Consider the following 70,801-nt stretch of genomic DNA (forward strand, 5'->3'; position numbering starts at 1 on the left):
AACTGACACAGAAAATGACCCTTCTGCATGTGGTCTAGCAGGTGCTATGTGATGGCATAGCTGTCATGTGATGGAAGCCCACCTTCCTCTTATCTAACTCATGTTGTAGCTCTGGAGCTGGAGGCAAGTTTCAGGATGAGGTTGGCTGACAAGATTTTCTTGTTCTTTTGCAGTAGCAATGTTTGTCTGACTCTTTAAATGCACAGAATTCCTTAATCTTCAGCTGTGCTGAAGCCACGCTGCTGACTGCTGGCCTTAGGGAAAGGCAGAGAGGAGCAGCATGGTACCCTGTAGCAGTTAGGGATTGGGGCTGTAGGTGTTTGTATTGATTAAAAGCTGCTTGAACCAAACAAGAGAGTGTTAATAATTGCCCAGTTGGAACTCAGATTTCTAGACAAAAAAGGCACGTTCCCAAAAGGAGCAATTTATAGGATGCTTTAAAGCTGGAACTTGCTGAGTTTCCACTCCTTTGTATGGATAATCCTTAAAGAGGAAATTAAAAAAAAAAAAAAAAAGACAAGGAAAAAATGCTTCAGAAATTACTCATTTGTGAGGAAACATCACACTTTTAATTCATTTACACTGCAACATTATTTGCATCATTTGCTATACTGCTTTGTTTTAGCTATAAGTGATACTTATCTGTAGGGCAGTATAAGTTGATGCATTTTCTGAGAGCTGATCAATTGTACTCCTTCAGTATGTGAAGGGAAAAGAAATTCAAACCGTGTCATCAAGAGGAGGAAGTGTGTGTATTGTGCTCTTAACATTGATATGACACATTGCCCTAAGAGCATGACAGTAGCCCACTTTAGTATTGCTTTGCTTTTGAATGCTTCTCTAAAGCTGGTAGAAATGCTTTCCTCTGGAAACTTGTTGAAATTGAAATATTCTAGAACAGGACTGGTTCAGTCAGTCCTAACTGTTGGATTCCTCCACCGCTTATCTGAACAGATTTGGCTGTATTTGCACAGTACGTGGCTTTCCACAGTTGAGGCCCGAGGCCATTAGTCACAGTCACCTGAGTGGAACATGTTATGTATCGGAGCCTCACACTGTGCTCCAGCTCTCTGAAGAACCTCTAGAGTCAGCTGTAGAGACAATGTGGGCACATCCTTCCTGTCTTTTTGAGGGGTCACAGTGGGTGCCATGTGTAGCACAGTGACTTGCTACAGCCTTTTGAGGCCTAAACCTCTGCATTTTTTTCCTCTCTCACTGTTTACCTAGAAATGATTCACTGCAGACTGTTTCTTTCTTGGCATGGAAAGCTGTGGTATGGCACAGCTATTGAAGAGATAAAGGGAGAAAATGAAATTTTGGGCATGCAGCCTTGTCCTGACTCAAACACGTGGACCACATTTAGTTTTGTGTGCAGAAAACAGGTATGGCTTCCTTGGAAGACCAGTCTTAAGTTGTTTGCGTACCAAGGATTAATAAAAGGAATGCAGGACCAGGGGTTTCCGTTAAGGCTAGCGCTAACAACTCAAAGGCCTCTCAGCTTCTTGAGTGTGTTAGATGTGTGCTGTTTGTAATAATACTTGTTAACAAGCAACAAAAAAAAAAAAAAAAAGAAAAAGCCTGTGCATCTCTGAAGGGTTTGCTTTGGTACGTCAAGGGTGTGTACTGCAGGTATTAAGGCTGTTTTCAGAATCACCTTGGTTATGTAAGGACTGGTGTCTACTTATAACCAGTCTCTGAAAAGTTGAGGCCCAGTACATGGGGGGACGTTCACTGCAGTAAGACTGAGTGCGACCTCTGTCCATGAAGGATTCAGAAAATGGCTGTGCAGTGCTGTGGGCCGGCACTGTGTTGGTGGTTCAGCTCCATGTGCCGGTTGGGCCTGGAAACCTCCAGAGATCCCTCCCAGCTAGCATGTCAGTGTCTGGCTGGCCGTGTGAGAGGCCAGTTCCCCATCTGTAGTCAGATAATGCTGAAAGTGATACAAGGTGGAAGAGCACCTTACTCTGTGTGCTGCACCAGAGCTATTGAGTTTCAGTCTGGGAGCTACTCTAATTGGTTTGATGAGAGAGAGAAATCCCTTCATCGCTGCCAAAAAAATTCCCTTGAGGCCATCCTGGGACTGGAAATAACAGAATAAATGTCAGCACTATTTTTCATGGCATATAGTCTAGATGTGGGCAGATAGATGGTTGGAGTTGGATTCCAAGCTGAAGAGCTTCAGGCTTCACATTTTGTATCTCTGTACAGGGCTTAAATCTGTCTGCAGACCACTTCATGACATGATGCTGTTGGATTAGAAAAGATATGGCACGTTCCTGATAACGGTGCCAAGAGACTTCAAAGAGGTATTTGACTTTAATATTGCTGAGGATGTGCGTCACTGTCACGCCATGTTCTCAAGGAGAGGATGTGCTGATGGTTGAGGAGAGTGTGGTTCTACTGTGGCATCACTGAGAAGTAGGAAAGCTCCAAGATTTCCCCACAGCACTTTGCAAATCTGTGTGCCAGACCATACATGAGGCTTATCTGTGTTCTTTTGCTGAATACGGATCGATACACGATATGTCCAGGGTCTTGAAAAGATCACCTGCAGCACCTGCCAGTTACCAGGGTTCTCGACTAGATCCTGACCTGTTTTATTTTTTAGTCCAGCTCATGAGTTTGGCAAAGAGTGACACTGAAAGCCAGGCACAGCAGGAGCCCAGATTCATGAGAAGTCTCAGTGCAGCACATGCCCTCCTGCGTTTCAGCATGGTTGTGTAAACCATGCTGCGTCATTACTTTCACCTTTCATGTTTCTAGCTTGTTAAAATTGCATCTTGGTAAGTACATGAAGTTACAGCAGATGGCAAAATCTGAAATGTTCTCTTCAACTCTTTATTTTAATTAGGTTTTCAGTTATTCCTTTATGTAAAGCTCACTGTGAGTGTCTGAAAGTATTGCAAGTACTTAAATCAGCTCCTGGTGCGGCTTCTCATAGCTAAAGTTGACATTAATAGCTTTATGAAAGGTTTTCTTGGATTTTCTCTGTTTTAAATCTTGTGTGGAATGTGCTGATCTTCTTCAGCTATCGGTTTGATACGTTTTCTTGATTGGGTGCCAGACACCTCAAAACATCAGCGATGCAGACGATCTGTGCACCTTGCCATGGCAAGAGTGACGCGTGTAGTTTGGAAATCAGCCGAACTGCAGTTGTGTGCAGTTGAGCTATGGCCAATACTGTATTTGCATACTGTATTTACCATCTTTTTCATATTTACAATATGCAGCAGCTCACAGTCTCCTGACCAGAATTAAAATGATTGCATGTCGGAAAACAAGCAGTAGTCAGAGCTGGTAACAGTGCCTCTTAAAATGCCATTTTTAGTTAAAATTGGAAAGAGTTTTGTGGGAATAGCAAAAAGCTAGAAGTCCTTACCATGGTAGATACCACGCTAGTGTCAACTAAAAATCCCCTGGATTATTTTGACTGATGTTCCACCCTTTTTTCTTTCTCAGATTTACTTGAGGTACCAGGAATGGAGACTTTCAAACCACAAGGTTAAAATTTAAACAAATTATAAACACCTGGCAGGTGTTGGTTAATAAGAAACAGTGGTGACCGAATTTGCTGTATAAATACATGGAAATGAGTAGACTGCATCCAGTACAATTAGGTGGCCTTTGATGGCACAGTTTACATTGAACCTGCATGCGATACGTGATTGTGTTTTAGAAATGGCTTTACTGATTTATTACATTAAAAAGAAGCATGAGAAGAAATTCATGGAACAGTGCTCATTTTTTCTGTTGCAGCTGCAGTGACATTTTAGGTGGCATGGTGCTCGCTGCGTTATTCTAACACCAGAAAGTTCTTTCTTTTTTCAAGACAATATTCAGTTGACACTGAATATGAGTGGTAGCTGTTTTGAATGCCAAGATCCTATTTCTAGGTACAGATTAGTATTAAAAGTTACTTAAAACTGAGGAAGACACAAATCCTACCGTAGTAGGTGCTATGCAAGCAATTCAGAAAGGTATAAAAGCTTAAAATTATAAAATTCTTGAGTGTAAGATGATATGGTGAGTGTCTAATCTATAAACAAAGTACTGAGACAGGTTTATATTTGCATTCAGAAGTATTTAATGGTTGACATTTTGAAGACATAAATTCCCTTGCTGATTCCATCTTCTGTTGCAATTTACATTTTAACTTTTCCTGTATTTCTCAAAGCGTGCTTCCAACGGAAGCTTGGACTAGGGAAAAAAAATACAAAATATGTTTTGTAGCTACTGCAGCATATGGAATTTAATAAGTCGATGGGAATGCATTGTGTGTGCAGCACCCAAGAGGAGCAGGAATTCTTCAGGGAGGAGCAATATCAGAAGTAGCCCTTCCTTGTGAGACTTTGAAAATGTTACCTCATTTTATTTAATTGATTAGCGTGTGGATAGGGAAGTTCTCTTGCTGTTTAATCTAGCAGGTTTTTGAAGAGGAAAATATACCACCAATTTATAAATGGGGAATAGGAAGAAAAGCATCAAAAGATAAAATAGCTGTAGGTGAGAAAACTGAGTGAGTATAGATCAAGAGTGGAAAGAAGTTCCAAATCTGACGGTTTCTGGAAGAGAAGTCAAAACATGCAGGAAAACAGCTTATAAGGAAAGGAATAAAAAACAGCTTTTTTTAATGCCTTGCATCCATCGTTTTGTTAGAACAATAGTGGTGCTGAACAAAATGGTATTTCCGCAGTATTTTGACAGCTTTCTAGAATGAGGTGACTCTGCAGAGGAGTCTTACTCATTTAGTGGGACTCTGAGGATGAGAGTTTGTTGTTTTCTCTTTTCCTCATTTTTTTTCTCATTCTCCTCGCAGCTAATCATTCTCTCTGTAATAATCATTGCATGTGATTAAGACTGATTTTTCATTTCAAATTCCAAATTGACAGCAAAACACAGGAAGCCCCCCCCCCAACCCACAGCATCCTTCTGAGCAAAAGAGTACAAAAAGATAAGAACGTGCAAACTTGGATCTTAAGGTGTTTGCTCATGGGGGAAAAAGAAGTGCAGTCTGACAAGTTTATTAAAATCAAATGCAATTTCTCCAACATTTATTTTGTGACAAATCCAGTAGGCATAAATGCTTTAAAGAGTGTTAGTGCGGTAGAATGGAATAAATCTATAGCTGTATTTCTTTCTTCTGCTGCTTCGTAATTGACACAGACGAATGTGCAAAATAAGGTGGGCTATTAATAACGCATTAAATGTCTGTGTTGCCACGCAAGGATTTGAAATTACATATCAGTGTGCATTTAGGGGTAATGTTTAATTGCAAAGTAATACAAGTGCAGTATGTTTAGATGCATATGTATTCAGCTATTATCAAGCCAACTCATCATGAGCCAGTAGTATGTAAATGAGATTTCTTTTTCTTGTAGGTTGGAAGCAAGCAGGTGCTCCTGCCTGCAAGAAATCCCAGGGCTGTTTGTTTCTGACAGGTCAGAGGAGAAGACAAATGGAAGTGTGTTTCACAGGAAAGACGTATTTTGTAGTGATGTTCTGTGTTAGCAGCAGAGTGTGGTGGGTTGAGTACAGGTAGCACTGAGATGGAGGAAGCAGAAATGTGTTGCTTTCATGGTGTTTTTTTCCAGTCATTGGCTGCCCCGTAGTCTCAGACTCTCTCAGATCGCTTTACGAGCATGGCATAACAATTGCTCAGAAATGTCTGTCTCCTCAAGCAATGTGCTGGTTCCTGAGGCACAGGAGGGGACCTGGAAGCCCTTCCCGTGCAGCAGCAGGGCCTGGGGCTGCACATCACAAGGAGTGCCTGCTTAGGGCTGCCCTTGGACTGCACAGAGGGTTGGCACACTGAGTGCTGTGGAGCAAGCATTCCTGCCTTCATTTGCACAGTCCCCGTGCGGCAACAAGAGCAGTGAGCCTGGAGCTGCAGTGTGCCAGCACAGGGGCTCACTGGGGAGAAAAGCCTTGCAGAGGTCTTTTTTCTTTTTCTTTTTTTCCCCATTACTGTATTGTAATGTTTAATGAACTCTAATAGCATATTTGCCTGCCCCAGTTTGGGAACTGTGCTTTCTGGTATCTGCAAACGAGCGCCCAATGCCTGGAGGTGTTGAAAACTTAAGCTATGGTTTCCATCTGCATGTTTTCACGTGGTTAATGAAGGTTTTCTCTTTTGTTCGGTGCAGGGCCGTATCTGCAGAAAAGCTGGCAAATCAAAAAAGTCGTTCAGTCGAAAGGAAGCTGAAGCAACATTTAAGAGTTTGGTGAAGACCCATGAAAAATATGGGTGGGTCACTCCACCCGTCTCTGATGGCTGATGTTAGCAACCCGCACTTAACAAAAAATGCTGAACAAAAGTACTGTGACATCTCCTCAGTGCTGTACACCGCCCATCCTTTTCTACTTCAGCTTCAGTTACATACCATGAATGTCAAGGAGACATCTAAGTTATTTATGAACAGATGTGTTTACAGAGGGAGAGGAAAAAAAAAAGATGCTGTTTAGGATTATGTTTCAAGACTGGAGAATGCTCGTCATTGAAGTCACTTGAGCGGATGTTGAGATTGCATCATTTGCCCCCATACAGCCCACATTGTCTTCAGCTTCTTTCCATGACAGCAGCACCAAACAGCAGTACTGGAAAGTCTATCCATTACTGCTCAGTTCATTTAAATGTAAATGAAACAGTTAATATTTAATAGGGAAGCAGTGCATTGCAGGTACATGTTTGCTGTGCTGTTTATCTTTGTCTCCTAGCAGGTCAACATAACTTGAAGATTTGTCTTTACGTGGAACTGTGGTCTGCTGTGACTAAATTTAGACCTCATTTGTGCTCTATATATGACCTTTAATTCATAAACGAAACAGGAATTAAAATGCTGAAAGGTCCTAGTGTTGACAAATTATTAAGTGGAATCACCCAACCGGTTACAATGTGCTATCTATGCTGATACTGTGATGTGCTGTTCAGAAATAAAGCAGTGCAGTTAGCTGAAGGTTAGGTGTTTTTTTTTATTTTTTAAACACATCCACACCAGGGCTCGGAGTGGTTGGTGGTAGCAGAAGCATAATTACCATGCCAGAACCTTCTGCAGTCGCATGTGGCCCCTCAGTTCTTCAGAACGGCAAAACAAACAAGTGGAAATGGACAAAGCAACCTTAAATTGTCTGCTTAATTTTAAAATGATATGCCAGTAACAGAGAACAAAAAAATTTGAAGCAAATGAAACATGGTTTGTAAGATGATTTGCATGACTGGATTTTTCTTTTTACTCAATAGACATTGTATGTACTTAAAGCCCAGTACCTGAGAAAACCCACTGATGTATATAAATGTCCTATTATTTAATCATTAAGGTTTTAAGTTTTCTGGTAAACAAACGGAAAAACTTTCTTAAGGGACTCCATAAGAACTGAAGGTAATGTTTGGAATGGTATAAAAAAAGCATTAAAAATGTGGATTCCGAATGGAAAATGGTATTGGACACATGCTGAATAAAATCACCGCTATCATTTTTGTTGCCTCAAGAATTGAATCATTTTGGCCAACCTTTGTATTCAAAATAATAGATTTCCTACTGTGAAATCATATGATGGTGATATTTTAATTGAAAGCAGGACAGCATCATTTGTAAGAATCTAATTTGGAGGGGGATGAAGTGCGTGCTTGAAAATGCTTTCCTTTGCACGTCTAACACAGGGCCAAGTAGAAGTGGTTGATGGGGTCTGGTGTGTTACAGCAGCAGTGGAGACCGTGCAGAGAGTTCCGGGGCTTTGATGCAAGACTGCACGCAACAGAGAAGACCAAAGAGTGATGAAGAATGAAGGAACAAGAGCACGAATTAAGAAGTAGGCAAGCAAATAGGTACTCATGCGGTACTGGTGCAAAACCACTGCTTAGTTCATCCGCTTTGCAAGCAGGGCTGTTTGTCAGCTACATGAAGAGGGAAACAATCAGAGCTTTCACCAAAATGGCTCTGCAGGTCAGAGCCATGCAGTCTTGTGAACATCGCTGGTTTCTCACACTTTTCCCTTTTTGCCTCTTCTTTCTCCTCTGACCGTTTGTGACACCCACATGGTGTGCCTTATCTCAGTTATAACTGGAAATGCTTTTTACCATAAACCTACACAGATCTTGCTGTGATTTATCTTGTCCTGTTTTATACTCAAGAGACAATGCTGTAATTCAGTGTATATAGGCTTTCCCTCTCAAACTGTGTTGCTTCTGTGCATCCAGCTGCAGAATGTGTCCTTTGAGGGAGGAATAACATTTAGAGGAATTTAGTTATCCATTTTTATGAACGCTTCTTTTGCTCTCTGCTAGGAAAGAGGAAACGAGTATGTTTAGTTAGGCATCGTATAATTTGCAGTCCCTAGTGGGAGTTCCTGAAAATGTATAGAGAGATCTATCACGGGAAAGCTGGGAACGTTTATTTCCCTTCTGAAAAGCTCTTGCCTCTTCAGGATGCTAAAATACTGTTAAAAGGAGCATGAAGGTGTGGTGAAGTCTTGGGGGGGGGGATATTTCTTTCTCTGCTGTGTTTCAACCTGTCTCATTTTTTCTGCCAGTGAGTTATTCTAAATTTTCCTGAGAACCGTATCTTTAATATTTAATTAAAGGGTTAGCTGAAAGGAAGGCAGTGGGTGGATCGCTGCCGCTTCCCTCAAACCTACTTATTATGTATCTTCTTAAATGTGCTTAAAATAGTGAGAGCAAACATCGTTGCTAAAAATCAGGGTTGCTTTCTGGCCGTAGGAGGTTCTTTGTATCGCTCTGAGTCTCGGAGCTGCAGGAGGGGCAAATCAAAATCTGGAGTGCTTTGAAGCTGTGGCAGAAGGGGAGCAGGGCGCTGGTGATAAGCTACAGCAACAAATAGTCCGAGGAAGAAAGAAGCAAAGAGCACTGAGCGAACTAGGGCAGGATGAAGTTCCTGCTGCACCAAAAATAAAAATGTTCCTATTGAAGAGGCAGCTTACAGCAGGAGCAACTTGTGCTAGGGGAAGTGCAGGGGGAAGGGAACAGCAGGGAGCACAGAAGCATTATGCTGCTGACCGCGGAGGAAGGCAGATTGCTAGAAATGTAGGTAATTAAGAGATTTGGAAAGAGGGTTGAGCTATTTTAGGGGAAGTTACTAAGTGGTTCTTGCCTGGTTTATGTCTCAGTGCTACTGCTGAAGAATAGGTTCTAGTTTTTCTGCACCCAGCAAGCCAAAAAAATTTTTTTTGAGAAAATCAAGAAAGGAAAGGAGCAAGGTCTTGCAGAGAGAAACATGAAGTGGGGAGAACATAATCTGACAGCTGAAACACCGAAGCAGCACAGTCACAAAAGGTAATAAAATGAGGAATCGAGGGAGGAAAGCACAGCATGGTAGCAGGAGGAGGCACCAGGCAGGGGTGTTGGACAGACATTTATATAGGACCAGCTAGCTTAGATAGGAACTACTTTAGGAGTTCACTGCAGAGCTACTTCAGGTGCTTTATGTTGTGGGAGCTTCAATGGAAAAGATCCTGTAATCTCCTTTCTGTTTCCATCCTAGAAAGCGATGCCTGCTTACTCCTCACTTTATCCTCCTCCTGGCAACTGAGAAGGATGACAAGTTTTGGAGCTGTGGTGTGAAACTTGAATCAGGCCACCAGCTCACTTTCATGGCTGAAAAACAGATCAAGTGTCATTCCAGATCCTCACCTTGGGGAGGCCAAAATCAAAATAGATTGCCAGTCTTCTACTTTATCGAAGTTTCTCAGTAGTCAAGAATAGCAGTGCTTCTTTTGCTTACAGTAAATGTCAATATTCCCACTTTACCCAGTCCAAATACTCCTCAGGGCTTCTTGTGAAATCAACAGTCAACACAGGTCCTTCAGTTCTCATTAGACCCATTTAATCAGGAATACTGTTTTCCATCTGCTGCCCCCAGAACAGATGATTAATTTGAAAGTAGCATCTCGGGAGGTGCGAAATGACATTAGGAAATTGCTTCCTGTCTATTTTAGAATGTGTCCTTTTGGAAGACCTTCTTTAAGTCTGGAAAAGCTACTCAGCTGAATGCAGGCATGGGATGAAGAAAGCTTATGGTAAAGGGAGGAAGTTGGCTCTGAACATCTAAACGCTGAAGGATTTCCACAAAGAAAAGAGCCAGCGATTTATGTGGGAACATGGTGCGCATTAGGAATTCGTCCTGAGAGCTCTAAAATCAAAACCACTGCACTCAAAGGCCTCTTGAACTTGCTTATTTTCTCTCCCAAAGGCAGTTTCTCCTTCATTCCAGCCTGCACTTAAGTTCCAAGTCCAAAGAAAGATAATAGGTAGGGAGTGTTTATTTGAAGCTCTGACTATCATATAAAAAAGGATCTCACTTCATTCTTTTTGTCCAAAGCAATAAATAAGATCTTAAAATAGACATTCTTGTACAAATATCATAGTTGGGACAAAGACTGTCTAGTATGGTAAGTCCAGGTGATATGACTGTGTAATACTTACATGGTTTTAGAAAACTCCAATGAGATGGCTGAATATGAACACATTTTTCTTGTAGGGGGTGGTTTTAGAGGATGGCTGTCTTCCAGCCCAATGCTGGGGTGTGGAGCTTTGTGGGTGTTCTGAGGATTTACTTTTTAGTGATACGTGGGCAGGTGTGACGCATGCTTAGGGACCTGAAGGCCTAGCTGTCTGTGACACTGGGAAGCGTTTGCATAATCAGTATGAAAGGTCTGACTCTTCCACACAGGAGGTGAAAGCTGGTGAAGGAAGATCCCTCTCACAGCGTACAATGAATTACACTAGCAGAATTAAGCCGGCCAACCTGCCGGGAAGATGGAATTTTCCAGTTTTCTGTTCCCCCATCAGCCTGACAAGCACCAACCTATATTAGATGGTTTCTGCTACACACAGCACATTTCAGAAGATGACAGCTGGTAGAGATGCTGAAGAAAAACTCCTGGGTGTGGATCTTCTCCACCTTTCTGTCTGAGCGAGCAGGCCTCGGAGCTTATCCAGGCGGTGTGCATCCTGCTTCGTATCCATTTGCCAATCTTGCAAATACTTCACAAGCATGTGTATTAGTTGGATTGAGTTGAAGTGTTCAGTGCACTCCTGACCTGGGTTCTGCTCTGCAGAGCAGATGGGTTACTAAATTTGCACTGGAGGTTTTTTGTGCAGATTAGTGGCACATTTTAGAGTTTTGCTCTGCTTGCTCTGAAGAATAAAGTGGCTGTCAAAGTAGGTCTGAGGACAAATAGGTTGAAAGTGAGTCAGCTGCTATTATCAGCACAACTGCACCAGAGAGGCGGTTTCATTTTGTACGTGAAAGGCTAGAGGTGAGGGACTGCCATGAGAGCAGCCAGTAGGACACTGCAAGAAGTTAGAAAGGCAGAGCTTGCCTCCCTAAAAACCCTGCTGTATTGCTATTTCATTACATTCCCTTAAACCTAAATTGCTCTACTTTGCAAATTCTGCCTCTCTTTAAATTCCTTCAGAATTTTACTAATATGCCAAGGGAACCTTAAAACAAGTCATGTCGATTGACGTTTACAACCTGCCTTTAATTCTAGAAGCATGCAAATGCCGTGCTGACACCTGTCAAATTCCCCCGACAGCTTCCTCACACTAGCATCTTGGACAAATCGGTGATGACGGTAGTTAACACGCAAAAATAGAAACTGCAATTTGGATGTTTGAGTTGGTCTTTTCCCTGATTGCTTTGTCTTTCAGTTTGATTGACTTCAGAACAGAATGTCAAGATAACAGCCATGAAACTGCGTAGTGTTATTTGTTTATTTATAACAGTTCCTTTTGTTCATGCTGCTAAATAAAGTGGTGATGAATATTCATTGCATTTGTGTTTCACCAAACGGGAATGGAGAGATAACTCCTCGCACTCGGAAAAACTTTGCATTTTATAGTACGTGTTTGCCACCACACTTAGCATGCATTGTCTTTTGTTGTCAAATACTCTCTGTTTTCCTACCCAGTGACCTCATGTGTTTTAAATTACATTGATTTACTAACAGAAATACTTGAAGCATGTCTCGGTTCTCCTTGAAAATCAATGAAACGTAACTGCGCCAAATCCAATTGTCTGTGTGATTTAGAAGAGTTCTTCACTTGCCATGTGCATAAGAAAGACTCGTAGACTTTTGCCAAATATCCCCTTCTGAAGTTTCTCAGCACAACCCAGAATTCAGCACAGAAATCCATGCTTTTCCAAGTTACTATGCGTAACTTGGGAATGAAAGCCCTAAGAGGAGTGTAAACCGCTTCCTCATTTCTGTCGGCATTGTTCATTTCTGAGCGATGCCTGTGTGCCTATGGTGCCGACTACAGCCCTCGTATTGGGTGTGATTTTGTTATTAAGTTATTACATAAATGCAAACAGAATTTATGAAAATCTCACCAAATCGGGATGATTAATATTCTGGAAGGCAAGACTCAGTTCAGAGGGACCTGCACAAGCTGAAGGAATGGGCCAACAGGAACCTGATGACATTTCACGACAGGAGCTAAGTCCTGCGGTTTTGGAATGGAGCCATCCAGTTGATCATTGCAAGCTGGGGACTCTGCCTAGCTCCCCACTGGAGGCACTGATGGGCAACAGATCTGCAAGGGATCAGTAGCGTGCCGTTATGTTAATGAGGGCATAGCCAAACAGTCAGAAGTAGTTCTTTTCATTTGCTCATCACTTACGAGGTGACCACCCGCAATTCTGTCTCCAGTTTGGGCCCCCTAGAACAAGGCACTTTTTGGCGAATAGGAAGGAATCCAGTGGAGAGGCACCAAGATGGTTAGAGGTCTGAAGCTTGAGATGAAGAGGCTGCGAGAGCGGGTTCTGCTCAGCCTGGAAGGAGAAGGCTGAGGGGAGTGTGATGCAGCCCTTTACTACCTAGGAGCAAATAGCAGGGAAGATGGGGCCGTGCTCTTCTCTGAGATGGAGAACAGAAGAGGAAGAGATATGAGCAGAAATCAAGCAGAGTTCTAGCTGGACGGAGGGAAGAGCCACTTCACTACACACAGTTAAGCTCTGCAGTAAGTTGCCCAGAAGAAACAGAATCTCCACTGTGGGAGATTCTGGGGCATCAACCTGACAATGCCCTGAGTAACCAGATGCAGCTTTGTATTTAGCCCCGCTGGAAGCAGGAGTTTGGAGATTCATCCCAAACTAAATGTTTCTATGATTCTGTAATATTACTAATTTTATTAATTTTGCTGTTCAGAGGTATTGGGGAAACTAATTACATGGCCAAAAATATAACCATCCTGTGAAACTCTACCTAAAGCTGCTAGCTGTGCAACTTCAAGTCACTGTCAGGAAGCTGCCTTATTTACAACTCACTGAATTAAATGATTATAATAGTGATAAATAGCATTTTCCATCCTGCTATGCTTGAGAAATAATTTGTCAACCATAACAAAAAACACAGCTGAGTATAAATGAAAGGAAGCTGAAAAGTTGCATACAAGCAAAATCAAAAATTAATTACGCTGGCACAAATGAAAGGAAAACACCTGGTGATTTGTGAATTACCACATTAACACATGCTTTTTCCTGAAGCTGCAGAAGTATTTCATGCTATGTGACCTCCTTGATAGTTAGAAGGTTGGAGGGAGGGTAAACAGGCAGAAGGTGCTGCATATGGTATCATAAAAGCAGAAGATGAGTCAGCTACTTCTCCACTCCGTGCATTCTCATTTACCCAGAAGCAGTCAAGCAGCACAGTTCTTTCAGGTTTCCTACCTTCTTTCTCAAGGGAAAGGAACTTCCAGGAAGAGCCAGCTGTTCAGGGCTTAGTACCATGCAAGCCTGAAAGATATCTTGGTAGAGAGAATACAAAGGAAAACACGCACAGCAAACCTGGAGCTCACAGATGGCATCTGCTGTGGGGAAATTTTCTAATTCTAATAATAAGAAGGTTACCATACTTGAGGTTGTCTGATGCTGCAAGGCTTTCATGGTTGCTAAGGTGAGCCAGTCTTGAATTCCAGGGGCTAAAGCCCCTGTCATCAATGTTGCCTGTGTCTTACTACCTGCACCGTGAAATGTTTGCAGATTCATGTTTGAGACAAAACAAAAAAGGTTTTGCTGGCATTTCTGGGCATTTCTGCCACGGATTTCCACCCAGAATGTGTCACAGCGTGGCACATCTGCCTGTAACAACTTTACGCCATTCGGCTGCACAACAAATCCCAATGTGGTTAATGCACATGGCTCCCCTGGCCACCTGCTCCAAAAAGACCAGCGCAGCGACTTGGACTTGTCTCTCCTCCTCCTGCTGTGCTCTGCGTGGCTGTTCCTAGGCAGGAGAGCTTTCTGTGGAACCATTTATTTTGACACCAGCTCAGATAAAGTTGTGTTGTGAAGTGCCCCTCCCTCTCTCGGAAGCACTTGGAAAAAACAAAGGGACTGAACAAAGAACTAATGTATTCGAAGTGACCGGCCCTAGAGCACAGCTGTTAACACTGCAAGAGTGAGTAATGTTGTGATTCAGCTGTCTATGTCCTACTGGGAGCAAAACGGAACAACGCTGGGAGCGCAGTTGGTTTGGGCATTAAGCATTGCTCAAACTGGTCTGCTCCTTTCAGACAGAGTACAAGCGGTGCCCGCCCTGTACATGGCTTCTTGCAGGTAAGGTGTGTGGAGCTGCCTGCCTCCTCTCCGTCACCAGAGGAAAAGTCTGACTCTTGGCCTGACCTTTTGGCCAGCTCCTCTTCAAGCACTCAGTTGCTTTTCCAATGTGTGTGTTGTGTATAAACTCGGACCCAAATGAAGACCAAAGCCGAAACAAAACATTCTGTTATTCTTTCCACTGTAATACTCATAAGGCTTTCAAACCTGAAGCATAACTATGTGTACGTTTTCTGCACCATTTGAGACAACTTTTATCTCAAAGCCGTTTCTGCTGCTTTCTGTGCTGGCAGTACAAAGTTCAAAGATTCTTTCCCATTGGAAGTGATCAGAAGAAAGAACGTGTTTCTTGACGTGAATTACACTGGCAGATGATGTGATCAGGTTGCTGTCCGCTCAATGGTTCACGCACTTTTCTCAGAGAGAAAGTTGGACACTGCCCATAATAGCCATGGTAAATTCTAATGTAACAAACTGGGAATGCATGGTGGGGGTCTGCCATGGGCCCACAACAGTGCACATGGTGATCATAAATTATGACAGGTAATCATGGTCCTGGGAGAGCTTACGGTTTCATTGGAAGGGAAAACAATGGAAGTTATTGCAGCCTCCTGAGGGACAAACTTCAGATTATCCTGCTTATTTCTTTTGAAAGCTACCGAAAGGGGAACGTGAATTTCTGGTAGGTAAGCAGGGAAGGGTAGGAAGACTGGGAAGAGACTGGGAAGGGTAGGAAGTCAGGTGCTAAGGAGTGTTAAAGAATAACAAGAAATTCTTCTTTGTACCTTTCTCCTACACTACTTCAATGTCTGGAGCAGACATTAGTTTCATGCACCTTTCCACCTTTCCTGCCTTTTCCCAAGAGATTCTGGAGTGTTCAGATCACACCAAAGGGACCTCGTCACTGACACCATCAAGGGCCTCTGTGGACTCCTTTTAAATGAAAAAATGGCAAGTTTTGGTAGGAGGAAAGCATTCATAAATGTCTGTATTCCCTCCATCTCTAGCTAGGCAGGAATCTGCATCTGATTAATTCCTGCTTTGCATAGCTGCACCTGATTTTGTATGTTTCTAGGTAAGTTTTGTACAACATAGCAGCTGGAAAGAAAGTGGGAAGCTGTTGGTGTAACAAGTAATTGAAGTGCGTGCTTAACATAATGTGCACAAATACACATTGCTTTTGCCTTTGCATGGTTTAAAGCGACAGCTATCTCTTCGTGAGAGCTGGTGCACAAACCAAAGAGCAGACAGCCCTGATTTACAATGGGATTGTAGTAGGAATGCTAAATCACGGCCTGAAACGGTGATGGAGCACCTGGTGGGAAGGCAGGGCCAACCCAGAGTTCAGGTGCATGCAATACACCTGAGTGACTGAAGGGCTGGAGCCAGGAACCGCCCCTTCCCAGACCTCATTTAAGGGTTGGCAGCCTAGTCAAGGGTACTTATTGTTGGAGATCCTTGCTTTCCTCAGGTCTTCTAAAGGTAAGCGGCTTCTTTCCTTCATTTCTGCAACTGCTGTATTTGGGCTTGTTCTTGGTTGTTGTGTCTGAAGATTTTATCACCCTGCTATTACTGTGGTACTTTCCCGTTATCGATTTACAGTGGTCATGCAATCTCTGCCCTGGAAATTAATTCCAGGGGATAAGTTACCTATTCAGGACACTTCTTTCAAGTGATCTGAGATTTTTTTGTTATGTGCCGTGTAACAACTGAAATTGAAATGGTGTTTTGTTTATAAGCATCTACACCCTTTTGTTCTCTAATGCTGATGTTATAAAGCAAATAATGAAACCTTAAGTACACTCATTAGCTCATGAAGTTGAACAGCTAGCGTAGTCAGCTCCCAGTGAACAGGGCCAAGCAACAACAAGTTGTTCTGTTTAAATGTTTCTCCAGATTTTCCTCTATGGGGGAGGGAGGGGAAGTAGCAGGATAGGACCTACCTGTTTCCAACTGAAGGGTACTTCTGAAAGTTCATTAAACATGCCCTTAACTTCACAGAGGCTAGGTTTATGCTAAGGGAGAACGGTTTCTTTTTGAAGGCATTGTTTCTACCTTCCACAGTCCTTTTCTGCCCTTGGCTCTCTGTCACATACAGTCAAACTGAGAAACCAGAGCTCTATTGGTGACAACACTGGCAAAGCTGAGTCAACATAAGTAATGTAAGAAGTTGATTAACATAGCTAGTCAGAATGTAATCCTGTGTAGGTATTAAATTACTTGATATTGATTTATTTATATTGATTGATTTATATTATTTGATATTCAGCTTTCCCATATCTTCTGAAAGTAATGTGAAGCATTTTATTAGCACTAAGCAACTCCTCAAGTTGTGCCACAGGAGCTCCAGGTTGGATGGTAGGAACCATTTCTTCTCAGGCTGAGGTAGTGGCACTGTGGAGGTGGAGTCACTGTCCCTGTGTGGAGTTCAGGAAATGTGTGGATGAGGCACTGAGGGATGTGGTCACAGTGGGGGTGGGCTGATGATTGCGTTTGATGATCTTGGAGGTCTTTTCCAACTCTAATGGTTCTATGATTCTACTTAAATGAAAATAACCTTTAATTTATTGTAAAGGGATCCAGATAATCCAACAAGTAGCCCTGTGGAAACCAGTTGGGATTAACTGTGGCCTGCCATGAGACACAGTGGACAGGATACAGTGGCTTCCACATTTTGGCCTGAATGCAGTAGTGCTCAGTGCTCAAGTGTGTGCAGTGCCTCAGAGCCTTGTGCACCTATAGAAGTCAGGGGTAACCAGAGGTGGGGATAAACCTCACACTTTGCAGGGAGCTCTGATTTTTTTTTTTTCTCTGTTACTGCACTTAATTCCTGTGGAAGTTTGGTGATGCTTAATGCTTGTCAAAAATGCTGGCGTTCACACTGTGCTATGTGTGGGTCAGCTTCAGATAGTCAGGGATTTTATTGCTAGGATATTTGAGGGCTCTGAACATCCTGTAAAAAATAAACAGGAAGGTACACTACTATTCCAAAAGAATGTCTGACAATATTCACATATTATATCTCATAATCTTTTAATATTGCTTGTGAATTCCATCCTGTATTCTTGATGTGCTGTGGAAACAACCATTTCATCTTGTGCTGGGCAAGATGTAAAGCAGGCATCTGTTTTCTATTTTTTAATATAAGATAGAAATGTCGAGATCAGTACAAATGAAAAGTCTGCAGCTGGATGAGACAGCCGTCAAAATGTATTCCAGTGGATCAGAGAAGAGCACAGACTCTTCCTTGGGGTCGGGAAGATTCAGGCTGGAGTGGGGTTATCTCCCTCAACCTCTTACTGAGAGAAAAGTCAGCTCTGAGATTGGGTCAGGTCACTTGGGTCACTGTCCAGGCGAGTCCCAAATACCTCCAGAGGTGGATGTCTCACCATGTGTCTGGGTCTGTGTATGGCAGCACCTGTATCTCATTATAATGACAGTATTAGCCATTTAAAATTCTGAAGCACTTAAACTTTGCTGCTTTCCTTCCAGTGCTCTTTCCTTTTCAATGAATATGGAGGGCCATTTGATGCAACATCATCCCTTATTTGTCTTTCATTGTGCTTTTTCATAACACTGCCTTGTTTAAAATCTGAGAATACTACAAAAACAAATGCCTATGCAGCCTCAGCCAATTTTGAATATCCACCATTCCCAACCTCTTCAAATTTTCAAGTATTTAATACAGATCAACTGTTAAAGCTTACTGTTCTTAAACACTTGACGTTCTGACATTCCTACTCTTTTCTCCTCCTGAGAATTGATTTCTCAGTCCTAGTCTGCTTTTTGTTTCATGGAGAGATTTTTAGCACTAACAACATTCTGCTTTATTTTTTTTAATAGCTGCTAGGAAATAATTTCCTCAAGTGTTTTTGAGTGATTAGTTACATTAAGTTCTTATTTATCTGTCTGGGTTATTCTGTTTTGGTTTTAATTTCAAATGATCAATTAAAACTGTCAGCTAAAAGCACAGGTCTTACTGGCTTCTGGATTATCTACAGCATGCAGAGCATTGTGGATTGTTGATGTTTTGATTTCAGCTTCAGATTTAAAAAAATATAGAGCAAAGCAGATGCTCAGTATTTTGATTATCCTTAACCACACAGGGCATAATCAGTTTGTGAGAGATTTAAATGTTTGTTTTCATTAGTAATATACATTATTTGTTACCCTATGTAACACGTACATAATGCAACATAAGCAAATGTAGGCAAATGTTTGGCTACTTATGTTTACATAATATATACAATATTACATTCAGTGATTAAAATAATTACCCATGGGTTAATTAGCATACGTATTATATGCTGAGTTACATACATATACCAAAATATGCAAAAAGTAAATATAACAATTATAAGATTCTACTGATATATTAATACTTAAATGCTTGTTTCATTTATACTTGAATATTTTAAAGTATATTTAAATCAATAAAATGAAATGTTAGTGTACTTGTACATTAAGTAATCCCTTTCTGTTCTGCCCTGGTGAAACCCCATCTGGTGTACTGCATCCAGGCCTGGGTCCCCAGTACAGGATTGATGCAGAACTGTTGGAGTGGCCCGGAAGAGGGCCATGAGGATGGTCAGAGAGCTAGAGCATCTCTGTTGTGAAGAAAGGTTGAGGGAGCTGCCCTAGTTCAACCTGGAGAAGAGAAGGATGTAGAGAGACCCAACTGTGGCCTTCCGGTACTTAAGCAAACATATAAATAGGAGGGGGACCAACTTTTATATGGTCTGATAGTGATGGGATAAGTGGAAGCTGCTTTAAACTAAAAGAAGAGGTTTAGAATGGATGTAAGGAGGAAATTCTTCACTTGGGGGCAGTGGGGTGCTGGCACAGGCTGCCCAGAGGAGCTGTGGTGCCCCATCTCTGGAGGTTGGATGGGGCCCTGAGCATCCTGAGCTGGTGGGGGGCAGCCCTGCCCATAACACAGAGTTGGGGCTGGCTGGGCTTTAAGGTCCCTTCAAAATCAAGCCTTTCTATGATATACTCTATATACAATGTATATTACATACATTAATCTTGTGTATAGTTACAACATGCATCGTAGCTTCATTTTGCACATGTTGAACATCAGCTTTGTCCTTTACAAAGGACACACACACACCTTGTGCACACACACCAACTGAGCCTTTTGGGAACAGACTACTCTTCTGTTTGGCTTTGTACCTACCTTTTTCTTCATCAGATTGCTCTGGTGCTTCCTGTCCTCCTAGGACTTCATCATTACTCACAAGTGCAGAATTGGCATGTCTTCAACACTGTCTGCAGAGAAAGTTGCCTTTTGAAAATCATATAGCTTGCTAGCATGTCCTTAATTGCTCCTTTAAGCACTCAAGGGATTGGCTCTTCTGTGGATACGTTTCCCTCAGGAGCTGAAATACAACTAGTAAGTGCATCAGTGACTAAATGTGCACTCCTGGAAAGCCATTGTTTTAATGTTACGCATACACAAGGTTCCTCAGTTACATCTTTTCCTCTTACCATTAGATAGTTTGATCTTTTGAAATTCCTCTAACATATCTCTCATCCATAGCTATCTGTAGTTACTGCTATGATTTAACAGGTTTCTGTTCTGTTCCCCTCAGAAAGCTTCTCCAGCTTTCCTGATATTTCCTTTGCTGTCCCACCCAGGGACAGCATGTTCACTCAACCAATTTCACTTTCTTGGAAACACCAAGCTGTTTGTGAATGGAGACATCCACATAAGAATGAGCAGATGCTTTTTTAAGAGGATATCTATAGTCAGACCAGACAAGCTGTTCCCCTAAGCCAGGAAGGATTCTGTTTTCATTCGGTGTGTGCAGTGGTTCTGAGAAAGCATCTCTTGAGCATGCTGCTCCCATCAGTCCCATGTTATCCTTCTCCAATGCTGTGGGCTTGTTTAGGCCCAACCTACATCCTGAAGTGGGGCCAGGAGCCAGTGTTTCCAAACAGCTTGTTGAACAAGGTCACCCCACTCGGAAGAACATATGTCATGAGAACTTGTGGAGCTGTCATCACTGGCTGCATATGCTTTGGTTTCTTCTGACAGGTTGTTTCTGGGCCATCTCTTGTGTGGTATTATCCATAAGGGTAATCTGTTGCTACTGGGAAGTGAGCAGCTCTAGAGCTAGAGCCAATCTCTCTATTTTTGACTTTTGAGCTCTGGAGGCAAACACAGTGGCTTTCCAGTAATCATGATGCATTAGTTTAAGTCCTGTCTCCAGCCCTTACACAGAGACAATAGTCGACAGCCTTGCTTGGTTCCACCAGTCGTAACTGCAAGCACTGTCCTCACTGGCTCTTTGAGACTTCTTACTTCTGTTTATGATCAGCATCTGCTGTTCAGTTTTGCTCAGTAAGCCCCTTCCAGTGGCAATTTTTGCAATTGGCCTAAAAAGAGGTATCATTCACACAAGCCTCTGTACATTCTCTGAAAATCAATGGTATTTTGTTGGCAGTTGCTCATTTCCTACTGAGATCTCTCTGTTCTCCCATGTATTGGTTTGTTTATTTTTAATGCTCTTCAACCAGCATAGCGCTTACAAAAATGCAGCATTTCAGTACAGCTATGTAAATGGCCAGCTGATTCTACTTAACTAGGTTTTGCTGAATGTTTCCTTGCGGGAGTGGGCAAGCACTGGTACAGCTGCCCATGGAGGTGGTGGGATGTTCCCAAGGCCCAGCTGGGCCTTCATCACTGTGCTTGAGCCTTGATGCAGGCCCTTCTTGGTGTGGGAGCTGCATTGTGTTACCCGTATGCACCCCTTCCAACTGAGATTGTTCTGTTATTTCCGTGCTTCAGTTTATCAGAGTCACAGATTGTAGGGGTTGGAAGGGACCTCTAGAGATCATTGAGTTCAACCCCCCTGCCAAAGCAGGCTCCCCAGACCAGGTTGTGTATTTGAAAAGTAGTCCAGTTTACCTTAGATTATAGCCTGGAAATTAATCTAGAGGGATAGAAAATTATTTCAGCTTTTTGTAGGTATTTGGCAAAGAACGTTGGGGAATACCCTAATTTGTGATGTTTACCTTTTCACATTGAGTCTGGCTTGCAGCACTGTTTTGTGAACTTCAGGAAAGGATTGTGCTTTCTGTTCTCCTTTCTGTAACGTTCACAGAGGCCGGTACAGTTATTCTGGTGTTGTTACTGTGCTGTACCATGTCAGATAGAACCCCCCCATATTATTTTATACTATCAGTATTGCATTACCCCTAGTACTACTTCTTAGTGATTTTGGGTTATTTGACCCTGAAAAGCTCTTCTATGCTATCAGTGCTTAATAAAGCATGTCACTTCCATGACCTGTCCCAATTTGTCATGGGAAGTGTCAGAGTGCGTGATTATTTGAGGTTTTTGAGTCAGTTATTTTGTGAGCTGTCCTGAATATTCAGTGTGGATTCAAATCTTAATTGGACGTGAAAAGCACAGCAACTAGATTTTTCCATAGGGAACAGACAAATTATTTGTCTGTCATGATGACATCTTTTGTTGTTTGATGCACCTCTCTACTCTAGGTTTTTCTTCTGCTCATCTACTTGCAGTGAACAATACAGCAGTGCTGCTTGAAGAGGTTTTTCTAAGGAAAAAAAAAACCAAAAATATATCCCCCCCAACATTTTAAGAAAGAATACCTCATTAACTAAACTGCTTCTGATATTATCCAGCTGAAGGGAAGTAAAACTCAGTTGCTGTAGTACTGTCTGTAGACAGGCATTCTAGAGCATCAACAGCCTCTCCAGAGGGCTGGCTGCCATCACGCAGGCCCTATGGGAGACTCAATAGCACACATCTTACTTTTCTCCACAGACAATTTGTTTTTGAGATGGTCTCGTGGGCCACCTAGAAGAATCCAAAGCATGCTTCCTTTCACCACCTCCCACCAGTATTCCCTTCCTGAGAGGAAAGGATTAGTGCCCTGTGGTCTGTCTTCTGTGCTCAGACTTCTCCAAAATGAGGTAGCTGAGAAACTGCATTTCTTGTGCATTTGTTCGTGTGTCACTCATCCGATGTCTTAAATCTCCTCTGGTCAAAGCTTAGGCCTGGACCTGGCACTGATGACCATCCCTTTGCCAAAATCAAAGGGAATATGGGCTTTCCTATACTGTCAAATAACCAGATAATCCTGCCCAGATTTCAGGTTTTTATAGGAAATATGAGTTCTAAAATTGCTCAGATGTGCCCTCTTTCAGAGACTCATGGTCACGACATACGGCTTGTCCTCTGCCTCTAGAGAGGACATTTACAGCTGAACATATGACTTAGGAACAATTCAAATCTGTAGGTATCTTGCATTGTCCATGTACTGCAGCCCTTTTGGGAAGGAATGCAGCGCTTTGAAGCATGGAACACAGCTCATGCCAGCTAATCTAATACTAACAATATTAATCTAATATTAACAATGTAATCAACAGTTGCAACTCAGTCATTTTAGTACCATGATTTATGATATAAATCCTGCTGTATTTTGGCACATTCCATTGAATTAATTTGAATGACAGTAAATGAAAAAGACAAGTGATATTCAACTACAGTCCAGCCAAAGAATCAGTGACTGTGCTGTTAAGTCACTGCCCTCAAGATTGCTACAAGTTCATGTTTCCTTAGTCATGGAATGCAATATGTATATGTCTGAATTGCCAGAGGGTGTCTGAATGTAGTACTGAACAGAATAGACTGAGATGTCTTTGTATGTTACTAAATGCATCCACCTAGGGAGCTATCATAGAACCAGAAAAGGATTGAGGTTGGAATTGCCCTTTGCAGGTTAGCTGCTGCAATTCCTGGATCAGAGTAGGGGTACCCTCCAGGCTAGAGCAGCTTGCTCAGGACCTCATACAGTCAAGGTCTGAGCGTCTTTGGGGATGCTCAGGCATTAATATCCATGAGCTCCCTGTTCTACCTTCACCTGTGCTCAATTTATCTGGCAGAGAAGAAATTCTTTCTTTCTATCCAGTTAGTCTCCCTTGCTGCATCATACGTTCTTTGCCGTGTGTTCCACCATTTTGCACTGAGAAGTGGCTTTATCTTTTCTGTAACCATTATTTACTGGAATCATAACTTCATTTGAGTTAAAAGTAATTAAAAGGCCACCTAGTCCAGCTTCCCTGTGATGAGTAGAGACACCTACAGCTAGATCAGTGTGATCAGAGCCCCATCCAGGCTGATCATGACTGTTCCCCTCTTTCTTATAATCCCCCCTTTAGATACTGGAAGTCTGCTCTCAGGTCCCTTCACAGCCATCTTCTTCCCTGAAGAGTACTAGTAATGTATCTAAAGAGATGAACTAGCCCTGTAGAAAGATAAGAATGCTCAAGCACATAATCTTACCTGAAAAGGTATCAGGGAAAAGATAGAAAATAATGAAAGAATTTAGATATAATAAAGGAGACATCTTCAGATTAGACAAACCTGCTAAGTATCATCTACCTGGTAAGCATCATTCACCTGGAGAAGCAGCTCCCACTACCTGAGAGCTCTCAGGAGTCTAAGAAACCAAACTCATGGGAGATGAGAAAGGAGGGGAGGTTTTTAAGAGAGTGAAAGAGATGAGCCAGAAAATAATGGATCAATCAGCTTAATTTCAAGGCTGTCATTCTGATACCTTCCACAAGCTCTCAAATATTTTTACAGTAACAGTAAAAACAAAAAACACCCAAATTCAAATAAATATGAATATGAAGCTGATTTTTCACTAATTGATTAAAATCCTGCTCCCAAAGAAAACACTTACTAAGGTGTAAAAGAGAACATATTTATAATGTGTAGACCAGTTCAACTCAGCTGAGTGCACTTATCCTTCCACACTTGACCCAGCTCAGACTGAAAGCTAGGAAACTGTGGGATAGAGAAATATACAATAGAGTAAGTTTACTGTATACTGGGGAGGTCTGTGCCTGTACAGGTGACATATTAAGAACAGGAAATTGGTCATCTGATGCTGTGAAGTATGAGGTGGTGCTAAAATGTCTGCAGGAATAATTAATGCTACACAAGAGAAATAGCAGTGCTCAATGAATCCCGAAGGCAGGGAGCTACTTTTTGCTTCATGCTTATAAATTGTCATTCAAGGTGCCAACCAACTGTTTCTATAGGGTATTAATTGTGAATCCACAACCACTAAGAAATGATTTCACAGAAGATGGAGGGTGCTTTCCTCATAGAAGGGTGATACCTGATTATGGGCCTGAAACACACAACTCCAGCTGTTATCTACAAGAGAAGGTGAAAGCTCTAGGTATGACCTCCCCTTCCATCTCAGTTCAGAGAGCTTTTCACCAACACAAAAGGAAATCTGTTGCAAAAGATCTGCTAGTATAGCCAGTGCCTCACAATGAACACTGTACATATACTGCTATCCTGACTGCCTGGAGGCCTCTTCACATCAGACTAAGTGTAAGAGAACATGCTGTCCTCCATCTCCTCTAGAGAACATCCCTCTGTCTTGATTCCCGGAGGCTGAAGGAGTTGATGGGGTTTCAGATAATGGATTTCCTTCAGGGGAGTGGTACCCAAAGTTGCTGGTTGGGCTGCATGCAACTTTGAACGCACATCAGTACAGGTGAAGAGCTGACCTACTGGAGTAGAGCTCTGCAGAGAAGGAGCTGGGCATCCCCGTGGACAGCAGGCTGGCCACGAGCCAGCAGTGCACCCTTGTGGCCGAAGAGACCAATGGTATTCTGGGGTACACTCAAAAGAGCACAGCCAGCGGTTTTGGGAGGTGATCCTCTTGGCCCTGGTGGAGCCACATCTGGAGCACCAGGTCCCGTTCTGGGCTCCTCAGCTCAAGAGACAGGAAACATAGAGAGAGTGCTGTATAGGGCCACAAGGATGAGGAGGGGCATGGAGTTTTATGTCCCTTATGAGGAAAGGCTGAGAGCTGAGTTGACCTTGATGATCCCCAGCCATCCTTTCCAACCCATTAAGTCTGTGATCATGTGATCCTCTGATAAAGGACTTCAAACTAAGGTCTAGAACCCATCATAAATCCAAGAAGGGCCTTAAGCAAGGGGATGAGCTGCAGCTGGCATTGCTGTGTCATCAGCAGCCTGAGATCCATTATACATTGACACAAACACAAGCCCCAAGGCACTCAAACACCCCTTTGCTTGTAGGACGTGTTGAAGAAGTGGATGAAGCTGGAAGCTTCTGATGTTCCACCACCTCCCCCCCTTATTTTTAGATGATGCAGCCCTGACCTTTGGCTCCACACCACATTGCAGACAGAGATGAGAAACATGGCTTCCAGCTGCATAGCCTGTATTTCTTGAACATGTAACTGGTGCACTGAGGAGGATCATGAGACATTTTCACATCTGCCTTAATGCAGATATACTTTAGAGAGAAAAAAACAAAAGACATTATTACTTTGCATTAAAAATGACACAGTGCTGTGCCCACTGTAGGTTCACATGAGAAAGCAGAGGCACACTAGAGCAGACCCACCAACAGAAGGCTACCTGTTGTAGTGCCTGCTAACCCTAAGCTGAATGAGGAGAAGGCAGCTGGGCACACATAGCCAAGTCAGCCTTTTCTCACTGTTACTGGGCACTGAAGGCATTAACCTTATGGCACGGTATCAGTAGCAAGCTGAAGGTCAAACAGGTATACCCACCAATGCAGGATGAGCAACTGAAGGTGCCTGAACTTCCACAGGAGAAACCATCTCACATGGGCAAAACAATCACAACTGCTATTTGAGTATTTTGTGTTTCTCCAAGAAATGCCAGTGCCTTGCAGTCATAGACACTCTACTTTGTCATTTCCAACCACTAGTTCTTCAACATCAAAACACTCTTTGATATAGAGAGCTATGCCACCACCCTTTCTTCCCTGTCTAGTGACACACAAAGAACTGGACATGAACAGTTAGTGACCTCACGCTGGGACTGTGCTGACTATTTATCTGAAAAAAAAAAAAAGAGCACTTGAAAGTCACAAAAAAGCTTACCTGCTTCATCTCTCTGCTTGTTTCTTGGCTCCAGTATTCCATAGGAATGGGTCTTCCATCAGTTCCATCTGCTGACTTCTTAGTTCAGCATTTTCTTAGAGGCGGAGGGGGTTGGTTGGAAAGGACCTCTGGGGGCTTCTGCCTCAACCCCACACTCAGAATGGGACAGTAATAAGCACTCATCAACTGGCTTCACCTGGCTGACTCTTGGTAGCTTCCATGGATGGAGATCCCATCTAAATGTCACTGTCTCAAGAAACGATACACCGTAGTGTTGTCTCAACTATTGTGCTCTTCATCAAACAACTCGGCTTCTGTGCCTCTACTGCAACGCTGGAAGACAAGGACCCTGATGATTGAGTAATGACTGCAGATGAGGCATTAGGAATGCTAGCTACGTACAGAGTTATGCTCTGCTGTTCTGTCTGGAAGGAAGCCAAACAGCAGATGATAGAATAAATGTTAAGTGAAAGTGCATATTTTCCTATAACTGACATGGAGTTGCTCTGGGTTACTCATTTAAAGAAAGAGCCAGCAGTGCTGCGGGCACACACAACTGCTCATTTTCTCCAGGCTGGATTTTCCCTCTGAAGAAGGCAGCATGCTGCTCCTCCTCTGCCACAGCTGAGGACAGACAGGGGTTCTCACAGGAGCTGAATTCATTTCTGTCACTGCCAAGGCTCAATCTGATGCTGGTAAGCAGCTCTTCCAAAGGTCTGTATACACAAACATCTGAAGCCTATGATTTATCAGATTGCTAAGAGAAAAATAAATAAACACCCTGGAGCCAAGAGAGGCAGACTACACTGTCAAAGTTCTAGCAAGCTTCCAGTGAAATGAGTTAACTTCTGGTAAATACTGAAGACAAGGCTACAAAAGAGCATCCACATCATCTTTCCTCTCCTTATCTTCCTCTGTTTTTCATGCAGTAGATAACTTTCCACAGTCTGGCAGATTCTCTGCAGGGCAGCTCAAAGCAGAACCCAATCATAGCATTCTTTCAGATGCAAAACATTTTTAGTTTTCCCTCCACCAAGCATAAAAAACCCTGCCACCAGCACAAGCACCTAGCATTTCAGCACAAGCATTCAGAAACACAGTCCCATCTTCCTAAGATGGGCAAACTGGAGAAGACTCTCACAAATTCAAAAGGGACTGTGTAGGGAATGGACTCAATCATTTGAGAACTGCAAACCTACTCATTCTCAGCCTTAACAGGGTAACTCATCACCTCTCTTCAGTGCTCCTTTTGTTCTGTTGTGTGCAGCAGCCAGCGCCCAAGGCCACCCAAGCAGAGGCCCAGCCATCTGACCCCTAAGAGTCACAGCAGCACATATCTTGCAGGGAAAGACAAACAACACACAGCTTTTCACCACATTTCCAGGCTGGGAAGCTACAATAGCACTTTCAGACACTGCAGTTTTGGGCATCTTGTTTCCTGACAATCAAGGCAAGAGTGACAGGGACACAGCAACTGCACAAGCAAACTAACAGCATTTAAACAAACAAAAAACACTATCTGCTTTTTTTTTCCCTTTTTTTTGCTGAGCAGTGCAAGAGTAAACACAGTTTCTTGGTTTATACCTCTTCATGTGCTCTTGACAAAAAAAAATAAAAGCCCTCCAAAAAGCAAGAATAAAGCATTATCTATTCCATACATAATGCAGGAAAATGGGACCACTCAGAATTTAGCATGTTTCAGACATGAGCTCTTCTCCTATTACTATCCTTATACCTGCTTTGCACCACATCACGATGAGCTGTTAACAATAAGCATTCTCATCAGCCTAAACTTCCACAGAATTGAAACCTTCGCAGTCATCAACTGCAAGGCAGCTTTAACAGCTGCTCAAAGGCACCAACAGATGCGGTAACAGCAGCCACCAGTCCTGGTTTCTTTACGTAATGGTAACATTTGACCTTCGGGTAACTTATGGAGATCATTAGAGCATAAAAGCAATGGCTCCGTTATAATCATTCTTCCTCAGGGACTGATGCAAAGATATGAAAACGGATGCTAATTTTCATGCTTTAAGCTTGATGCTGTCTTAAAGATAAAGTTATACACTGTACATATCTCAATTCAAAATAAAATCCCACTGTGTAGCTCTGTCAGCATTAAGGAGCTGTGAAAAAGCTACCTGTGCAATCACAGCTCTTAATACAAAGAAGGAACTCAGCCCTTAGCTCTGGATATGTACATACAGCAGAGCACTGAACTCTAACAAGCAAAATACAAGGTCAACAACTGTGGGTTTGGTTGTTTTTTTTCATTAACCTATTTTGCAGACTCTCAAGAGGAAAATGAGTCCTGTCAATGCTTTTTCATTGCATAAGACTTTGTATCTTACCAGAGGACATGTCATTATTTCAGTTTCCATCTCTCCCTCAAGAATACTCCCCTCTGATGAAGTAGTTCAAGGGCAAGTCTGTTGTAGAAAGATATAGCAAATGGATCCAAGCCATGTAAAGACTTAATCAGTGAAAGCACAGTGTAAATTTAGTTTGACAAGCAGCACAAATATTTGCATCACATGGCCCTACTGGAAGACAACACCTTGTACCACCGGTCACTTTCCTTTCAGGTCAACGTGATAAAAGCAGAAAGAGAAACTAAGCATAAGGGATGGAATGCAATTTATCAATTTCTAAGACAGCCAACTAAGTTTCTTTTTAGTCAGATTAGGTAGAACAACTTTTTCAGCCTAAATAACGTCTCCTTCAGTACTATATAACAATATACACACACTTTGAAAAACAAACCACTAACTATTATTTCAGCTATGAACAAGCATCTGCTGATATCTGAAAGCCAATCTGATGATAGGAAAGAGAAACAGAAAACTACTGTCACTTCAACTGACAGTCAGAGTCTCTCAGGCACATTTCAAGACATGAGTCTGAGGCATGCCCAGTGTAGCTATCTAGTTAAGGACAATCCATCTTCCTTACAGAGGGCTTACAACTCTGAAGAACAATCTCAGATATTACAGTCTCTGACAAATTGCATTCTGCAGGTTTTTTTTTTTTTTTGCCAGGGAGTTGGGCACTGTTTTAAGCTGAATGAAGGGAACAGGTTTTCAGTTAGGCATCCTATACACGTATTTGTATGCACATTTGCCATGGTAGAAGTCAGACTGGGTAGTTTGTGGGGTAAGCAACCTTAAAAGAAGAGGTGTTATTTCTAGAAATAGCATGCTTTAAATGAAAGCCAAATTGTTTTGCTTTATTCTAAATGAATTCTTCATAAGATTCAGACCAGTGCCACAGATGGTTTATTTGTACATACCATTTTTCCATGTCAAAGACAGCCTTCAGATTTTACTGGTGCATGGTCCGTTGCCAGCAACGGACACACAAACCCATCAGTGAAACTGAATTTAAAAATGGTAAAAATAAGACACGCTTGAAAAGAATTTTTTTTATATATAGTTTTCATTTAAAAAATAAAATAGATGAAACTTTAAAATAGGAACATCAAATTCCAACTGAAATTTTAAGATCTTCTTCCATGCTAAAAAACTAGAGTCTGGATGTGAGCCTCATGGAAGCAGCTGAGTAACACAGAAAGAAATTTAATCTTTCACATCATTTGTATTGATATCTTTACTTTCCTGGTTTATGTGACCATTGGTATTTTTACTAAATTGGTCTGAATCCTCACTTTTATTTTCTACTTCCATAGCACTGCTTTCCACAGGAGTGCACGACATTTCTTCATCTATTTCTGGTTCCATTTTTGCGACCGCATTATGTTCTTTATCTTCCACATCCATTCTTTCCTCCATTTGGGCTGGTCTGCATTGAACTTCTTCCTCTGTTTTACCTTCTGATTCTTCCTCTTTCCTCTTCGCTTTAAACACTTCAACCCCCATCATCCTCAGGTAATGAAGTCTCTCATTCTTGGGCACAAAGGCACGGAGAGATGTCTTTCCTTGCCAACCACAGAGCACTATAGGACACTGAAGGTCACCAGGTTTTCTACAAACAAGCAGTTACTTCTGGTCAAGTTTGAGAAAGAATCTTCAATCAATTGTATAGCTGTAGCCTGAACACACAACCTTTAGCAGTAAATGTAATTTATAACTGTGTTGTTCTTAACCTCAGTATCGGAGCACAAACCTGCTTGTCCAAGGAAGCAAAAACCAAAACCAAACCAACTCGTCAAGGCTATCTACTTCTGTACAGTTAACAGATGTATATTTAACAGAATTAAGCAGTTCAAATAGTATTTATATAGCTGCAGAGTTAACAGAACAAACAGTTCAAATGCTCACCCATGTCCCAAGCTCACAGTGGAAAAACTCCAAAGGAGCAATCTCCAGATAAAGATCCTTCCCCAGTGGTGGTCAGCCCTTAAATGGGGTCTGGGAGAGGTGGAGCCAGACTCCACCCCTTCCAGTCACACAGTGCATTGCCTTCACCTGTGCTCCTGCATCTGACTCAGTGCTCACCTCAGGTGATCAATCAGTGGTTCAGGCCATGATTCAACAGTTCCCATATAACTTCCACAACACGTAAAATGATTTTCTGGCTCTAACAGTTTCTAAAACTAGTTTAAACAACAGGGATATGAAGTTCACATTTAGAAAGATCACTTGAGAGCTTCCTAAATTGCTTTGGCAACAAAAATGAACAAAGAAAATGTGAACTTTTTCCTGTTTCTTATAAGAAAATGAAAACATTACAAGCACTGATGCCACACATCTGTGGCAGAACGAATAGCTCTCCTCTATAAAGCTAAACTGCAACTGTTTTTGAAGGGACACAGGCAAAGATAGGCTTAGATCTTCAGATCTTATCTGGCCTTATTGCTGACCTCACTGCATCTCCACTCCTGGTTTTTTTTCCTGAATCAAAATAAACTGCTGTCCCAACTTTAAAAGTAAGTAAATGGAAAGATACATATCTACTTACTCAGGGTCTGGCTCATACTTCAGAACTATACTTCCCATTGCTAGAGTACAGGGAAAAAAGAAAAAAAACACGCAGATGTATTACTTAGAAGGTTAATGTTAAATGACTGAAATTAGAAAAATGTTGAAGAAAACAAGTTTTTAGACATCTATACAGCATGTCTTTGACAGCTGGTTAGCAGTTACCTACATCAGTAAGAAAAACTATAGACACTAACAGTGGTTTGAGGTTTGTTTTTTGTTCAAACCAAAATATACATAGGACTTATGTAAGCAGCTGCCAAAAAAGGACATCAAACCAAACAAATTAAGATATAAAACCATAGCATATTAATTCCCTCAGTAAGTCTAGCAAAGAATTTTTAGATAAAATAAAGCAAACATGAGCATATGCCAGTCCAAACTTCAGAAAAAATGTTTTTTCCTATTTTGTCCCGTCAAACCCTAAGTATGAGTATCAGCAATTACTTGAAAATAAAATGAAAAATGCCTCAGTTTCTTCAAGCACACAGCACAGAAGAGATAAGTTCAGTGTAAATACAGGTTGCTCCCTGTATTAAGAAAATCAAGTCTGTGTACCTAAATTTGACACACAGAATCATGAGAAACAATTGCATATGACAAAATTTCAACTGAGCAGCAAAGGTCCATAGGGAACTTAAAATCTTTCTGCAGTTGTTTTATGTGCTCCCTCACAGCACTGCTGCACGAAGTCACTCATTTGGCAACTCTTCTGCTTCAACGTCAGCAGCTGTGACCAGAAAGGACTATGATTTCTAGTGACACACTGGGCTTTAATAATGCTTAAGTAAATCTGAAACTTGTTAATTAGGTAATTATTTTTTTACAGCAAATACAATAGTAGTCAAGATTAGCCAATATTTTTGCCTAGTTTTCTATCTTAAACTAAACAATGACCATTTTGTCATATCAAAAACAAGGTGGCTTACCCATGTCTTTGACTTTCCTCTGTGTTTCACTGCTAAATTTACTCAAGAATGGATTTTCCTGAGTTAGCAGAATTTTAACATCTTCTATGCAGACATTTATGATCCTTGCATTAATGAATGGGTATAGAGTATATATTCCCTGTTCAAAAGATAAATATAATTATTTCAAAATGCAATTCCTACTTTATGAAGGAAAAACATTACATCAGCATGTGCTTTAGTCAATACCAGAAAATATTTTTCAAACTTTAGAACACTGAAAATGCAAATTACTCAATCTGACAAAATCAAGGCCACGTGTGCTCCAAGCTGAAGAGGAAACCAAAATCTCCTCTGAAAATACAGTGCTATGTAATTACCTCTTGTGCTAATCTGAAGGCACATCCGAACTGCTCACCATCACTGTTGCGAGACCACACTTTTATCCCTGTGTTGATAACCTGCAAAAGGCAGAGCCAATAAGCATTATTAAGTAGTACAAATTCTAAATTACCACTCTGAACTTTCTTTTTCCTCAATTGCTTGTCTAAAACTAGGAAAAAAGGCTAACTGACAACATTTGCTTATTTGCACTGGGCACTTATGAAAATTCATGCAAGGGAAAAAGGAATTCCCACTACCAAAATATAGTTCTCCTTCAAGACAAACAACTACTACTCCTTTCCATGTTGAAAACAACACAGTGAAGAAGAGGTAGTCTTAAAATGAGGGCAGCAACTATTGAGATCTAATTTTAATCAGTGTTAGAGCTAGAATTTTCTGTGTGATTCTGGGGAAGTTGATCAAGGGCAGGATTTTAAAAACAAGAGATGCTTAAAATTAGGATACCATAAAACCTGTGGTACCCAAAGCCTTACCGTCTAAATAGCAGACATTTGTTTCTTAACATTTTGCCAGTTATGTAGCCACTTCCTGCATGTGGAATAAAAGCATAAGTACCCATCCCGAAGATTAGGTGTAAATACGTACTTGCAGATTTTCAGGATTCAACTGTATGTAGCTTTGAATAGTATCTGATCTAGCTCTAAAGTCATCACATTTTATTCAATGACTTTTAAGACAAACCTTTAGTATTTACAATGCATTTTTGTGTGGGACTTGTATTAAACACTCTCTCCCCAAGTCTCTAGTTTGCAAAAATTATTCATCTCATTACTATTCAGCTTAGCAGCTTTTCAGTTTTTGAAATTACTCTGAAATAATGCCTCCATATAACAGGGCCAGCTAATCATTCAACCCAGGTTATCTATTATTTTTGGTAGGCTTTCAAAATTCGTACTGCTTCCTGAAATTAAGAGGCTCATAACTACAACAACAGCATCAACATGCCAAAAATAATACTTAATTTTGATCTTGGAGACTGGACTCTCTTGAGATAGGACTTCATCTCTTTAATAAAGGAGGCAAAGAGAGGAAAACGTTCATCCAGAGACAAGGCCCATCTAAGGGCTAATTCTCTATATAAACAGTTAACCCTGCAACGGAGTAAAAGGAGGTGTCCACTGATGTTTGTTGTGAAGGTGAACCATACCTTCATCTTCTCACTGTTGTTGAGAAGCACATTCCTTAACTCCTTAGAAACCATGTACAGCTGCCTCTTCTTTCCTTCTTGAGTTCGAGTTAATAAATTCATCTTGGGAAATGAAGGGTCCAGTGCATAAAACTTCCTGTGGCCATAACACTTGTTTTGATTAACTGAACAATGAAATCATATACTCAAAGCATACATATCTGTGTCTCTCCCTAAGCTATCTCTGCAAACACCTTCAGTTAGTTGAGATTAGCTTCAGTACACAAAGATTAGCATTTCAAAAACACATGACATCAGAAATGATTCAGTGTCAGATACTATGATATATTTGAACATTTCCAGTGCAAACTATTGTCCGTGGCCTTTAGTTGACTGGCTACCTTCATTTAAGAAGGATTTAAGTGTTGAGGAAATGGTCATCTAGTGCAAAGACAGGGAACAATGTTTACCAACCACACTCTCCTTGTGTGATTAACTTTACTGCTAATATTCACAAGACTGTTAGGAATGTTACTGAGAAAAAAAAACATTATTTTCTTACTGTATAGGAAGGAACAATGGGTCATCTTCAGGGAGAAATACAAAAGGGTCTTCTTTAAAACCAAACAACTTCATTTTTTTAGATGGTGGAGGTCTAAAAAGCAAATACCATTGTTAATTTTAGTAAGAGTAAGTGATTTAGAACTAGGATATACAATTCATTTACTCAACACTTGCCTTTAAGAGAACGAGAGTATGCCAAACTTGGTACTGACATTTTACTGTTCTTCAGTAAGACAATACTACATAGTTGACTTTGTAAAATGAGGAAGCGTAAGCAGTTCTGGAGAGCAGAAACCACACAAAGCAGGGATTTGTGAGGGAGAAAACATGGAGACAGTTTACGATATTTCAAAGGTCAGCTTCTGAAAATAGTTTTTTCCTTACCAGAGAAGAGCTATCAGACTTTCTAAATACTAATATACAAAGAAGTTATTCTCCTAACTTGCTAGGAGTCATAGATGGAAATGTAAGACAACTGAGGAAATTCAGTAAATTCTTATTGCTTCACTTCGAGTGCAAAACCAAAACAATGCTCAGCAATTACATTGTCTAACTATTTGTCCTGTGACAACAGTCTCTTACCCACATACTCCCTTTTTGCTTTGCTCAGTGTCTGAATTCTGCTGTTCTTGTATTTTCTTAGACTCTTCATTTTCAGCAAGTGTCAGTTTCTCAGTAGTACCTTCAGAACCATCATCTGCATTTGTTGCTGTCACTTCAGAATCTCCTGTTCTTTCTGGTAATTTGTGATGAACCTATTTCAAATACATCATTTTCAACAAAGCCAAAATTGTACCCTAAGGAGTAATAAAAGGTATCTACATCCTCTCTTTGCACGCATTTAGTTCTTCACTACTTCTGTGGAAGTGCTTAAAGAGTGCTTATCCTTCAGTCCAGATACAATAACAGGTTGCATTTACCAGTAAGCATGGCTCTGAACAAGTTCTGACCAAAGGTGTTCTTGTATCATTTATAAAATCATGTTCAAACATTCACAGTGAAGATCACTTTAAGCTAGGATCTGCTGCTTGCTTTCTAGCACTCAAAATAACACACAGCCAACTATACACTTCCTCTGACAGTGCTACAGTTAAATTTAGAACAGTCAACTATTTGGAAGATGTTTGCTTACAAACAAACTTCACTTGAAATTGCAGTGCAAGTTTCACTCAATTCTTCTAATGAAGCAAATCAAATAAACAGGAACGGCTAAAAGGGATTCAGACACAAAGCTTCTCCTACAACAAACTAAGATCAAACAACTCGTGTCAACTTACAACACTGATGGTTGAAAAACAAAACTGACAGGAAGGGATTAAAGTCAAATGGATGAGTCTTTACATTTAACTATTACCTTGCTGTTTTGCAATGAATCATTTTTTGTCCTGTATCAGATAGCAAATTCCAGAAATGTTATTGAAGGTTTGCATTTCAGCTCTCCTAAAACAAGTTACCTTAGGCTGGCGTTTATTCCATGGCATTGGAGATTTTTTTATTAACACAGCCACAAAAAAGCCTCCTGTGTTCTGGTGATGTGGCAATATCCTAAGGCTAAGAACAAACAACAAAACCAAGATTGCAGCGTATTCAGCATCAGCATTCAGACTCACAAAGTATCAGTGATGTCACATTTACTTTCAAGGTAATCTTAAGGATCTGTATTAGCACTGCACAATTTAAATGATCAAGGTAGAAACAGGATCTAAAATAGAGCATTCTGACAAAATAACTGGCATCAGTGCAATGCATTCATTTTGCCACTCACATCTGATCTTTAATGACTCACGTCTACATGCTATTTTTAGAATAGCTAAGCAAAGTCATACAAAATAAGTCACAGTGTTGAAATGTTAACATTTAAGACACTTTTCCCATAATTTGACCATGCATCTCTATTGGTTGCAAAGAATCTGACATTCTGTATCAATATTTATTTGGGGTGAACAGTGTTCACTGGAATCTATTATGAGCTAACATTACATACAGAGCAACCAAACTATATATAAACCTGCACAAACACAGAGCTATACTGCAACACATTCCTAATCTGAACTCCTCATCACAATTTGCACATCACCATACAATGCTAAGAAATCAAAACCTCATAAAAAACCCTTACCAGCGCTCTAGATTCATTGCCTTTAGCTTCTCTTCTTCTTTTATTGGAAACATTGTGGGGCGTATTTGTGTTTGCCTATTTGGAGGCACGTCTTTCCACTCTTCAAACCACTGCCCATCTTTCAGCATGACCTTTCAAAGAGGAAACACAAGTACCACAAAGAGCTGTCACTGTCTGTGTATTATCCAAGAACCACACACTACCTTATCCCACTGAAGGTTCAAAGCTTTTAAAGGACTCTTAGGATATAAGGAAAGGTTAGAGGCACAACTCTTGCAGTGTGTCATTCTAAATGCTGTTTAAGCAGGAACACCAAAGTGAGCAACAAGAGCTGAAATTGAGCTTCAGAACCCTGGATGCCTGCTTCCATAGCGCTCACCGTAAGAAAGGTCACACAATGCATGAGGCAAAAAGAGAAATGAAGGGCCTTTTGTGCTTTTCTGGCAACAAAACAGTACACAGGGATGGTGACTTCAGGACTGGTGGGTATGCTGAAGTGTTTTCATACATGTCATTGTGATAGACTTGACTGTTTAATTAAATATTCTACTGGAAATTGAAACATCAGTTTTATCTAGGTGACAATTTGGCTACGAGCGTTAGAGTGCAGATTTCAGAGTCATGAATTCTGCCTTTCTGATCACATCACACTTGAAATACATTCCAAGAAACAGTATTAAGACCAAATCTGCTACCTGTCCTATTTCTAGATGGAGACAAGATAGAAAAGCGATTCAGAATCACAGTCTTTGTAAGAGAAGTCCAGCTTGAAAGAAAAAGCACTGGACTGATAAATAGCTGGGAATGCAAACAAGTACAGAATTACTCTAAACACCAGCACAACTAACAGTCCTGTTCTGTTCAGAAACTGCTGGAAGCACCAAAAAGAACGTACTGAACTCCTCCCTGCTGCACATTTTGCTAACATCTCGTTAGGGTGGAACAAAGGCTAAATGAGATGTGGAATTCAATTACCATATCTGAAGTCAAAAAGGTTGTTTTCTTCAAGATTCAGAACTCAATCACTGGGGTTTACTCATCATGTAGCTTAAGGACAGAGTACTGAACAACACTTGAACAGAACCTTGTTTTCTTTTTTTGCTGTTTCCAGAGATTTGCAGTGAACACGCACTCAGGAATATTCAATGTAATCACTGAGTCACAGAACTTCCACTGTGCAGATGTTTCACCAGGAAGCAAAAGATTGTACCCCAGTGAAAACAGTACCAAAACAAGCTAATACACTGGATGATGAGCTAGCCAGTGAGGCAAGAACTAATGTAAGAGCAGCGAATTAAGGCAAACTTCCAACAAGTTTTATTATCTTATTTTTTATAATACATATTAGGGAGATTTGTATTCCGATTGCAATCATAGAAATAAATGTCACCAAGAATAAAATACACTCTTTTGCAATCTTCTGTGCACACATCCTGTATGTAGCCTTACTCAGTAAAACAAACTCAGGTTACTACTGTAGAGCCACAGTGATGTGTTTCACGTTTATCCTTCAGCTACAAGCATACAATTTAAATTTATGGAATCAAAAGAGGAGAGAAACCAGACAGTTTCTAGTCTAGATTTCTAATGTCAGAGTGTAAGGGAACCTCTACTTTATGCATCCTGCTCATTGGCCTGCATGCAGGCACAAACCTGCAGACTGTACTGCTGCAAGAGACCAATGAAACACTGGAGATAGACATAGCGAGCAGTGGTGTTGCAAAAGCACAGGTTCACAAGCAAAATTTAATCAAGGCATCTTCCTACCAGGATGGCCTTCTTCTTGATTATACTCTTAACAGAAAGCTGAAGAAGCTTTATGCTTATTTGTTCCTCCCCACTAGTCTGACTTAAATCTGGAGAAAAATACAGGATTTCTATTAATATACTAAGATTACTAACAGCACTACAGTTTTTGCAGGTTATTTCCTAAAGGGTTTAGCAGCTCTTACTTCCAAATGCTTCAAATGGACCAGCTAAACAACTGTTTTATCAGTTACAGATGGTAAAGTCAGAGAAGGAAGGCTAAGTCAAGAAGTGGCTAAAATGATGGTGCCATCTACAGGCCAGAAGCTGAACACAGTCAGAAAGGGAATTAACTTTAAAGAAGTGGTGATAGAGCCAAGGAAGCTAAAGGAAAATAAGCAGCTGAGGAGACAGGCACTTCACTTTACAAAGATTTTTTTCACCCTCTTCTCTAATACCATATAGTCTAAAACTCTAAGCAGCAAGTCACTAATGTTATTCCAGGTCAATCTAATCCCTTGAAATTTTACTCCACTATACACCAAGAATGTCATAGAAATACCATATGAAAGTACCTTCCATTTTGTAATTCCTGGCATCCTCTTCAAACCTGGCAACTCAGAAGAGACATCAGCAAGTTCTAAGGCACCTGAAATCTCACAGATACAAAATAATATATACATTGAAACCAGAAGTTGAAAGTTATGCTCCTAATTAACTTCAGTAATTTTCCTTGAAGTTTTCAGAAGTCCAGACAGAATTACCTAACAATTGACTAGAGTGGAGCAACCCTAACATGTCTCTTTTGAAATCCTGAATGTTCATTTAAAAATTAAGAATAGTTTTCCTCATGTTTTACACAATTTAACCATCTCTTCTAGATGAGTAAACATCTACTTTTAGGGTAGCTAGCTCTATGTGACAGCTGAAATGCCTCTTTTAAACAAGTGAAAAAATAATACAGGTATGCATATTCCAAAATGATATTTTAAAACTGATTCCACTTGACATTTGTGTCTTTCCTTTAAGTGTTGACTACTTACAGCATGACTTCAGCTGATGCCTCAATCTTACATCAGATCAATCAGGCATTAAAATCAAGTGTCAGAAGCACTACAATTCCCGGCACAGAAACAGGGTACAAAAGTGCATTTTCCTTTTTCCCTAAGGAGAAAGGAATCACTAATTTGCTACTTAAGTAGCAATACTGCAAAGTGCTAGGTACACAGTTAAGACAAGAACCAACAAACCTCCTGGACTGACCTAAGCAAATCCTCAAGGTCCAATGCTCCCAGACAAGGACACTGCACTATGCCTTTCTTTAGCTGCATGCTCAAAGCCCCAAGGATAACCTCTATTCACAGGGACACCCAAATAAGCCTCAAAATACCTGTAGTGAGCAGACACAAGATTCATATGCCAATGTCCAATACCATAGTTAAGACCCTTAGTTCCAAGTACTGCATTTGCCTCAAATACTGCAATGGATGGCCTCTGTCCATTTCCATACTGGTTTATGTTCCTGGCCAAAATTTTCTACTTGCTACTTTCCAATCATGTCATTATTAAACATCTCGCTCTTGTCTGACACATCCCTCCAAAAGCCACATGGAAAAACAGATCCAAGGAAATTACATAAAAATGGCTAGCTTCTACTCAAAAGACAATTCCTAGTTGTCTCCATGTATTTCGGCAAAACAGCTGTTTCAGAGACAATGAAATTCCATACATATTTTGAGGACAGTACAGGGATTAGCACAAATAAAACATAACACAGCACAAGCTATTCTACTTCCAGAACTATTTCAACTCCATTTACACTCTGGAATAAGTGAAGTAACTACAGTTACTTCTCCACTGTATGTGGCTCAACTTAATACACTGTTGACAAACTAATGTAAAATCCAGTTTGATGTCTTCAAACTTATATGGACTACAAAAAAAAAAAGAGTGCTTCAGCTCAAGATCAGACATGCATGCTAACATTATAACAGACCTATGCATCGCAGCTCAACTTTTCCCCACACTCATTACTTCAAATGATGGAGACTTAACAGCAATGTAAACAAGCCTTCATCTGTAAGCAAAAACTGCACAAAAGCATCACCCTAAAGTCACCACGTTAAAATGTAGGGGAAAGGATGCTAAAGGTATCTGGGACTCACACCCACAGTGCACAAAAGCTTTCCTCAAACTGTTTGAGGAGAGCCTGGGGTTTTTACTCCTATGGGCTACAGTCTGTATGGGAACTGCTGAATCACGGCCTGAACCACTGATTGGTCACCTGAGGTGAGCACCAAGTCAGCCATGGGGGCACAGGTGAAGGTGATATACCTGTGTGGGTGGAAGGGGTGGAGCCTAGTTCCTCCTCTCTCAAACCCCATTTAAGGGCTGACCACCACCAGGGAAGGATCTCTTCTTGGAGATCCCTCCCATGTGGAGTCCTCTGCGAGCCTTGTCATCTTAAAGGTGAGCCATCTTCTCTTTTGTATTACCTGTATAACTGTTTATATAGAACTACTTAAAATATACCATCTTCTATACTATTCCCTGGTGGAGTATCGTCATTAGGAGTTATTTACCCTACACAGTCCCACATTGTGCTTTCTCAAGGAAATAAGAACGTGAAGCACAGACTCCAGCCACTGGAATCAATTCACAGAAGACAGGTAACAGCCTGAATTCCACTGCAGTCCTGCAGTCTTCTTTTTTTTTTTTTTTAATTAAATCACTACAAAACTTCTACTAGCACCCTCATCCCCTTTATTCCAGTTGAAAAAAAATAACATTTTTCCTACTGTTCACCTCACCTTGACTCTTTTCCAGCAGAGATCCAATCACAGCTTCATTTTCAATAGGATTCAATGAACACGTAGAATATACCATTCTCCCACCTTCTGCCAGCTGTTCAACACCACGGGTTGCAATCCTTAACTGCAATCTGAAAGAACAACCTTGGTCTAACCAGGTAGCATTCAGGAACATTTATCATTAAATCTGCCACAGGTGAAGATACACTACAGACATGCAGATCTCCATGGACTACAAAGTCAGCACATACACAGCTGAACAGCTGTCACCAGTACACAGATTAAAATCAGTTTTAAACTGTCAGCTATCTCTATATTGCAACCACACTCACAGTTGCACCTGTTAAAAGAGCAATTAGGTCAAACATTAGCACTACTGCACGGTAAGCTTTAACATGACACTGTTATCGGTTCCATCTACTGCTCCATCAAGTTAATGATGAGCTACACAGCACTAGAAAAATAACCACCCAAGCTCTTATCTTCTCAGAAATCTGGAATTAAAATAAAGCATAATCTGATTGTTCCAAGTAGGACAGACAACAGAGTTTAAGTAATACTGGCCTTCAGTGGAAAGTATCTGAGCTGGGGAACCAGCTTATGCCCTCTCTGCATACTTACAACTAAAACAAACTCTGTAATTACACATGAATTACGAAACGCAACATGTCATCACAGGGCAGCTGAATCATTCTAACTGACTGCACTCCCAGCTTGGAACAAATACAAATAAAATATCCTAAGTCTTTCATCTGTCTTTTAATTAATGCTTTTTACCATGCACCTGTACTCACTTACCTTCAATTAACTTAAGTCAGTCTCAGGTAACTGAAAACATGTATTAAAAGACTTTCAAGCATTACTATTACACTTCACAAGTTTATGTGACTTTATCAGTTATTTTCTAATAGTATTTCAACTGCCTAAACATCATGAATCCCATTCAACTGACCTGTTCCCTATTTTGTTATCTACCCTGCAGAAATTAATCCAGTGAATATGAATGTGATATATCCATAAAAATACAAGAGATTTAGATTCACACACTTCACTGGAGGTCAGTCTCACATATGATATACTAGAACTGCCTCAGAATAATGGAGGAGTAGAAATGAAAGACAGATGCATAATAAGCATTTTTACCCATGGAGCTGCAAACTGTTCTGTGTTGTCCACTTCTTCCATACGTCAATGTTCTTCCTCATGGTTCCATCTCCACTAGAAATGAGGTTGAACGAGTATTTATTATTTGTGGGTAAAGTTCATTCCATATCCAAAGGATTTACAGTTGAAAAAGTTAATGCCCCTCTCCATGATAACTAATTCCCTTATGCTGTACTTTCACTTTTTACACTACCTTTGTTCTTCAGTATTCCAAATGAAAGTTGAACATTTTTAACATTTAAACTAGCCACGTTTAAGTACTACTTGGAACCAAAAAAGTCTCCTTGATCTGGTATTCCAGAACAGAGATTCACCTCTTCTGGAAGTCAGTATGAAGGATAACACAGTAACACAAAAATTTACATGGAGGCACATAAGATACCTGCAGGGAACGTCACATAAAATCCTATCATAGAAGAGAATCTCTTTTCTTCCATCCACATCTATTTGTAGATTAGGGATACTGGAGGCATCGTGATTTACCACCATGATACATGGACTGTTTAATCTTTTAGCCTGATGAACCAGCAAGTAGCAGCGCTTGTTGTCAACATCGTTAGCAATTACAAAACCCTCTGAGAACACAAGAACAGTGGGGAAAAAGCTTTACTATTTAACAGTTAAATAACAGATAAAGGTCTTTCTACTTTCCATTCTCGGAGTAAAACCCTTGAAACAGAACCCTCAATGCCACTAAGACAATCTCTGTACATCAGAAGTATAACGCATTAAGAACCCACCCCCACTTCACAATTTCTACAGATAGTATTTTCTAACTAAATGTAAGCATGTGGAAGCTTAAGCCTGAAGCAACTTAAGCCAAGTGTTTGCAGGACACCACTAAAACACAGAGAATAACAGGATACCACCTACTAAATACACCTTTTATATACAAAAATTAAGCTGTGATTGCATCTACTATAGTCTGAACTGTGAAGATACATAATCCATCTCTCTCCTTCAAGCCAAAGAAGCCCACAGAAGTTTCAGGGAAAAGACAGAGGTACTTCCCATCTCATATAATTCAACAAACTAGGGAATTCAGTAGGTAGATAAAGGCAGTTGCTTTCTGGGATATTAAAAGTAATCTACAAAAAAAAGATGGAAGTATAAATTCCCAAAGGTTTTTGATAGCTTGTCCAAACTTACTGGGAAAAGGAACATTCATGTCCGCATGCAACATTTCAATGAGCTGTGCAGTCTTGGATCCAGGCGCAGCACACATATCTAGAATCTACAAACACAAATGGTTACAAAAAAAAAAAAAAAAAAAATCAACCAAAAGAAGAAGCCCTACATGCTATGCACTTGAGAAATCTACTGCATTCTTGTTTATGCAGAATAATTATGATTACTGAGAATGCTGATTGTCAAAAACAAAACCAAAAAGCAACAGAAAGTACAGTTCTGTTCTTTAAATCCACCAAGGGATGCAGTTTTACCTCCAGGGGCTAACACATACATAAACACATTCATAGCTGTTAAAGCGGGTCCCAAGGAGGGCCACAAAGGTGTTCAGAGGGCTGGAGCACCTCTACTATGAAGAAAGGTTGAGGGAGTTGGTCTTGTTCAGCATGGAGAAAAGGCTGTGGGGACACCTCACAGAGGCCTTCTGGTACTTGGAGGGAGCTTATAAGCAGAAGGTGGACTGACTTTTTACATGATCTGATAGTGAAAGGACAAGGGGGAAAATGGCTTCTAAGAGAGGAGAGATTTAGGTCAGATGTTAAGAGGAGATGCTTTATCCAGAGGGTGGTGAGGCGCTGGCACAAGCTGCCCCGAAAGGATGTAGATGCCCCCATCCACAGAGGCATTCAAGTCCAGGCTGGACAGGACCCTAATATCTCAGGGTTGGGATCCCTGACCAAAGCAGTAAGGTTAGAACTAGACAATCTTTACAGTTACAGACTCCATAGAGAAAGACAAAATATGCCAGCACAAAACAAAAGCACTGCCACTGTAGTTTCCAGCTGATGAAGTAATCTTCTATGAAGACACCACACTGTGTTTTTAGTTACCTTGTGATCAGGATTAACATTAAGCAGCAGAGGTGGGATCATACTAACAGCCTCCTGACGACTGATGTTTCCCTTAAAAGGAGAAAAAAATAAACTCATATGACAAGAGAAAGCATTTCTTTTGCAATAGATTTTTTAAAATTCTGTGAATGAAAGTAATGAAACAGTACTAAACACAGTTACAAACCTAGGGTTAAATTTTATTAGCATATAAATAATGTCTCATCAAGATTGGGTTTCTGAGAATTTTAGATTTACTCCACCTTCATTGTTTCTACAGAGCTAATTTCTGCTCAGGTGAAATCAGAAATCGACATCAACCAAGTGAAAGTGAGAAATGTCCATTACTAAAAGGAAGTCTCTGTAATACACACACACACAGCTTTTACCATATTCAAACAGCTGTCTTTTTAACAAGTACTGATCATAAGCTTAGGCTGTTCACTTGGAAAAAGCTCCAGGGAAGTCTCTCTGTATCTACAGGGCAACAACAAAAAAGAAGGGGACAGACTCTTCAACACTGTCTGTTGTAATATAACAAGGGGAGATGATTTCAAAATAAAAGAGAGGAGATTCAGATTGGATATAAAAAAAAGTTTTTTGGTGAGGCACTAGAACAGTTTTCCCAGTAAGCTAGTGGAAGCCCTGCTCCTGAAGACATTCAAGGCCAGGCTGGACAGCGTCTTGAGCAACCTGATGTAGCTGTAGGTATCCCTGCTCCTCCCACTGAAACAACTGTATTATTTCACAGGCACTGGTTCTCAAGTTTCCAAAGATTCATAGATACATTAAGTTGGAAAGGACCTACAAGATCATCTAGTCCAACCATCCTCCTATCACTATCCCTACCCAACTACTAAATCAAATCCCTTAGCACCTCATCTAAACGCTTCTTGAACAGCGCTAGGGATGGTGCCTCAACCACCTCCCTAGGCAGGCCATTTCAGTGCCTGACCACTCTTTCAGAGAAAAAATGTTTCCTCAGGTCTAATCTAAATCTTCCCCGGCACAACTTCTGGCCATTCCCTCTCATCCTGTCATTATTTATCAGGGAGAAGAGGCCCACCCCCTCCTCACCACAACCCCCCTTCAGGAAGTGGTAGAGTGCAATAAGGTCTCCTCTGAGCCTCCTCTTCTCCAGACTAAACAATCCCAGCTCCCTCAGCTGCTCCTCATAAGACTTGTGCTCCAGACCCCTCACCAGTTTTGTTGCCCTTCTCTGAACACGCTCCAGGGCCTCAATGTCCTTCTTGTAGTGAGGGGCCCAAAACTGAACACAGTACTCGAGGTGAGGCCGCACCAGCAACTAAGCAGTTGCTAGCTCAGGAGAAACATTCATAACTGCAGCTATGTAGTGGAGCTACAGGATCAATCACTGTCAGCAGCAACACAAAACACCACTTGCCCTGAGCTAGTCAGATTCTGGTGGGTATAGTCACCATTTCTGGCACCGCACTGAAATACCATTCTGTCCGGAGCACAAAAGAAGTACCAAGATGTGAACTTACACACTCCGTCTCGCTAACCAGAAACTGATGAAACCTCTCCAGCTGCGGTGACTTACGCAAGATTTTCCTACTCAGGTTAGTGTGCCACGCTAACTCCTCTGGATACCTGTAGGAGGGAAGGGCAAGCAAGAGGCAAAAGGGTGCAGACCAGCCTGACACAGCGGGTGCAGAAGACCCACAGATCGCCTTGCCCCCAGCAGCCGGCTTACCAGCTCAGTGCCTGCGGCATTTCCACCTTCTGCCCGTCCACCTCCACGTGCTGCAGCTCTCGGAAGTACTTCTCCTTCAGGCAGTGCAGGATCTCCCTGGCGTGGCTGCAAGGCGCTGCCTCAGCGGCCGCTCCCGACCCGACCCGGCCCCACCCCCAGCCCCGCTCACCTCTTGTAGCCGGTAATGCGCAGCGTGGCGGGCAGCGGCTCCCTCAGCGCCGCCATGAAGGCGTCCCACTCGCCGTCGGGCACGATGCGCTGCTCTCGGTAGTAGCGCTCGAACAGCTCATTCTCCTTCACGATCTCGGGGTAACCGCCGGCCCAACCCTGCAACGCGCGGCTCCGCTCAGCACGCCGGCCCCGCCGCGGCCCGCTCCTCTCCCGCCGCGCCTCTCACCTCTCGGTCGCCGCCGCTCCGCTCCCGGCGCTGCTGCTGCGGCTGCCGCCGGCGGTCCCGCGCCCGGCGGCCCATGGCGAGCAGGCGCCTGCCGACCCCCGCCGTCGAAGCGGACGTTCCGTTCCCCCTCTGCGCCGCGACTGCGGGGCGCCGACCGCACCACACACCTCACGACCACGCGCGCCCGCCAGACACGCGCATGCGCGAACCCGCCCCTACCCCTCCTTCCGCAGCCCACTTCCGCTCCCGCCACCTCCGCCAACCGGAGGGAGGCGGGAGGCTCCGCCCCCCGGCGCCGATTGGTCCGCGGCGTCGGTGGGCGTGCCGCGGGCTGCCCGATGGATGGAGGCCCCGCGGCGCGGCAGCGCCGCGTTGTGCGTAGAGTGGCATGGCAGGCGCCGGCGCTTGGTGCGCGCTGTGGCAGCGGGCGGCGGGCCCGCGGGAGCAGCGTGTGCTGGAGCTGCTCTCCTATGGGCTGGTGGCTCTGGGCGCCGGCTCGGCGCTGCTGCTGCGGTTCATCCCCATGCCCTACGGCCGCTACTCGTCGCGGCGCTTCGGCTGGCTGCTGCCCGCCCGGCCCGCGTGGCTGCTGCAGGAGCTGCCCGCGCTCCTCGTCCCTCTCGCTTTGGCGGCTTGCGTCCCCGCCTGGCGGCTGCCCAACGCCGTGCTGCTGAGCTGCTTCGTCCTTCACTACGTGCACAGGTGCGGTGCCGCGTGCTGTAGGGTCTCGGCGCTGCGGAACGGGGCGGCTCTGCTGCTTTGAGCCGTGGCTGCGGCGGTGGGGCAGCAGTTGCCAGCGCTAGGCGTGCAGCGGGGCTGAGCTGTGGCTCTGGGGACGGTAGCGTGCCTCTTCTGTAAGTAACCATCCGTAGCGGGAGAGCGAACGGCCTCGGATGTTCAGGTTGGTCGGTAGGAAAGAGTTCCCCGAGTGGCGAATCGCTGGCACGGGCTGCCCGAGGGCTGGATGGAGGTGTTAAGGAGCCGTGTGGATGTGGCACTGAGTGATGTGGTCAGTGGGCACAGCGGGGTGGATGATCTTAGTGGTCTTTTCCAGCCCTAGTGATCGTGATTCTGCTGTTGCTTTGAGACAGTGGCCCTCAGGTGGCTGGCAGGCAGCTGGAGAACGTTCTTACCTCTATAATCCCAATCCTCTATAGAATCGTTATAGATCCCAATTAAATCAATAGCTGATCAGGAGTTGGCTGCTTGTACAGGGCACAGCATGTAAACGTTCATTTGCTCTTCTTGTCTGGAGCTCGTTTGTTTTCCCGTTTAATCCCTCAGGAAAAGCCATTGGGATTTTCTGCCCAAATGGAATGGCAGCTGTGGATTTATCATTTCTGCAACAGTTTTCTTGGGGCAGACCAAGACTGTCAAAGTGAAGCAATTAACATATGTACCTTCTAGGGCAAGGAGGCAACAGAGCTCTATCAAGTTACTTTCAAGGGGATTTGCTTTTCCTTCAAAACCATGAATATTTCACACTAAAAAATCCAAGTAGCCCAGGCTACGTAGATAGAGAAGCTATCAAAACATCTGCTAGATTATCAAGTTTTGCAGTGAAGCAATAGCACAACCTGAGAAGCTAAGCAGGTGATTCACTAGTTGTCCTGTGTTCCAGCCTCCCTGCAGAAGTGCCTACGATGTGCAAAACTACACAGGTGTGCCCCTGTGCTTGTTGACGTGTTGTCTAGTCTAGCTGTAATTGTTGTTTTGATTTGTTCTGCTGTTGCAGCTCAGCAGTTTTTAATGCGTTGGCCATCTTCTTAGTATCCCATTCACTATTGTAGTGCCTTATTCCATAGAGGTAAGGATGACAGAGCTGTTTGCTGTAAGGTGTCTTGGTTAGGTTGTCATCTACCACAGTGTCTTTCATACTGGCATTGTCACCTGGAAACCCTGATAGGCTTTGTATAGGGTTTATGAGACTGGTTTCATTTCAGAATGGTTGATTATACCACTTAGTATTGAGGAACAAAGGAGGAGAACATTATGTTGTGCTTAATGTCCGTTCTCTTTACCACTTCTTTCAGAGTAATTGCCTTGGATACAAAGCACAAAATTTCTGCTGTAAGCAGTCAGGGGAGGACCAGTCTCTTAACTCTTGTTACACAACAAATTCAATATTTAGGTGCTAATGCAAGTGTAATTTTCCATCTGAACTGGGATCAAAGACTTTGCTGAGAATTTGGCAAGAAGGATATGATTTATGGATTGCAGGTCTGGACCTGAAAGCACCCTTTATTTTTATTTATGCAACAGATTTTCTTTCCTTGTTCAAAATAGGGCACTCATATTTCCTTTTCTGATCCGGCAAGGAAAGCCGACGCCATTTTTCACCTTCCTGCTGGCACTTCTCTTCTGTATATACAATGGATACTTGCAAGGCCGAAGCTTAAGCAGCTATGCAGAGTACCCTTCAGACTGGTTAAAACATCCTTGTTTCATTGCTGGTGAGTTACAGTATCCTATGAGAACATTAGCAGTAGAAAATTCCCTTCACAGCTTTTTTTTTTATTATTTAATGTTACAGCATCTTCAATCACATTTCAGAGTTTTTCTCACTTAGCATTCTGAGTAAGTTTAGTTATCTTGTTTGTGGTAGTATGGCTGGAAGCTTTTTAATGTTTCATTTTATAGCTGTGAACTGATAATTTTTTCTCCAGTGTCAGCACTAGGTGAGCGTACTTTGTTCTTTAACACCAAAGTGAGTAAGAGTATTGTTTCAGTACTGAGGCCTTAAGTGAAACTTGCTGCTTATGGGTTTAGAACAAATCAGAGATTTTCCACATAATGTATTGATTAAACTACAATTCCTTGTTTCTTGATGTCACAGATACTACAGCTTCGTATGTGGTTGAACAGAACAATTTCATGGTGTAACAGCAGTTGATGAATAGCATTTGTAATGTCAAAAGTCTTAGTCCTTACACGAATGTGCTTTGTCAAAGAGCAAAACTGCCCTACAGGGATAAGTTGATGGGGTTGGTCATTCAGCCCTAAGGGGAGGTGAGGTTATAGTTACTCTTGGAGTCAAGCATGTGATTAAAGAGTAAGGTGTTTGTTTGCAGTATTCCTTGCCTTATTTTTTGTTTGCTAAGCATCTACTTTTACCTACTGTCAAAAATAATACAATTCTCCAAGGTAGCCTTTAAATAATGGTCTCTATGAACTGAAGATAAGTTGGAATATTTTGCCTTTTCTAGAGTCAGAGCAAGTTAGTGTTTTTCAGAGATTTCTCATGCCTTGTAGAGCGGGAATAAGGAAATTTGGCCTTAACCTGCAGTGTTATATGACAATAGAAGACCACTGTGCTAAATGCTGTTACGAGTGAAGTTAATCTGTTTATATTTAAATTTCTTCATCTTGTGAAGATTAGGAGGAAGTACTCTATGTGCTCTAAAAATGGAGGATATGAGGTATGAGGGAAAAACTTCAGTGAGAGGCTGGCAGCTGGATGGGTGTATTTGAAACTCTCTCAGTACTTCTGAAACTCTGGTCTCCTTATGTTTGATTTCAAACAAAAAAAAACGATCAAAAGATCAGCTCATCAGAACTGGTACAGCTTCTGGTATTCTAATTTAGGACCTTAATCAAAAGGTGATCTCAGTGCAGAGCTGTCAACACGAGTCATGAGGCACAAATTAATGCCTCCTTACTGTACGATCTTTTTAAACACTATGTGATAAGCCTTGTCTGATCCTCCTTGTTTTTTTTTTTTTTAAATACTGTTTTAGAAGGTTAGTTTGAAAAGGTAAAGGGTGGGGCGAAAAATGGATGTTCTAGGTATACATCATGTTTCATTGTAGTACTATCACTCTAGCTTTTTTAGGACTTATTGCAACAAATCTTTGGATGAAATTTGGTATGGGTCTGAAACAGCAGAGCTTAAGATTTCATTTCTCTTACTTGCATAACTAGGATTGTAGGTTATAATTATGTGGGTTTTTTTTTTTTTAATTGGAACTTAGTTGATGTTTCAGATAGCTAGGTGGGATGAACACGAAATAGCAGCCTTCAAATATCTGCAGTTTATTTTCATAGTTTTGGTCAGTGAAGTGCTTTGTTCTTCAGAGTATCCAGTGTACAATTTGACTACTAGAATTTTTCAAAACCATCTGGCAGTATGTTTCAGCCTCTGGTTAAAATGACCAAAAGAAAAAAAAAAAAAGGAACAGAAGTCTGGAAAATAACAATTAAAAAAATAAGGACTAAAAAGCTATTTCTTAGATCTTATATGAAGTTATATGAGGAAAGAAAATGGCAGTGTGTCAGTATGCAGTAAGACCAACTAAGATCAATAACTGAAAAGTGAAATGAGATAAATTTGCATTGAAGACAGAAATTAGGAAAGGTGAGGCTAATTAACTACAGTAGTGGGAGATTGTAGGAAGTGATGTGTTTTCTATCTGTGCATCCTTAGGATACATTCTGAATGTCTGCTTGCAGGTGTTTAAGAGTTCGTCACGAGAAAGCAATAGTTTAGATTTACACAGGCAATTGATTTGGAGCAGTTGCATAGTCTTTAATGTAGTTTCCTTGTGATTTCTATGAACTGTGTTGGGCTTTGTTCAGAGCAGTGAACTGGTCTGTTCTGAAAGAAAACGGAATATTCTGCTTCAAATGCAGTACAACACTTGATAAAACCATTAGGATGCAAAGCAGTGTGGGAACAACATTGTGATCCTCCAGCATACATCTCTTGCCAATAAAGAACCTGTCAAAAGCAGGAGTACTCATGGTACCATGAAGTGGTCGATGCATTAACAGGGTCCTGTGCATGTAATCAATGCAGACAGTTAACCCTTTCACATCAGTGTGCTTTCCTAATTTGTGTATGCTTCCAGTTAGTAAGTCCTTTCTTCTTGGCTTGCTTTAGCTTCATCAAACTCTTGCAGTATACCTTACGTCTCTTCTAATTCCTTTAAATCCCCATTCAATTGCTTTCTAATGTTGATGCTTAACCCTGTGTGTCATGCAATACGTTTCTACTCTTCTCTGTACACAGAGGAGCCATGGAAAGAGCATGGGCAGTGCCATTATTTTGGCTTGTGGAAGCTGGCTTAGCTGTTGTCTATACAGCATCTTGCTTTATGTATTCATGAAACCTGGGATGGGGAGGTTAGTCAGATGGCACTCACCATGTTGTCGCTCTGAAATAGCCTGCAGAGCAGAGTAAATTTTTTGGAAGGCCGATCCTGTGTGTGCAAGAGTGATTGGGAAAACAAGAGCAATGTACACACAGTAAACAGGAAGCTTTACAAATGTACACCTAGTTGCTGTCCTTACGCAAATGTTTTAGTATTGCACGAGGCCTTAATTTCCAGGTTTAATACTGATGGATGAGAAAATCCTCTTGAATCATAGAATATCCTGAGTCAGAGGGGACCCATAAGGATCATTAAGTCCAATTCTTACATCACGTGTCTTGAGAGGTCATCTGTATTGCATGGTGCATCCTGTGGATCTGAGAGCCTACTGAAGTACACCAACTCCTTCCTGTTTACATACCAAGATTTACCTTGGACAGGAGCCAAGACATGCTGATCATGGTGAATGTCCAGCTCTTAATTTTGTAGAGTGGTTCCATGATGAGGACGTGAGAATGTGGACAGTGAAGTACAGTGCTTCCAGAAGGCAGCATTCTCAGAATTATAGTTGTATTTCAGAAAAAATTAAAGGATCTCCAGTTTTCTCTCTCTAGAACTAATTACAACTTTCTGTACAGAGGTGCTTTCTTTGTGTTAATACTGAAATGTATTAGTAGAAATATTGTTTATGATTGAGTAATTTAGTTTGTGTGCTATTCAAGAAAGTCAATTTCAAATTAGTGTATGGATAGAAATAATGATATGTTTATCTAGTAGTATAAGTAACATCCCTTATTTTTCAAGCTGCATTCCCATTTTATTTTCTGGCAATTATCAAGTTAGTACATAGCCACTAGTGCAAGAGAAGCAAACATTTTTCATGGTTAGATATAGTAGGAGTTCAATACCCTCTGTTTAGCTTATTTAAAAAGAAAATAAATTCAAATGATACACTTTCCTGAAAACACGTGAATAGCATTTGAGTTGCTCTGTGAATTTTTGAATCTCAATATTTGAAGTCATCTGTGAATTCCTTGTGGTGATGTAATGTATCAGCATCTAATCTATTTTGAGTAATTATGTTGAAGTTATAGTTGAAAGGGTTATGATAAATTTTAGTGTAAGACGTATGGCACCTGCATAGCTTGATTGCTAATGGAAACTTTCTGCTCTGTGCTATGTGTAAGAGATGTGCTTGTTTACAGGTCTGTGTTCTGCTTGTAGTGTAAGCAGCCTGTAACGAGCTAATCAAGAAGCATTTTAAACTCAACAAGTTAAATATGGAAAGAACTTCCACACAGCAACTTCAGTTTCTCTGTAGAGTTGTTACATCCTTCTTAATCTATGTGGGAGCAGGCAGCGCGGTCCTTTAGATGAACACAGACAACAAGGGAAAGGAAACCTGGCAATCTAACAGCTAACAGAGATTCTACTGGTTTTCTGTGTATTGAAAAAGAATCATCTGAAGGACTTAATGCATTGCCTTTACACTCAGAAGTTATATCTGAAGTGGGAAGTGACTCAGCTTAGAAGCGTGTTGCTGGTATTCTACATAGGAGGCATTACTTTTGGAGCAACCTACTTATTTTTATGGACACTACAGTGAAAACAAAGAGAACACTACTAATTTATAGAGCAAATTCTCAGCTACAAAACGCTTTTTTTTTTTTTTGCAGTCACCACCATTAGCTGTGCATTTTTGCCAGCAATGAACAAGAGTCTGCATGCCAGTGCCCCTGCAGAGGTGACGTGCTGTCACCCCTGCTGAAATGTGCCACCTATCCCTCACTGTTTGGTCTCCAGAAATATTCAGCAAGTGTCAGTGAATGTCAGTGGGTGCAGTTTTTTTCTGCCTGGAGGAATTCAGTGAGACACCTTTGCTCTGTACATAACTCCCTTGTCAGATGTTGTTCTGTCAGACTGCTCCTCTGCTGCCGTCTGTTGTATGACAGCAAAATGTAATGGGGTATTGGTGGGCAGGTTCAGCCATTACTGCCATGCCACCATCTACCTCTGATGTCGTGGACCAAAACAGTAAAAGGCATTGCTTTCAGAGCAGCTCTTGTACTTGGTCCAAATAATGAGGAATGGTTCTGTATTTTCAAGTTGATAGGTGCCTATCTGCAGATGAGGCTGGAAGAGAAGCAGTGTCTTTTAGTGATTAATAAAATGCCCATTATCCCATCACTAAGATGATTAGAATGAAACTTTCCCAGAACTTTGTTTGCACACTGTATGGAAATGTCTGGTCTGACAGTAGGTTTTTCCTTTCCCTTCCCCTTCTAAGCAGCATGTTGGATAGCTCCAAATGGATAGCTCCTATGAGTTTTTCTTACTGGACTTTGTAGGCCTGCTGATGAGTTAAAACAGGGATAGGATATATCTCACTTGGCAAATATTTCAAACAAAGTTATGGAATGCTGGCTCAAAAGGTTTACAGCTTAATTTGTGGTCACAAATGAAACTTCATAGAAACATTATATTCCTGAGAATGCTGCTAACAGCTTCTGTTCCCCAGTAGCTTCAGTGATATCAGCCTTTTAATGATAGCTGTTATTGAATTTAAATGTTGGTGGATCTTTTGTTGAGTGGCGTGTGCATAAAGCAAGCACAAACAAATGGTCTTTGATCTTTGTGATCTTTGAGTACGGGTTCCAACAGTTGTGTGAAGCATCTGAAGGCAAGTGTTTGCCCTCATGGAGGCGTTTGTGGGGATTAACTTATCAGACCAGAAGCTGATAGGATTAATGCACTAACAACTTAAATAAATAAATATATATGTAAGATATTTTCTTTTTTTTCCCCTACAGTTATATGCTGTCTAGTGCAAGCTGTCAGTGTGTCTGGTTTTCTTTTTTCTTAATGACAAGCATATCTGGTGAAGAAAACTCCATAGGCTGCATGTGAGAGAGCTTTTGTTTTTTCCAGTTTTCTCTTTCATTGTTCTAATTTACAGCTATTTTTATAGTTCAAGACTTCATGAGAGCATACTTAGGTGTTACTCTTGCATTGTATAATGACTGGTTCTTGCACTCTGGCAGCGTGAGGCTGTGACTAGTGCCCTGGGGAGCTTTTTCCAGTGCCCAACCTCATTCTGGTGAAGAATCTGAGGAAGCTGCAGGCTTCTGTGAGGCTTGCCCTCAGCCTTCTGCTCTCTGGGCTGTAAAGAAAAAAACACGAAGGAGCCTCATCTGGTCCTCACACACCTTTCCTTAATCTCCCTCCCCATATTTGTAGCCCTCCTTTGGATGCTCTCTCTAATAGCTTTATGTCTTTCCTATATTGTGATGCCTGAAACTGCCCACATTATTATGGAAGTAGGGTCTTAGCATTCATTATGTGTTGCAGTTATCTTAAATTATTGGTTTAGACTGCAGAAAGAAATTATTACAACCTGGCACTGAATTTGAGAAAGTGTGGCAGAAATTCTTCCCTAATCTTAAATTATATGATTATCATTTTCACATCTTACCACTTAGTATTTGTTAATGCTAAGCAAGACTAGGTTTAGCAAGTCTCTACCCTAAACTTCTGGTGGCACGATGATGTTAAGTTTGTTATTCTTGCATCAGAGTCCACTGTATTTTTTCATTCCTATTAATTAGCAGCAGTCTTCTGTAGGAACATTGGCATATTGTTATTTACAAAAAAAAAAAAAAGTCTGAGATGTATAATTTTACTAGGAATGAGAAGAACCAGTTTTCCACATTGTTTAAAATTTTGGTGTGTTTGAGTTTCTACACTGAAGTTAGAGGGTATGCATAATCCATATGTGTATGCACACATAAATATGTGCTTATATTTGTCTAGCAACATGAGAATAAAACTTTATACTTAAAATAGCGTTTCTGTCAAAAGATTGGTTGATTACTATGAGCCTTATTTACCCAAGAGCTCATTATGGGCCTGTGTTGTCCACAGAGTCACTAGAATTGCTTACAGTGCTTTACATTACTATATTCCTACTGCTTTGAGGTACTATGCTTAAAATGTTGTCTATTACTTTGTTTTCTGAATGAGTAATTTTACTGTTTACTATGGACTAATATTGTGAATATTTCTCTTCAGGTTTTATGGGGTGGCTGATTGGCATGGCAATCAATATTCAGTCTGATCATATCCTTAGAAATCTGAGAAAACCTGGAGAAACTGGTTACAAGATACCAAGAGGTAATAAATGATCTATATAGTGACATCTTTTGGAAGGGGGCTTGTTCAGCCTGGAGAAGAAAATATATGAGGATCTTATCAATGTACATATATACCTGTTGAGGGACAATGAAGATAAAAGAGCCAGGTTCTTTTTCAGTGGTGCCCACTAACAGGCCAAAACACAATAGACACAGATTAAAGCACATAAAATCCTATGTGAACACACAATTCTATTTATTTATAAATGTGAGGGTGATCAAAGAATATAGAGCAGATTGCCCAGAGAAGCTGTACAGTTTCCCTCTTTGGAGATGCTGAAAACCTGACTGGACATTTTTCTGGGATTCCAGCTCTAGCTGACTCTGCTTGAACAGGGTAGAGTTGCACTAGACAACCTCAAGAAATGTCTTCTATAATAAATAGATAGTCCAATCTGTAAATGTGACCTTCTAAAGCTTGGTATTATTTTTTTTAGAGGTAATAATTTATGATATGAGGAGAAACTTGTAATAGCTGTTTGCCTACCTTAGGAAATGGTTTCTTAAAGTTCATGTTATTTTTTCCACCAAGAAAATAAAGTTATCTTTACATGGGCACTTGGATTTACATCTACTGCAAATGAGTATAACTGCGCTGTGAAATGTTCAGAAGGAAATAAGATGTTTTTTTGCTGCATGATCAAGAGAAGTTGTTTTTTTTTAATATTATTTATCCAAATTAAGTGCCAGAATCCTGCTTCTGTTTTGTCGTAAAAGCAAAGTAATTAAAGCAAGGTCAAAACACGCCCGTTATTACAGTTGGTAAATATCTCCTTGCTTGGTCCCATTGGCACGGTGCTTACTGTGATGTCAGTTTGTATGCTAACTTTGGAATTAAGGTGAAAGTTCTTACTCTAGAACACTCCTGTCAGGTGAGTACTCCCAATTGGCTGTAAAATGTTTAACACAAACTGATAATTATTTATTTCTTGAGGGTCAGTGTTGGAGCACTTGTAGTTAAAATATTTCTCTAGACCTAACAGGACACAAGAATAAAAGGGCAACACATCTTAAGCTAAAGGATGAATTTGCAACTTGAACTTTGAATAGTATTTTTCATTATTAACTGGAGATACTTAATTTCTCCAATTTATTGAAGTATTATGTGCCAACGAACCATTTTATAAGACTAGTTAAAAGGGATTTTTTTTTTTTAATTTTTGTTTACAGTTCATGGTCAGCACCAGCTTGGTTCACTGTAAAGTAACTATTTACAGAGGCATGAAATCAATTCTGTTACTAAGTATATCGTGTTGTTTTTCTTTTCCTGTGGTTTTTAAAGGATAAATGGAGCTGGATAAGGGTGAAGCCTGAAGCAATCCTACAGCTCAAACTGCAAAACACTGTTTCTGCTGCTTTAAAAAATATACAAAACAACACTGGTGATATAGGTGGCCTTAGACTTGCAATAAATACACTATCTCCTTGATTAAGGTTCTTTTTAAATAATCCTTTCTGCCTTTAGGAGGAATGTTTGAGTATGTCAGTGGAGCCAACTTCTTTGGAGAGATCCTGGAATGGTTTGGATTTGCCCTTGCCTGCTGCAGCATGGAAAGCTTTGCATTTGCACTGTGTACACTTTTCATTTTGGGTTCAAGGGCAAAGCAGCACCACCAGTAAGTGTTTGTGGCTCATAATTTCTCTTGTCTCTGTACCACACTTCATTTCCATTTCATAGATTATACCACAGAGATGTTGCAGAACAAGTCTAGTGAGAAGCTGTTACTGCAATGGAGGATAGAACACTCTGAGCAGTATTAAACACAAGATTTCAGCAGGGTAGTTAAGCATAAGCACAAAACATGCAATGAGGTGGTCAGTGTAATAGCTGTTCATTAAATGAATATAGTTCATTCTGTACCCGTGAAGACTATAGATGTAATTGAGAAAATTGCCTTTACTTGATCATATTCCATAGTCTGCAGCTGAAACTTGTTTCTACAATATTAAATTCTTGAAAATTTAAAGGCTTCAGCTACAGGCACAATTTGTAATCAATCTAAGTCAAGCATGTATACAAGACTATGCAATTGTTTATATCTAATAGATATTTAGTAGTATCTCTGTAAATAAACTGTCATGCTGATAATGAATTGTATTCACATTTTGGCTTTCTCTTAACACCTGTTAACAGAAGAATCAGCTTGAGAAGACTTCCTTCTTGAAAGAATTTTACTTCAAGGAAGAGCACACTTGAATTTGAACACTTTAGTTATAATAACTTCCTGCTTTGGCAGGAATTCTTTATTATTCTTCTGGAACTTTGTGGCACAAGAGAAAATACATTTAAGAAGGAGATAGATTGGAGGGAGGAAGCCACTACTATCAAGGTGTTATATTGGCCGTGGCTTTGTGTAGCAGAATCTTGAAAACCTCTATATCTGATGTTTTCTTGTATCTTATTTGTGAGGTGTTCCAGTTCTGTTTTACCCTCACAGTGATCAAACTGTCCTTGCTATTCAACCAGAACCTTCCCAGTATCACTTGTGACTATTCCTCCTTGCTTTGCTATCTGCCATTACTGAGCAGAGTCATAGGATAGTTTGGGATGGGAGGGGTGTCTTAAGGTCATCCAATCCAGTTTACCTAGTCTGACCTGCTTGTAACCTCACTGCTGTACCAGGTTGTCCAGAGCTTCATATGTTTGAATTCAGAGTGTCTCCAAGGACAATGACTCCAGAACCTCTGAGGAAAAGTATCTTGTTCAAGTTGTTTTGCTGTTCTCATAGGGAATAATCCTTTTTCCTTATGTCAGGTTGGAATTTTCTGTGGCTCAGCTTTTATCCCTGCTTCTTGTCTAATTTCTTCACACCTTCAAGAGGAATATGGCTCTGTCTTCTCTCTAGTATTTCTGTAGTGGTGACTGCAATTAAACACCCCACTTAGACTTATTTTCTCCAACTTGAGCAAATCTAGTTCATTCAGTGCTTCCTTGTGTACTGTATGTTCCATCTACACAGCTGTCTTAACTATCTGCTAAACTCTTCCTGAGTTTGTGGGCATCACTGGAAGCCCAAAGTTGGATGTAGTAATCTCGATACAGTTTATTGACTGCTGAATAGTGGTGAATAAGTCCTTGCCTTAACTTGGGACTCTACATATGCACTTCAGTATGCAGCTAGCTGTTGTCACTGCAGGGATCCATCACGTTGAACTCAGTGTTCAACCTGTCCACCAGAATGTCCTTGCTCTTTTGTGCAGAGCTGGTACCTAACTAGTTAGTCTATGGTCTGCAACCTGGTATGAGGCTGTTGCATCTCAGCTGCAAGGAATTGAGTTTTTGCAGTAGTTTTTGCTCCATTATCATAGGTCTCCCCTTCCAGTACTTGTATGTGGAAATAATGGGGCCCTTTATCCTCTTCTTCAGCAGCCTAAGTAGCGAGGAAGGAACCAGTCAGGTTCCTCAGTCTTTCCTCATGTATTATGTTCTTTGGTCTCAAATTCCATGGTTCATTTCTGTGTATCATGAGCCTTGGTAAAACTCTTTCATATTTCTGTAATTAGAGTGTTATGAAAAACACTTCAGATTGTTCAAAGATTTAATTTGCATTAAGGGAGTGTATATATATTTCTTTTAATAAGAGGGTTGGGGGAGGGGAGGCAAACCCAAAAATAGCAAATCTATGCAAGTTTGTATTTGGCAAACTTGGAATAAATGACCGAAAAGGACAAATAGTGTAATGTTGGTGTCACAGTTGCAGGTAATCATGCAATGCATGCTTTCTATAGAAGTCACAGAACTTCCTCTTGAGTGTCACCAGGCAAACAGGCAACATGCACTCATTCAGTGTTGAAACCGTAAGCCTGCAACAACATCAAAATCTGTTGTGCATTATTATGAGTTTTATTCTCTGCTTATTCCAACTTCAGTCTGTTAGTTAATTGCTTGCGATTTTGAGGAGCTCAGATCAACTTTTTTTCTATATTAGAAGCAGAAGTACTTGAAAATGGGAGTAAATGTGTTTGTCATAAAGTGATATAATAGCATTTATTAGTGCAATGTGTTCTGTTTTGTTTTCTGGAAAGAAAAAATTGTCTGTATGTGGAAAATAGTGACAGTTGTTGAACTAGTAGAACTACTACTAGGAACTAGAGGTACTGTGACGTTTGACTATGTTACCTCTGACTGCAATTGAGGGTTTTTCTATCCAGAACCAGGTGTTTATCCAATGTGTAAAGTATATCCTGTTTACTTATGTAGTCATTATAAAATTTGACTTATTTTATTCCCTTGGATATTTTTTCATCTGCTTCTAAAATACAAATAGGAATATTACAATATGTTTTATTGTAGGCCATTTCTTCCCTGGCTGCTCTCATCCCACCTACTAGTTTGATTTCTCATTGTTGGCAGTGGTAGCTTTGTTTTGTTGTAGCTCGCAGTCAGATTTCCTTAGGGTGAGTGTGGTAAACAGCAGTTTTCTATCCAGAGCAGGTTCTAAAGACATTTCTTCCGGCTTGTATTCAAAAATATGTATTATTAACTGTACAATGCATTCAGTTTACTTAATTACCTTGACAATATTTTGAAGATGCGATACTCAACAGATTTGTACTTTTCCTTTTTTTCAGATGGTACCTTGAGAAATTTGAAGACTACCCAAAGAACAGAAAAATTGTGATTCCATTTGTGTATTAGCCTATTATTTAAATACCATTGGGTTCTGATGGTAACACCATTCTTAAATGGTTTCTTCTTGGAACAAGTAACACTTCATGAGTGTTACCCAGCTGGTGTACTCCTGTCACCAAGACCAGGCCTTTGTATCAGAACTATTAGTGCTTTTCCTTGTAATGAAAACCTCAAACTTAATGGGCATGATCAACAGGAACAGAAATGCTTCTGCAGTGGCGAATCACCATCATGAGTCTGTAAGACAAGGCATCTGAATTCATATCATGGAAACTCTTGAACAGGATTTTTGATAGTTCAGTTTCGGCCTAAAGTTTTCTGGTGTTCTCATCTGAGGATTGTGCTATGACCCAGTCACCCTCAGTGTACGATTTGGCTGCTGTGTTCAGCTTTCTATTTGTCTGTATATACCAATGGGGTTGATTTGATTGCCTTTCTATTCTTTCTTCCCTTTGCCCTCTGTTTCCAGGAGATCTGCTGCAGACCAAAGACATTAAATGAATATAGTTACTGTGAGATGAGATGTTCTTCATCCTCTCTGCACTCCTGTGCAGATATGACCACTAAAACGATAAAACTGTTTACACTGATAGCTATAGCAGTGCCTTTCCCAAGTAACAGATTGATTTTAAACATCTACCTCTCAAATTTCATAATAGTCTCAAATAATACTCAACATGTGTTTTCTGTTCATTATTATTTTTGAGGGCATTATGTATTAGGGATTCTTAATACAGTCTGACATGGTTAACAGTTCTTTGTAATGTTCTGTAGAGGTTTTTACAGATTTTCCTTACTACATAGTTTAAAAAAAAAAAAGCCTTTTCCTATTGATAGTGAACTAGATTATTTTATATAAAAAATAATTGGAAACTTACAGGGCTTGTTTCTTGTTTTAATATCAATACTAATTCTTGCTCTGATATATATATATATTTTATTCCAAAGGACTCCAGTGGTATTTCAAAGAGACAGTGAGATCTCAGGCATACTGACTGACTCTTGAGATTTGCACATATTTGTGTCCTCTGCATATTTGTGATACTAAATAACTTTTCAGAATTAGGGAAAAGTCAGTTTTTCTGCAGAAAACTTTTTAGATTAGACATATATATTTAAAATATATCCAATAAATAGGCAGTGAAAAATTGCTTTGCTACCTAAACTTCTGGTTAACAGTAGTTTCTTCCTGTTCTCCTTGGCACTGCTTATACAGTACTTAGTGCACTGAAGCCTTGGCTACCATTATGGATTTAATCAGGGATGTGAAGAAGTGTAATACATTTATTATTGACTGAAATAGTTAGAGGAAGGAGGGGAGCAGAACTGTCAGTCATGCCACAGTGATAATTTGTCCAACAGCTAAGCCATCGTGCTGTCAGTCACTCCTCATAGTGATGATGACCAGTAATGCTCTCTTCCATCATCCAGGAAGTTCTGTTGAGGAGAATCTAGGAATACATATTCCTTTGATGCCAGTGTCAGTTGTGCATGGCTTGATTCTCAAATGTTTTGATCTTTTTTTTTGTTTACATATTTTCCTTTTTTTTTTTAATCACACTGTAATATCACACTTGATCCTAGCTGTTTTGATCACTTCATGCATTGTCTGAAGAGAATTATATATCCAAGATGTATATCTTATATAACCAGGTATTTGTAAGCCCTATCACATCCTTGTGGCAGCTCTTAAATATTGATATCTAAACATTCCAGCTGTCAGTATTCCTTTTAGAAGAGCAAAATGCATCAACCTCCAATAAGTGTTTAAGTACTTGCATGGTTTACAGTGAACTAAGAGTTTTGTTTTTAGGTTTAGTTAAAACAGCACTAATGGGACGAACAGCCACTAAAAATGACTTGGCTGCAGCAACTTAATCTGTAAACCCTCCTTTACTCCCCCTAATGAGAAGGTGAAGATTCAAGAGATATGTAACTCTATGTAGGTGATAGTCTTTCATTATAGTTCACAGGAAATTTCTACTGGTGTGTCAATTTTGCTCTGATTCTGTGCTGCTAGATATTTATACTGACTAAAAGTTCAACTTGTTTTGCTCGGTGTTAATTTATGGTTTGCCTGTAGCAGAATGGAGATCTGAAACACATCGTCCTCCAAGGACCTTACTGGTGTTCTGGTTAACTGGAATATTAAAAATAAAATATATAAGGAGATTGTTCTTTGTTTGTTTTTTAATGTTCTAATTACATTGCTGTAATCTGCCACAACTGAAGTACAGAACTATATTTGAGGTATTTTGTTCTCCATACCATACAGTACAGCAAGGTGAATACCACTGGTGAAAATTATACAATCATTTTGGACAAATTCTAGACCTCTTATTTGAATGCTGTTTCTTTTTTATTTGTAATAGTTCATTTTTACTCTCTTCCCCTTTCAGGATCTTTGACAGAATTTGTCTGTGAGAGATTATGATATTGAGAGGTCTTTCTTGAAAGAAAACGCAGTGCGGAAATGAATTCTGTTTTGCTATTTCCAGAAGGAGGAAATGTGTGTGCTCTTTATTGGGTATTAATAGCTATCACAACTTCTAACAGACATCTCTACTCAGATCACCTACATCTTTCCCAAAGACTCCCTGGTAATAAAAACTGGCTTGAAGACTTTACTGTTAGCAGTCCTTGTTCTAACTTGTGGAGGTTGGCCAATACTTTTGTACCTGTGAGTTACGTATCTCAAATTAGGTCTTGAGGACTGTAGTAGTAAAGTTGTGTTGGAATAACCACTACATGAACTGGATCATATACATTAAAAAAAAACACCTGTAGAAATCACAAGATATATTTGTTTTATGATGCATTCTTATATTTAAAAAGTATGTAACCGATGCTCTATACTTTCATATAACAATGCTCCCACCAACAAATTCTTGTTTTCTGCAGGTTAGCAAGAACTGGATGCCATGTGGAGCCAGGACTTACACTGGTGTGAAAGTGGAAGGAAACCTGTTGAGAAGAAGCCCAAATTCCTGTTGCTCTCAGTTTTTCTCAGAGCTATTTGCTCCTGATGAGACAAGTGTTTATGCAAGTTCTGAAAAATAAAATTGTGCAATGAAACAACTGCATTGCACTTGTGGGCAAAAGTCTTCTTGATTGCATTAAGCAGTTTTCTTAAACTGAAAATGTTGCACAATATTTTAGAAGGTAGGCATTTCAAATCTTGACTGATATAATTACTAGGTTTCAAAGTGTTACTAGCAGAAGTCCATAAAAGTGAAGTAATTGTTCTTTCTTTCCTAATTCTTCACATTAGATGGGTTGCCACCCTGGTTGCTTTCACTTTGTGGTCAATGTAGACAAATGGTTTGCAAATGTAGTCCTATTTGCTCCTGTAGCTGAACCTCAGAGCATGCAGAGCTGCTGATGGTCCACACGTAATATGGAGTCTGTGTATCATCGTGTTAATCCTGCTGATTTTCTTGAACGTTTTACACATATCAGAAGAGTCTTTAAAAAAAATACAAGTAGCAATGTAGGTTACAAACTGCTTTATTTTCCATCAGGCAGTGATGTTATTTTCTAGCATGTGGTGCTTGTATTAATACAATGCTAACTATAAATGTAAGCTGCATTATTTAACTTCTATTAGATGGGAAATCCAGTCAAATACTGTTCTGAGTTGCTTTATCAGGCCACTGCATTTTTGGATTAACCTATTGCACCACAGCTCCCATTTCCCAGTAAGCAAATCCTAGAACATATACAGCAGCACCTATGAGGATGGTCCTCTTCTCTAGTTCAGAATTTCTGCTGTGTGTGGACTACAGAAGCAGACAAGAATGCACCTCAGAGCAATCCCCAGCATATCAGCAGTAGAGGGCTTTTGACAGTTGTTCAGTTCTGCTGAACATTAACCAGTTTTTTATTTTGCAAAAAGAAGAGTGTCAACAAAGAAAGCAAAGTCTGTGATGTTCTTGCTCTGTCTGCTTCATTGATTGAGTTGGAGTGGCCGGAAGGTGAGGCTGTTTTGTGGATCTTCATTTTCAGACCTGACGATGAATAACGATGATGAAAGCCAGAGACAGAAGCTATCCCCTGACTTGGCTCTGCCATTTACAGCATTTTACCAGCATCTCAGCAAGTCGTGCATCTTTGTGTGTTCCTTTTTTGTCTAATGTGTCTAACTGCAAAGAGCTTAACGGAAGTGGTACTTCTATCTCCGTGGTGCTGGAGTTGAACAGGGAACGAAAGAGGCTTTAAATACCACTCAGATAAGCCTCCTAGCCTGCTGGCATCGAGTGATACCACACCAATCCTGAGGAGGCAGCTACCTTCCCCACCTTTTCCTGTTCAGAAGTATTTTACTAAAGCAGTGAATTCTGTCAGTTGTATGGAACTGGCTGGTTGGCCAGGCCCAAAAGACAGTGGCCAGATGAACTTCCAACTGCTGGATGGTTTTCACATTGTTCAATGTTGTCAATAATGACTTGAATGGTGAAGAGCAGTGCAACTCCCAGCAAATCTGCAGATGACCGGAACTATGAGAGAGTGGCCAAAATGACAAAGAGCAGAGCTCCAATTGAGAGAGATCTTGAGAAGGTTGAGAACTGGGAAACAGAAACCTTGTGCAATCCAGTAAGATGAAATGCCCAGTTCTGCATGGGATACGGGATAACTGCATGCATCAGCACTGTTGTAGATAAACACCTATAAATTTATGATGAAGAGTGAGCATAACAGACTGAGCATAACATGCCAGGAGTTGCCAAATACAGTAATCCAGCCACAGCTCCACAGCCTCAGGTCTAACCAGTAGCAGCACTGAGCTCATGTTCCTGGTAAGCACATACACTGCAACACAAACATGCACGCACAGCTGGCTGTGTCAGACATAAATGGGCATGCTCAGCTCACCTGCAAAGACAGATAGCACAGTGTTCTCCCATTTTGACTGATCAGGATGAAGGTCTGTTAGTAGAAAATATATACATTTGTATGTACAATATGGGTCCCCTCAGCAGCTGGATGCGAGAGGTCAACCTGCCCAGCAGCTGCCCTTGGATTCCACTCTCCCTAGCTGCTGGCACCTATGTACCAATAGCTGAGTCCATGTCTCTTGCCCATAGCCATGCACACAGAGACACACTATGAAATCTCCATAAACTGTGCTTAGACATAAGCGGCATTAAGCACAACAGGCCATCCATGCTCTCCTCAGCAGCTGATAACTGGGCATGCAAAACAGGCCTGTAGTTCTACCCAAGCTGCTGGGATACTGAGCTTATTCTCTGCTCACAAGTTCTCTCAGCAGCTTCATTTTAAAAACTAGTGTTTTGCTCATCTATAAGATTGTGTTGCAACTTTATGAAATAGTCAATTTATGGACAAGCTAATGAACCAATCACAAGAGGGGTTGCTGGATACCAGCTATTGAAAATCACTCATTGTGCTCGGTCATCTTGAATGTTCAATTTCTTGACAAATCTAACTTTAATAGTAGTATATTTTGCTCCAAGTTGGTTTTCTTTTAGCAAAATATATTTTTCTTAGTGATCTCAAACAATGATGCAAACACAAAATCTATACTTTACAATGTTTGCACAGACATAATTATTGGAAGTGAAGCAGTGATGCTCAAAAATAACTGATGCCGACTGGCAAATGCATGTGCAAGCTGAGCAATCTGGCCTCCCAATCCAGTCAGAAATGCAAATGAGTGAGGCCAGCTGGTAAAAATAAACCTCTGTGAACCACCCAAATGCTTTCTTAGTATTAGAAGTAATCAATCATGGAATGGCTTGGGTTGGAAAGGGAAAAAATAAAAAACATATCACAGCTCTCATTGTTCATAGAGAAGGATTTCTGTAACACCATATTTTTCAGTATGTGGGCATACAAGGATTTGTGCCTCCATGGTCATTTTGAATGGTAACCTTTGAATGAGCCTTCATTTTAAATAAACTGATTTTGTTAAGGGCTCTCCAACAGGAATTTGGAATGGATGTTAGTGAGGTCTCCGGGTAATTTTGGTCTGTGGGAATAAGGTCTTTTACCTCCATTAACCTTCATACACATTCCTCCAGAGAAACGTACTTCCTTTTTCTACTTTCTGCTCCAACAGCAAGGCCAGCTGCTTGGCAGCAAGGCTGGGCACTCAGCCAGAGCCCTGCTTTATCTAGAAGAGATTTCATCTTTCCCAGTGTACACTGTAAATATTTTGTGATAAGGGATCTGATTTGACGCTTTCCTGGGTGATCGATGAGATCTGCCTTGAGACATCACAGACCATTTCTTCATTCTTGTGGGTAACTACAGAGGTAATTTCTGTGAGACCCAAACATTTCGACCATAATTCTTGCTGGGTTTCATGTGGCCAAAATGAACGTGGTAGTTTGAATCAGGTCCAGCAAACAATAACATCATATAGTGCAAACTACAATAAATTACTCTTAGCAGCTGTGTGGAAAGCTGAGGCAGCGCTGCCTATCCTGTAGATGACACAAACCAGGCTGAAGTACCTAGAAAAGCGCTTGCACCCTGTCTCCTAGCCCTGTGCTTGAGCCACCCCTGGCAGATCGTCTCCAGCCAAGCACCAAGCAATTGAACTTTAAAGGCCAGGCTAGGTGTGCATTATGCACTATCATATTGTTGTCAATAAGAAACATTTGTACTCAGGGCAAACAAAGGATTTTTCTTGTCACAGAGATGCAGAAAATAGAGTACGGCAGTAAGAAATACAGAACAAAAGATTAAAAAAGCAGCTTCCACATCCTCAGGACAGCAGTTGTACAAAAATCCTCATCACTATTGCTCTCTCCACTCCTAAAAGAAGCAATGCAAGGAATGATTCCAAAGTGGTCTGCACTTCACAGCCACGTCAGCTGTGGATTTCTCCAACGGCCCTCTTGAGACATCCCAACAGGTAGTATAGAGAATAGGTTGGTACTGTGTATTGTTCTCACAGTTAAGGATCAGAACAATCAAGAGACAACCCCTATTAGAAGTGAAAGGTGACTGGTCTATCTGTACAAGCAAGGAGCTAGAGGAGGATGACCATAAATTGCATGGGAATTGGCTGAGTCTTTGACAAAACATCGCATGAGAACGCTACTATCAGAAAGGATGGCCACAGGACAGCTACACCTAGACCATCAAAAAGAGAGGGAATCAAAAGGAATGTTTTAAAAAGTTTTTTTTTTTTTTTTTTAAGTATTAAAAAGTCAACAAACTTGTTAGAGAAACACTTTTCAAACAGTAAGTAGAATATGTACTGCTGGAAAGGACAGCATAATGGCTTTATGCTCAAAGTCATTTCTGTGGAATTGTCTTCATAGTCCTACCTCATGCCTGATGAACTGAGCAAGTAAGAGTCAAAGACTGTACAAGAGTTATTCATTCCATGCATTTTGTTTCAATCACACAGGACTCATAGGCAGCACAAATCACAGCAGTGGTAGCCACAACTTGGCTGAGTTCTGAGAATTTTGCACAATCCTCCAAAGCTGAAGATTTATGCTGTGTTAATGGCTGTCACCTGACTACATGGTCAAAAGAGCAGATCCACCTGGCTGCTGTCTAATAAAAGTATTTGCCAGGAGCCCTGTCTGTCACAACCTTAGGAGAAATCACCTGGGATCCATAGCTATCACCAGTCAACTCTGACTGAGGAAACATGGTGGAGAAAGCTTGCTGATGAAGAAAGCCTGCCTCTCCAAGTTCCAAGCCAGCCCTACAGCACAACTGTCTTGTCTTCAGCTGAACCTGCTGCTTCCAGATCTGAGGAGCTCAACATACCTTTGCCACTCGATGAAAAGAAAAAGAATGCTGAGCAAATTTTCTTTCTGTGAGCAGAATGACTGCCTGATCTACCCGCTCTATGGTTTCGGCCAATATCACACCATTTTCTGCAAGAAAAGGGTATTTCATTGGCAGCAACTATAAGAAACAAATAAACAGCTTCTACTTAAGGGTTGTACTGGAGGCCAGATTGTTTGAAGGCAGACTTATGGCTGCAGGGCAGTAAGACCTTTCACCCAGCCAGGAAGAACGGTAGTCACTATCAGAGCTTATCACTGGCCTCTGAGCCCTCCCCATGGCCTCACAATCTGAGGCTACTTATGTCCTTTTGGATCCTTTAACCTATGGTCCTTTACAAGTATGGAAAAAAATGAAGCTGCCCCTTTATGAATTCACAGAGTTCTTCTTCACTGTGGCACATGGCAGAAGGAATGGCACTCTTTCCTTGCCCAGGCTCCATGACCTGTATGGAGTGACAGGAGCTGTTCCTTTGCTAGGGCTAAGCACCATCAACACAGGCTACCAGCAATCCTCAGCTGACATTTTATTCCTCCAACCTCACGATTTTTCTGCTCTCATCACAGTAAATGACTACCTGTCCATTGAGTACTGCCCAATTCAGTCACAGATTTGTTGTGGAGCTGATGCTTTCTGAGATTGGACACATACTATGAGCAGACTCCTTAATCTAGTTCACGTGGCTGTGGAGGGAAGACTGCCATTGCAAGTAACTATGATGCTCACTGATGAGACCCACAGACAAGATACAGGCACTGTCATCACAAGAAGGCATTGGGATGCTGTGGTTTATTTTGTTCAGCTGCAGCCTTCAGGATCCCAAAGGTACATCTGCTCTACTGTATGTGTGTATGGAGACAAACTGGAGGAGCCTTGGTAAATTCCTAGGTGATCTCTGACCACAGTCTGTCCATGCACTGAGAAGAATGATGGTAAGTCTGTTTACTGTGACTCAGATGAGGCAGACAAAGCCCTGTAAGAAAAAATCTGGTTCCACTATTGAGCTAGAAGGATTTGGTGCAAGAAAGCTGGAGTGCTGTTATAAAGTTTGGAGATGTGTCAGAGTACTGTGCTGCTGATCCCTGGCCTTAACTTCAGCTCCTTCAAAGAGCAAATGGCAAAGGTGTGTGCAGACAGATGAGTCAACCTGCATGGCCACCTGGCCAACACCTCCATCTGCACACGCCACCTCCTTTGTTCTCCTCATTCTCATCACTCCCTATCTAATCTATCCTACAGCTGCTCCACATTATTGTCATTTAAAAACTCTGCCAAAAATTTTTGCTCTCCTTTGATCTTCTGTACTTCTCTGCTCACTTATCCGTAGGCCAATGTTAATATGGCTCATGTCGGCACTTTTATACTGGCATCAAGCTGTTTCTCTTCTGGAAATCTTCCTGAGATGTCATAGTGATTTAACAGTGACCCAAGAACAGTTGAACATTACAGCTTTGAAGGTGGAGAGATGCAGGACATAGATGTACTTAGAGAGATGGAAGTGCACTGCAAGAGTGCAGTTTCTATTTTAAGAGTAAAAGCGTATAGGTATGTACATGTGCTACCTGTAGATGAAGACTGGTGGGCAGGATTAACAAATGAAAAATAGGCAGCTGCCTGCACGAAATCAATTAGTTTCTTGAAATCTTTACAAGATCAAATATGGCTTTGATTTAGCTTGAGAGCTAATAAAACTGAGCTGCATCTTTCACATAATTTTTTGTTAACTCTGTCCGTAGCCATTCTCCTATACATAACTGAATCCTCCGGGGTTAGTACTGAAGCAGCCAGTGCCCTCTTTGGTGTCATGTTAACATGGCAGGTGAAGGCTCAAGGACATATCCTCACTAAAAAAATTTACATCAGTTCTCTCATAGATTGTCTGGTACAACTTTGCATTTTCTTCCTTTTTTTTTAAGCATTATTTTTCTCAGCAGAAATTTAAAATCAACTCATCTGAAGGTAAGCTTTTTCACTGTAATACTGTTCCCAGGAAGAAAGCATTACTTTTAGATTCTTTTCCTAGTGTAAGTTCTAGACAGATCTACTCTTTCCTTCCATTTTAAAGCATGCACATCCACCCTGAAGTGTCATCTCTTGCTCTTGCCAGGATTCACACAGCTCTCCACTGTCTCTAAGTAAAAACCTAGTGAATGACAACGTAAAGATGATCTTGGGTCCTCGTAGAATACAAATAGGAATAAGAGAGGAACCCTGACTAGTTCCCAGAATCACTGCCATAAACTTGCAGTAGTGTCTCCTTAAGGAGTTCTTTCAATCTGTCATTCAATGGCAGATTATTCTTAAAAAAGTAACTCTTTGCAGGGTTCTCCAATAATCATGACATGAAGGCAGAGCATCTTCTTTCATACAACTCTTCAGATTCCTCTTAGAAAAATACTTCCAAGAGCTTTATATATATCTAGCATTAACTCCCTTTGTTTATTATCTTTCTCACAAGAGAATTTTCTACACAGAAAATCATTCTTTAAGTGCTTGTTATCACAATTTGATTTCCACACTCAAAGAAAGCCTGCAAGATTTAAGTCTCTTTAATTAGCAGTCAGCATTGGAAGCATATTCTCTCTTAAGAACTCTGACGAATTTTAAATACAGGAATTCTTAATCTCTGAGTTTAAAAACAAACCCTGCATAACCTGTATCCCTCCAAACTTTCTTTAGACAAGGAAGAGAT

General features: G+C 41.0%; 3 protein-coding genes across 3 annotated transcripts in view; 2 read left to right on the forward strand and 1 right to left on the reverse strand.

The window, feature by feature from the left end:
- The window catches only part of UBE2QL1 (ubiquitin conjugating enzyme E2 QL1), a 16,501-nt gene extending 8,825 nt beyond the window's left edge, over positions 1-7,676 (forward strand). Inside the window, exon 2 of the mRNA XM_065753603.1 lies at positions 6,144-7,676. Within this exon, the coding sequence (XP_065609675.1) occupies positions 6,144-6,275 (132 nt within the window). The 3' untranslated portion in view covers positions 6,276-7,676. The remainder of the gene's footprint in view (positions 1-6,143) is intronic.
- A 22,023-nt stretch (positions 7,677-29,699) lies between these two features.
- On the reverse strand, positions 29,700-46,542 carry NSUN2 (NOP2/Sun RNA methyltransferase 2). Its single transcript, XM_065753601.1, has 19 exons — positions 46,424-46,542; positions 46,196-46,353; positions 46,027-46,131; positions 45,818-45,923; positions 44,310-44,381; positions 43,441-43,525; positions 42,674-42,866; positions 42,271-42,345; positions 41,128-41,258; positions 38,893-38,966; positions 36,572-36,702; positions 35,907-36,003; positions 35,035-35,207; positions 34,451-34,543; positions 33,910-34,045; positions 32,738-32,818; positions 32,379-32,517; positions 31,430-31,469; positions 29,700-30,493 (listed from the first exon to the last, which is right to left on the reverse strand). The coding sequence occupies exons 1-19, from the start codon at positions 46,496-46,498 to the stop codon at positions 30,088-30,090; spliced, it is 2,370 nt and encodes a 789-aa protein (XP_065609673.1). The 5' UTR covers positions 46,499-46,542; the 3' UTR covers positions 29,700-30,087.
- A 254-nt stretch (positions 46,543-46,796) lies between these two features.
- SRD5A1 (steroid 5 alpha-reductase 1) lies at positions 46,797-60,358 on the forward strand. Its single transcript, XM_065751730.1, has 5 exons — positions 46,797-47,125; positions 48,710-48,876; positions 55,582-55,683; positions 57,169-57,319; positions 60,276-60,358. Exons 1-5 carry the CDS (start codon positions 46,812-46,814, stop codon positions 60,340-60,342), a joined length of 801 nt encoding a protein of 266 aa, XP_065607802.1. The 5' UTR covers positions 46,797-46,811; the 3' UTR covers positions 60,343-60,358.
- The last annotated feature ends 10,443 nt before the right edge of the window (positions 60,359-70,801 follow it).

This window comes from Cyrtonyx montezumae, unplaced genomic scaffold, assembly GCF_038088225.1.
Source record: "Cyrtonyx montezumae isolate F1298 unplaced genomic scaffold, pur_monq_1.0 scaffold_8, whole genome shotgun sequence".
NCBI lineage: Eukaryota > Metazoa > Chordata > Aves > Galliformes > Odontophoridae > Cyrtonyx > Cyrtonyx montezumae.

Coding starts and splice junctions, on each gene's coding strand:
- NSUN2 (XM_065753601.1), bottom strand. CDS start 46,498: ATGGGCCGCCGGGCGCGGGACCGCCGGCGGCAGCCGCAGCAGCAGCGC. Junction 42,867..43,440: donor CATGAATGTTCCTTTTCCCA/GTAAGTTTGGAC, acceptor TTGTGTTCTCAG/AGGGTTTTGTAATTGCTAAC. Junction 34,544..35,034: donor AGCAAAAAGGGAGTATGTGG/GTAAGAGACTGT, acceptor TTTGCTTTTTAG/ACCTCCACCATCTAAAAAAA.
- SRD5A1 (XM_065751730.1), top strand. CDS start 46,812: ATGGCAGGCGCCGGCGCTTGGTGCGCGCTGTGGCAGCGGGCGGCGGGC. Junction 55,684..57,168: donor TGGTTACAAGATACCAAGAG/GTAATAAATGAT, acceptor TTCTGCCTTTAG/GAGGAATGTTTGAGTATGTC. Junction 57,320..60,275: donor AGGGCAAAGCAGCACCACCA/GTAAGTGTTTGT, acceptor CCTTTTTTTCAG/ATGGTACCTTGAGAAATTTG.